Genomic DNA, 72,089 nt, shown 5'->3' with positions numbered 1-72,089 from the left:
AATTAGTTCATATGGACTTTGTGGGACCCATAAATCTAAAAGTCTCGGAGGTAAATGATATATATTTTTAATGGTTGATGATTACTCCAGATATACCTAGGTTGTCTTTTTACGCGAAAAATCTGAAATTTTTGAAGTTTTTAAATCTCTATACTTGAAACTAAATAATAAAAAATCTACTACCTTAGTTAGGATTCGTTCTAACTATAGTAGAGAATTTGAAAATGAGAGTTATCCTATGTTTTGTGATTCTATAATATTAAGCATGAATTTTCAGCACCCATAACTCCACAATAGAACAGGATTGTGGAGAGAAAAACCATGTTGTGTAGGAAATGACGAGGGTTATATTGCATGCTAAAAAAGTTCTTTAAAGATTTTGAACCGATGTAGTAAATACAGCGATGCATGTGATCAATCGTGTCTATCTAAGATCAAGTACGAAAATGACAACATATGAATTGTGGAAAGGTAAGAAACCCAATGTTAAATATTTTCGAGTGTTTGGTAGCAAATATTATATCTTGCATGATAGAGAATATTTGACTAAATTTGATACTAGGAGTAGCAATTGATATTTTCTTAGGGTATTCTAATAATAATAGGGTTTATAGAGTATTAAATCTTGACACTTCTACTATAATAGAATCTGGTAATGTCATTGTAGATGATACCGTTGATGAAAAATCTGAAGTTACTCACATTATTATTTCTACAAGTACACTTGATGAAGATAAAGAAAAAGAGTTAACTCAAACAATCTAAAAAAAGAACGTGGACATGGTTGAAGAGAAGAAAGATGATGGCAGCATATTGGAACCATCAGCTAGAGTAAAATTAAATCGTCCACTGTCACAAGTGATCGGAGATGTGAATGGGCTAATAAAGACAAGAAAACAAATTCAAAGTGAGGTATCATTTACTAGAAATGACATGGTATTTAGTTCCTAGACCTAAGAATGTGAACATAATTGAAGCATAATGAATATACAAGAATAAAAGTGATGAACACGACAATATAGTTAGAAATAAAGCTAGACTAGTAGCAAAGAGATACACTTAGGTTGATAGTATAGATTTTGACGAGACATTTGTACTTGTTGCTCGACTAGAGTCGATTCGTATACTTCTTGTCATTGCTTGTCATTTAAAATTTAAATTATTTCAGATAGATGTTAAAAGTGTTTTCTTGAAAGGTATTTTAAATGAAGACGTATATCTTAAACAACTTAAGGGTTTTAAAGATCATAAATTTCATTCTCATGTGTATAAATTGAAAACGCTCTCTACGGGGTAAAATAAGCTCCAAGAGCTTGGTATGAAAAGTGACCACTTTTTTAGTGGATGCGGGGTTCACTCGAGGAGTGGACAATACTTTATTCATTAGACGTGAGAACAAGAGTTTAGTTGTGGCATAAATTTATATGAATAATATTGCCTTCAGGGCAACAAGTCAAAATTTGACTAAAGAGTTAGCAAATCTTATGCATAGTCATTTTGAGATGAGCATGATGGGTGAGTTGAAGTTCTTTTTGAGACTTCAAATTACTCAATTGGTAAAAAGAATTTTTATTGCTCAAACCAAGTATGCTAGGAATCTAGTGACAAAATTCAGATTGAAAATTGTAAAACATGCTAGAACTCCTATGAGTACAACTACCAAACTAGAAAATAATATTTTAGAAAAAAAGTGTTGACCAAACATTATATAAGAGCATGATTGGTGATCTTTCGTACTTAACTACGAGTAGACCAGACATTGCATTCAGTGTTGGTGTGTGTGCTTGGCTTCAGTTTAAATCTAAGGATACACATTTATTTGCCGTGAAACGTACAATAAAATATGTCAATGACATAGTTAATTTGGGTATCTGATATATGTATGATCCGAGTGCTATCATATCGGAATACACATATTCTAATTGGGTAGGTTCATGTGATGACAAAAAAAGTACCTCTTGTAGTTATTTTATGTTTAAAATAATCTTGTTGCTTGGCACAGTAAGAAGCATAATTCTATATCTTTATCTACTGTAGATGTAGATTATATTACAACGGGCAGTTGTTATTCACAATTATTGTGGATGAAACAGATGATTAGGGACTATGATATTGAATAGGACATAATTATTGTTTATTGTGACAGTATGAGTGTTATTAATATATCGAAAAATTCTATTCAATACTCACGTATGAAATATATTGACATCCGACATCATTTTATACGTGAGTTGGTTGAAAATAAAGTAATAGCACTAGAACATGTTGAGACGGAAAAATAGTTGGGCGATTTGTTTACATATCTTCTTTAGGGATTTGTACTTTGGATTGAGTATTTTTTTTTATTTTAAGGTTTTCAGGTTGAGTCATTTGTCTTTTGGTTGATTTGCAAATCTTTCAATTTATTTTTTAGTTTCCATATGAGTTTTTCCTTTGATGTTAAGAGTTTCTATAAAAAAAAAATTTGGTGTACTTCTAGATTCAAAATATTTTCTTGATATGTATAGGACCTTTATTTGATTTTGAGTGATTATAGTCAATTTTGACATCTTGAAGTATGTTGTGTTATTTTTATTTAATGCCTTAATGACATGTGTATATTCTTGAGTGAGCATGATTTCATGAAATATTCTCTTGGGTAGTTCACTATTAATTGTGATTTGCACAGTTTGACCACATATTTAGTCAAAAATATTATATTAGAAAAAAATCAATTAAAATGGCTACAATGATTTAAAGTGACAGCCGTCTTGTTTAGAGTCCAGTTTGACTCAGTACTTTGCTTGTAAATTTAAAATACTATATTTTTATATTGTTCATGATGTACTATAAAAAAAGCTACCTATTCATATGTGAAAGCCGTCATTGCATCTATATAGTATAAGTGATTAAAATAATACAGAAAAAGTTCTTGTTAAGTTTGGTGAATAAGTCGAAAAGTGTATCAATTGATACTAAGTTGGTTTGACTACTATGTTGCATTATTTTTTTTAATAGGAAATCTTATTTAAGAAGATTATTTCATGTTGTCTATGCTCAACTTACATATGCATTTTGTTATGATCAACCAAGATTAATCTTTAATTTATGTGTGATGCATTAGAGTTAAACATAATATACTCTTGATGGCTTGATTGATCTGTGTATGACTTATTTCATTTGATTGACATACTTATGTCGTAAATTTATCTCTGAAGTTTTAGAAGTGCATTTCCAAAAATATTTAGGATTTTCTGGAATTAAAAAAAGGGTCACGCTCAAACATGGGAACTAGTTCGTTCAAACACAAGCGGGTTTCTCTTTTATATTACATCTGGACCCTAACTTTTTCATCTTCTCCATCTTCAAACCCTCAACCCCACTTCTTCCACCCTCTCAAACCACCCAAAAACCCATGCTTTCCACTAAATTTCCACTCTACTACCTTTAAAAGGAGTTTTCTTCTTCGGATCTAGTATTTTTGGGTGTTGAACTTCAAAATTTCAAGGTATGATTCGAAAATAATTTTTCTTGTTTTTCCTTCAAATTAGCACCTTGATCTTAGTTCAATTTTGTGCGTTTTCAAGTTTTAATCATGATAGAGTTTCTACTTTGATGTTCTTTGAGTGATTGAAGATGACAAATTTGTTGATTTAGAGGCTAGTGGTATTAGCTAACTTTGCATCGTTGGGGATTGAGAGCTTGTTCACTGCGTGTGGTCAGTTACAAATTTGCAAGATGATAAGGACTGCATATGTGGAAGTAGTCAGAGAATTTTTATGTAATGCAAGTGTTCTTAATAAATGCATGAGGTCAACTATCCAAGGAGTTTATGTGTATTTGGATGCCGATATTCGACGAAAGCTTCACTTACTAGAGGATCTTCTATTCAATCCATTTTCTTGTGACATTTTAGTGCAGAGAGAAGAGTGGCAAGAGAATATGATGCCACATGCAAAGTTGACATCTATAGCATGGATATTGCATTCGAACGCCTTTGCGAACGCCTGCATCAGGTTCGCAAATACAGAGAACGCATATTGTGCATTCGAATGTGGTCGGGTGAGTTCGAACGCCCACATTCAAACGCCTACATCGCATTCACACAAACAGAGATGGAGCTTTTTGGGTGCGTTCGAACACAATTGGGCGCGTTCGAACGTGATCGACGGGAATCCTCTAGAATTAGGGTTTCATATTATTTTAAGACTTATTGGCTAGCCTCTATAAATATGTGGATGGCAGCTAACTTCATTATGCAATTAGATTATTAATTTCTTGCCTCTTATCTTCTCTCTATGACTTCTCCCTCCTCCATCTTCACCATCCTTCTACCTATACAATTAGCAATGTTTTTCCTAACTTCTAATCTCCCTTGACTGTCGAGCCACCCTTTTTCTTTGGGTTCTCAACCACTTCGTTCCCTTCGTCTACTTCCCTTAATCACATCCACCATCCACCTTCACCTCTATATTCATCCATAACCCTAACATCCACTCCACCCGTCACCACCACCATCACCCACGTTATTTCGTATTTTCTTTCCTTCTACAGTTCGAATCTGCAAAGGGCGTAAATACAAATGTTGGAGATTAGGAAGTTGTTAGGTTTTTATTTGTTGGCAATTGTGTACAAAATATTCTAAGTATATTTTTTCATGTATATGAGCTTTACACAAGTCTAGAATATCTCTGGTTTGAAGAATTGCAAGATTATTGGAGAAAAGCCGTCGAGTTCACATCGCGTTCACAAACGCGTTCGAACGCGGGTACTGCGTTCACACAGACAGAGAGTCGCGTTCACAAACGCGTTCGAACGCGAGTACTGTGTTCACATAGATCGAGAGCTGCGTTCATAAACGCGTTCGAACGCAACCTGAAGAATTCAAGCTGTCGCGTTCGAACGCACTCGAGCTCGTTCGAACGCACCAACAAAGTTTAAGAATATTGTACTTTTGTGAGTACGGATAAGATTAGGATTTGGCTCTATCTTGTACTTTCATGAGTGCGGATAAGATTTGGATTTGGCTCTATCTTGTACTTTCGTGAGTACGGATAAGATTAGGATTTGGCTCTATCTTATGTTTTCGTGAGTACGGATAAGATTTGGATTTGGCTCTATCTTGGAGATCATATATAAGGATTGTGAAACCCTATCTCTATGGTGGTTGAAGAAGCATTATTGAAGGAGACTTCTTGAGGCTACATCGGTTCTTCAATTAACAAGTTTCCACTCATCTACAAAAGTTAATCTTTCGTCTTAAGGGCTATCTAGATGAAAGATCAATCTCGAGGGTTACTGAGATTGTACTTCAATCACGAGAAGCGGTGAATCGTGGGTTCTAGCGAGCAAGACTGAGAGGAACAAAGTCGTTTGGATCGACGGGTTGTTTTAAGAGTCAGTCTTATAATTGCTACTATTCTAGTGATTGGTTTTGATCCGAGTTTGGATCCGTGGTTTTTTCCCGTTTGGGTTTTTCCACGTTAAAATCTTGGCGTTCATCTCTACTTTCGTTCTTAATATTTCTACAGACTTTTACTTAAGCGAACGAGTGATATCATTGCCTAGTATTTAGATACATACGTGTGTCTAGGGGTTTTTTCAATTGGTATCAGAGAAAGTTCTCTCACCCTTTGAGAGAGATCAAATAGGCATGGATTTTCATAGAGATGGACTATCATCTATTAGACCTCCTATTCTAGATGGATCAAATTATGGATATTGGAAAGCTAGGATGAGAGCTTATTTGAAGTCTATAGATGAGCGAGTATGGATGGCCATTGTGAACGGTTGGAGTCCACCAATGTACATGGTGGATGATAAACTTGCTGATAAACCGATAGAGTCATGGGATAGGTCAGACTATGAAAAAGTTGGATGGAATAGCAAGGCAATAAATGCAATTTTTAGTTATGTTTCCTCGGAAGAATTTAGAAGAATTTCTACTTGTGAGATAGCAAAAGAAGCTTGGACAATCTTAGAAACAACTCATGAAGGAACTATGGCTGTAAAACTTTCAAAACTTCAGAGGTTGACTACTAGTTTTGAAACCCTGCGTATGGAGGAGAATGAGACATTTGATGAGTTTTATGCAAAGCTGAGTGATATAGTCAACTCCAGTTTCAACCTAGGAGAGAAAATTCCTGAAAACTGAATTGTCCGTAAGATCCTTAGGTCTCTTCCAGAAAGGTTTCAGGCAAAAGTTACAGCTATTGAGGAAAGTAAGGATATCGATTCTATGAAAGTTGAACAATTGGTAGGAAATCTACAAACATTTGAGTCCAGTCTTTCAAAACCAAGGAAGTCCAAAAGGATGGCCTTATCCACAGTTGAACAAAATTTAGAGGAGTCTGATGATGAAGGTGATTTAGATGTTGAGATGTTGACCAAGTTTGTCAAAAAGTTCAATAAATTCTTTCGAAAGCTAAACAAGTTGAATGCTGAAAAACTTGATAAAAGCAAAGCCTTTGTGAAAAAGAAGAATACTGTGAGTTCAAATACAAGTGGTACCAACAACAATGTCAAACAGAAAAATAAGAATTCTGAGAATAAAGTTCAATGTTTTGAATGTTCTGGTTTTGGACACATCGCACAAGAATGCCCTAATCGCCTTAAAAAGAAAGGGTAAAACTATGAAAGTTACTTGGGATGACTCAAATGAATCTGATGATGATTCTGGAAAAGACGAAGAAAATTTTGTAGCTTTTGCCTCTTCTCTACTTAATAATGATTCCGTTATTGATACTGATAGTAGAGATGATCAGGATATGTTACCAGCTGAAGAAGATGAATCTGAAATTCAAAAGACATATAATGACCTGTACCTGGAGTCGTTTAAACTCAAGAAAAGCAATCTTAGACTACATCAACGACTCAAGGTAATTGAACCAGAAAGAATTAAATTTGAGGAGAAGTACAAATTGGAGCTTAAACGTGTCAAAGACCTTTCTGAACAACTTGACAATGCGAAAAATAAAATGAAGGCTGATGAAATTGAACTAGAGCGATTGAATAAGGAAGTGACATTTCTAAAAGGGAAGAACAAACTTGATGAGATTCTAAAAGCTCGGATCTCTCGGAAAAGACAGGTATGGTGTTGGATACTTTGGTAATTCAAATAATAACAAAACCGTATTTGTTTCGCAGGTATACAAAAGGAGGAATACCTGAAGCCAACAACCGCATTTACAAAGCAATCTTGGATGAACCCTTCTAAACAGAACTTGAATATACAAACTGGTGAATCTTCGATGGTACCAAAGGCAAACTCTAGTCACACTCCTCGACAAAAGGTGAGTAGAAAAAGGTTTGTTCTGACATGCTATCATTGCGGCATTCTAGGGCATATTCGACCTCATTGCAAACTTTTGCAAAAACCTAGAAGTGCTTTTATTTATGGGATGAAAACAAAGGCCATATGGGTCAAGAAAGGTGATTTGTTTACAAAACCTTTGGATTTACAGATATTTGGGTATCTTCGTACTTCTTTAGGAATTTGTATTTTGGATTGATTTTCTTTTTGTTTTGGTTTGCATGTTTCGTTTTTATGAGTTTTTTTCGTTTTTTTTAGGTTTTATTTTATTCTGAAATTTTCTTTGCTTTTAGTTTCAGATTTGTCGAGAGTTTTTGCTAAAAAAAATAAAAAAAAAGAAAAAAAATTGATGCACTCATAGATTCAATAATATACTCTTGACATAAAAATATGATTTTTCTCTTGATTATGAGTTATTATAGTCAATTTTGTCATCTTGTAGTATATTGTTTCAATTTTGATTTTGTCACTCCCTCGACTTCTATAATAATAAAAAGTTTAATGCACTCATAACGTATGTGTTTTATTGTGTGAGCATGATATCATGAATATTTTTTTAAATAGCTCACTATTAACTTTGATTTGCACAGTTTGACCTCATGCTTAGTCATAAAAAATATGTTCATAAAAGATCAATGAAAAGGGCTACAATGAGTTAGTGTGAAAGCCGTCTTTTTTCGAGTCCAGTTTGACTCAGTACATTATATGCAAATTAAAAAAAATATATATGTGAATTTCTTCTTGCACTTTGTTTGATTTGTATTATAAGAAAAGGGCTACCTACTCATGTGTGAAAGTCATCATTGCACCTATATTGGTTTATGTATAAAAAATAATACAGGAAAATTCCTGTTATGTTATGGAGAATAAGTCGAAAAGTGAACATTTTTAATACTAAGTCGGTTTGACTACTGTGTTGCATCATTGTTTATATATAAAAGTTTGTTTAAAAAGATTGGTTCATGTTATCTATGCTCATCTTGCATATGCATATCGTTATGATCAATCAAGATTAATTTAATTTTGAGTGATGCATTAGAATTGATTATAATATGCTCTTGATGATTTGATTGATCTGTGTATGACTTATTTCATTTGATTGTCATATTCTATGTCTTGAATCTATTTTGAATTTTCTAGAAGTGCATCTCCAAAAAGAATTTTGATTTGTTTTAGTTTAAATTTAAAAAAAAAATCCAAATCCTCAAGATCTTCATCTTTTTCATCAAAATTTTCACTTCAAACCCTTTTAAAGTCTTTTGGCCGAAACTTCAAGATTTTCTTCACTTTTTGCGAAGTATGATCATTCATCAATTTTCTTATTTTTTATTCAATTAAGTCTCTTGATCTTGATTGATTTCATGCGGTTTTCAAGTGATATCTTAGCGTTTTCAAGTGAAAGATGGGTTTCAATTAGGGCCTTCATGGTTTCTTCATTCGTCAGTTCCCTCCGAGTTCCTAGTCTTTGGCATTTGTGTCAAAAAGGGGGAGAGTGTCTAGTGTGTCGTGTTTGGTGCTCATTTAAAGTTTTAGAGTTTACGTGTGTAGGGGGGGAGCATGGCAATATGGGGAGTTTATTAGAGTCTTTCTGTCTTTCTAATCTTGCTTATAACTTTGCTTGGAGAAATTGTGAACTTTGTCTGTTTAAGTACTTTTGAACTTATGCTCCATTGATAACTTGTGGTTGGATTGTTTATTCATTTCAAGTTATTTTCACTTGATCTTGGATTGATATATGTTTATTTGCAGGGATTGATGCGCAAAATATTCTAGTCTTGTTGATTGCTCATTTGAAGTCTGTGTAATATCTTGTAACCTAGGTGTTTTGTCACAAATTGCCAAAGGGGGAGATTGTTAGGTTTTTATTTGTTGGCAATTGTGTACAAAATATTCTAAGTATATTTTTTCATGTATATGAGCTTTACACAAGTCTAGAATATCTCTGGTTTGAAGAATTGCAAGATTATTGGAGAAAAGCCGTCGAGTTCACATCGCGTTCACAAACGCATTCGAACGCGGGTACTGCGTTCACACTGACAGAGAGCCGCGTTCACAAACGCGTTCGAACGCGGGTACTGTGTTCAAACAGACCGAGAGCTGCGTTCATAAACGTGTTCGAACGCAACCTGAAGAATTCAAGCTGTCGCGTTCGAACGCACTCGAGCCCGTTCGAACGCACCAACAAAGTTTAAGAATATTGTACTTTCGTGAGTACAGATAAGATTAGGATTTGACTCTATCTTGTACTTTCATGAGTGCGGATAAGATTTGGATTTGGCTCTATCTTGAAGATCGTGAGTACGGATAAGATTAGAATTTGGCTCTATCTTGTACTTTCGTGAGTACGGATAAGATTTGGATTTGGCTCTATCTTGGAGATCATATATAAGGATTGTGAAACCCTATCTCTATGGTGGTTGAAGAAGCATTATTGAAGGAGACTTCTTGAGGCTACATCGGTTCTTCAACTAACAAGGTTCCACTCATCTACAAAAGTTAATCTTTCGTCTTAAGGGCTATCTAGATGAAAGATCAATCTCGAGGGTTACTGAGATTGTACTTCAATCACGAGAAGCGGTGAATCGTGGGTTCTAGCGAGCAAGACTGAGAGGAACAAAGTCGTTTGGATCGACGGGTTGTTTTGAGAGTGTGTCTTAAAACTGCTACTATTCTAGTGATTGGTTTTGATCCGAGTTTGGATCCGTGGTTTTTTCCCGTTTGGGTTTTTCCACGTTAAAATCTTGGCGTTCATCTCTACTTTCGTTCTTAATATTTCTACGGACTTTTACTTAAGCGAACGAGTGATACCATTACCTAGTATTTACATACATACATGTGTCTAGGGGTTTTTTCAGAAGTTACGGATCTAACTCATTTGGTTTCGTAATTTTATGAGTACTGAAGAATATCTAACAAATAGTTTCCTACGGTTGCGCGGACTGATTCATATAATACATTCAAATCTTGAAAGAATCGTAGCGTAGCCTTTCATTGGTTGCAGAACCTATCAATTTGGTATCAGAGCTTAATAGAATCGTCGATGATGCTCTTTTGGCCTTCTACTGCAGTTGCTGCTAGCCTTGCTCGAGATTGGAGGTCTTGTGGAAGGGACCGGACATAGTGGCGGGGGTCGGGAGTGGCTAGAAAGCTACTAGTGGAAAGCTAAGTTTTCTGGCCCTAGCTTCCACTATGGCTGAGGAAGACAACTCGAGTGCCATCTCAGATGTCTGCTCCGATGTCACTGCGACGGATGGCTAGGCCTATAGGGATGGAATGCGCCCTTCTTGACCAGAGGGGTGTTTTTACCGCCAGTTGGGTCTCCTCTCCACCTCCCTCACAGTTTGAAGTTGATGGCCGTGGTTAGGCTATTTTGCCGTAGATGGCGGTGCTAGCAGTATGGGGTGGCCATAACAAGCCAGGATAGCTATTGTCAAGGCTTGGAGAGCTTTTTAGATTCTTTCAGAGCTCTCATTCGATTCAACCAAAAATTCATCAAAAAATGCCTTTGCCTATGCCGACGGCTCATCGTCAACAGTAACCCAACCCAACTAAACCCAACCAACCCAACCAAACTTAACTAACTAAACTCAACCCAGACCAACTAACACCCAACCAAATCCATTAACCAACTAAACCCAACCCAAACCAACTAACCAACTAACACCCAACTCAACCGACTAACCAACCCAACCCAACCCAACCCAACCCTCCTCCCTCATCATCCCCACCTAACACTCCTCCCTCCTCCCGCCTCATTCTCTCCTTCCTCCTCCCTCCTCATCATCCCAAGGAGGAGATTCATGAGATAGGGTTCTAATGGCTCTAGTTTCACCTAAATCGGAGGTCGGGATGAAAAGATAAAAATAAAATAGTGGCGATAGGTCAGGGAGGGCAGAACAGTAATTTCTAACGTTGTGGCAGTCGTCGGAGGTTGGTGGACGGCCAAGGGTGGTGGTGGACGACCGTGTAGTAGGGTGGCTGCTGGAGATAGGAGGTGGCTAGGGTTTGGATGCTTGAAAGGGATCTACGATTAAGATCTACTCCTATAAAGATAAAGACAATCCAACGACAAATGTAAAAAAGATAAGAATGAAAATAATAACTCATTAAATTCCTATTTATAGGAGTAAAAATCCATAGCGGATCAAATCCACATGCAGATTATCTGATTTATTTGAAATTCAAACAACAAGATAAAGCTAGCTAACTAACTAAATCATCCATTTTTATCTTTCTCGGATTAATCCTTCATTTCGCCATAGATAGATTCTGAATCTTGAGAAGTCGTCAATACCAAATTGTAGATCTAGAGGTTGGCGATCTTATCTAGCTAGTTTGATATTATTCGGACGTTTGTAGAACATTCTGCGAATATTTTTCCAAAATTGCGTAGAGTTGGATTTAGCTAATTAAATAAAATTCTAACCTTCTAACTAAACCAAATAAGTAAATAAGATAACTAGACTCAATCCATTGAGTCTAATCTCCCTTTGATGTGATCTGATCTGACCCGGTTTGCATCAATCCACCACGCTTTCGATCACCTTATCCTTAAGGTGTCCATGGTGGTTTCCAAACTTTCGTTTGCTCTCAAACTTTATGTCCTCCATCTTCATGTGGGTCTTGTCTACCACAAGGAAGAGGGACCTATGGTGGGTGCTACTCTAGGGCCCATCGTTTTGAGCCATAGTCCGTCCTAGCCATGAATGGCTTGGACTGAAAGTGTTTGGATCACCATCAGTGGAAAACTAGGGTTTCGACCTTTATTTTCCACCTCGACTGGGGAAGATGACAATGGGGCTAGCACTAGGGGCTGCTCCGGTGTTCCTACAATGGAGGGCTCAATCTGCAAGGATGAAGGGTGCTCCACTACAACCGGAGAAGGGATGGTGGTCTCCACAATTTCACCATTATTAGTGCTTGGCGGTGGAGGTGGTGCATGTTCCATAGTAGCCGGCAGCGCAGGTGGTGCGAGGTGGCCGTGCTGAGTCAGGAGGGCTGTCGCCAAGGCTTCAATATCTTTGTCCATCCTCTCCATAGATCTAGTGATCTCGTTAGAAAATTCTTTAAAAATTTCCTTCACCCACGTCGGCGGCTCATCGTCAACTATTATTGGTGGTGGCGGGGCCACTAGATCAACTCCCACAGGAACGGAGATTAGATCCTGGTCCTCCATGGTCAATCCCTCCTCGTGGGTCTTGGATCGCATGTTTACCATCTTCCGAGGAACGTCGGCTCTAATACCATTGTTATGGACCAGATATGAAACCATCCGTCCATAGAATGATTATAAAAATTTAGGTGGAGGTAGCCTAGTGAGATAGGGTTCTAATGGCTCTAGTTTTACCTAAATCAGAGGTCAGAATGAAAAGATAAAAATAAAATAGTGGAGATAGGTTAGAGAGGGTAGAACGGTAATTTCTAATATTGTGGCGGTCGTCGGAGGGTGGTGGATGGCCAAGGGTGGTGGTGGACGTTCATGTAATAGGGTGGCTGCTGGAGGTAGGAGGTGGCTAGGGTTTGGATGCTTGAAAGAGATCTATGGTTAAAATCTACTCTTATGAAGATAAAGACAATCCAACGGCAAATGTAAAAAAGATAAGAACGAAAATAATAACTCACTAAACTCATATTTCTCTCAATGATTCAATTCCATTCCTATTTATCAATACATGTCCACTCCAATTTATAGGAGTAAAAATCCATAGCGGATCGGATCCACATGCGGATTATCTGATTTATTTGAAATTCAAACAATAAGATAAAGCTAGCTAACTAACTAACTAAATTAGCCTTTTTTATCTTTCTCAGATTAATCCTTCGTTTCATCATAGATAGATTCCAAATCTAGAGAAGTCATACCAAAGTTGTAGATCTGGAGGTTGGTGATCTTATTCAGCTGGTTTGATATTATTCGAACGTCTGTAGAATATTTTGCGAATATTTTTCCAAAACTGCACAGAGTTAGATTTAGCTAGTTAAATAAAATCCTAACCTTATAACTAAATCAAATAAGCAAATAAGATAACTAGACTCAATCCATTGAGTCTAATCTCCCCTTGATGTGATCCAATTTGACCCGGTTCTCATCAACCTCTCTTTCCAGGATCCCGCGTCTACGACGTGATGGTCAGGAGCAATCCTCCACCGGTATCGGGGGTCAACCTCAAGGACTCAGGCGAGGCTCAAGGACACCGGCGAGGCTCGAGGACAACGATGAGAGGCGAGGGTCGAGGATGCCGGATGCCATACCCATGCTAATCTATTAGATGCATACTCATGCTAGAGATCATCTCGGTATAAAATCATAACAGTATAATCATCTCTCATCATCTCTATTTATCATCATCATACTCATATCCAAAATCAACCTAATTATATGAATGATAAAAATATGCTCGACTGTAATCATCTCTAGATAAAGTCATATAATTATGCTGGAGGCCAAAACATGCATGTACATAATATATAATATAACCTAATTTAATAAAGACGTCTAGGAGATAAGACTACTCACTCCTGATTAGAAGATACAAACCACATATCCCTCACATTCGCCAATCAACCGAGTGACAACTCATCACTAGCAAGGTCCACAGGGTCTCAAATAAGATGTTCGGGATCTGAAAATATTTAAATAGTATGATGTTAGCCATTTATCCAATTAAAATTAATTTATATAAAGGGAAATTTGTATATAACACCTTGCTTTTTAGCTAAATTTATATTTACACCCTACATTTTCACTATTTGCAAATCGAGCCATATGATTTAGGGAATATGTGTAGAAAATACCCTGAGTTGGATTTAAATGAACACCATGAGAATATTCCGTTAATTAAAGATATTTTATTTCTAAAATACCTAAAATACCTAAAATGCCCCTAGGTTGACCGTTGACCCCGAGGTTGACCCGTGGGAGGAGAACGCAACCACAACCCTCACCCCTCGTTGGTGTCCTCGAGCCTCGCCATCCCCAAAGTTGACCCCGATCTCGACGGAGCTGCCGCCAAGGGAGAGTAGTCGGCGGATCCCTCAATCCCGACGATGTAACCGAGGAGACCTTGCGCTCGATAAGACATCCGGCGTCCTCAGCCCTCACCTCTCACCTCTCTTGATTTCTATTCCACCTAAATTTCTGTTATGCACTGACTTGTTATCGTACTGGATATATGCATATGATCTATCATTTAGAAGGAAGCATAAAATGTGATTGATAGGATAGTTGATAGAAAGCGTGAGGATATTCGAGTGAGCATACGGGTTAGGGCATGCTTGGAGATGATTGATCGCTCGACATAGTCGCGATCCTGTTGGCTTTACGTCCGAGGTCGTTAGTCTGTGTGCACAGCAGAATTCATACATATGCTGTTTGCTAGGGTATATGTGGTGAGTTATCCTCACGAGGTTTCTATCAGCTAGAAGGGTGCCCGATCTGGATGATGTTAATACCGTAGCGGGTAGCAAGGTATGGTAATATTTGAAATACTCCTTGTGGGTGGCAGAGTATGCTTTGAGCTTTCGGGCATTGTTACGTTTCGACCACATGGGTTAAGTCGAGTCAAATCCAGTCGAGTCAAATTAGTTACTTAGCTTTATCTTTCTGTTTTGAATTTCAAATAAATTGGATAATCCGCATATCCGATCCATTAGGGATTTTACTCTTATAAATAGGGGTGGTCATGAGTTGATAATGATCATTGAGAGAAATCTGAGTTTAGCCAGTTATTATTTTCGTCCTTATCTTTTCTATATTAGCTGTTGGATTGACTTTATCTTCATAGGAATATATCTTAACCGTAGATCCCTTTTAAGCATCCAAATCCTAGCCACCTCCAACCTCCTGCAGCCACCCTACTACATGACGATCCATCACCACCCTTGGCCATCCACCACCCTTCGACGACCGCCACAATGTCAGAAATTACCGTTCTGCCCTCGCTGACCTATCTTCACTATTTTACTTTTATATTTTCATCCCGACCTCTGATTTAGGTGAAATTGTAGCCATTAGAACCCTATCTCACGAGGCTACCTCTATCTAAATTTTCATAATCATTATATGGATGAATCGTTCTAGATCTGATCCATAACAGTGGTATCAAAGCCGACATTCCTCAGAAGATGGTAAACACACGATCCAAGACCCACGAGGAGGGATCGACCATGGAGGACAAGGATCTCATCTCCGTTCCTGTGGAAGTTGATCTAGTGGCCCCGCCACCACCACCAATAGTTGACGATGAGCCGCCGACGTGGGCGAAGGCGATTTTTAAAGATTTTTCTAACAAGATCACTAGATCCATTATGGAGAGGATGGACAAAGCTATTTAAGACTTGGCAACAGCCCTCCTGACTTAGCACGGTAACCTTGCGTTGCCAGCACCGCCGGCCACGACGGGACAAAGACAAATGCAGCCACCATTACAAACCCATGAGGGAGGGATGAGCCTAACCGATAGCTGTGGGGACCCCTTCTGCCCTGCAGACCTTCCCAGATGCTGCTGCCACGCCGAAACCACCCGCAATAGTGTTCGCGACGTCATCTTCCCCACTCGCGGTGGGAGCTAGGGCCTAAAACCCTAGCTTCCCACCGACGACTGTCCAGACACTCACGGGCCCTACCACCATGACCGGTCTCTTCCACAAGGCCCCCGCACTTGAGCCCAGGCTACCTTTCATGTCGGCATCGGCTGGAAGATCGCCAACCTCGGCGGTTCGTGCTGTAGCAAATCCGCAGCTGGTGGCCACAAGTCCAACGCTCCCATGCCCACCGGCGGCCACGGCTGGCTTCCTAGGGCCGACTGCTGGCCAGTGGTGGCTGCCGTAGCTACCAGCGACCATCGAGTGGCCAAACTTGACAGCCACAGCCGTGGGAAGTTACTCCTACGTCGGGGTGGCTCCGCCGAAGTTTTTCGCCGCCACTACTCCATTGCAGTGGGGCCACTGGTCCCTTCTGCAATCGCCGGGGGTCAGTGGACTAGCCGGTGACACACTAGGACCGCCGCTGCAAGCTCGAGCTCGAGTTAGGCCCTCCACCGTCGCTCACCGCCGTTCCACCATCGCGGGGACCAGCCAAGGGTCGACTGTCGGTGATCCCCGATCGAACCCAGCTGCCGCCGCCCCCTATGCATCTTGTGGCAGCACCCCTACGCCGAATTCCAAATTCAGCCATAGGGTTAGGTTATTGGAATAAAGGAGATGAAGCACATGATTTTTGAGGCAGGCCAAATTTTTGTGAACCAATTCGACCACCTTGTGCGAACCAGTTTGGAACCCATAAACAAGACCCCAAGCATGAGTATGCACTCGAGGATGACTAGTGGAATGAACCGGTGGGCCCGTGTTGTTAGACTGAGCCAAACCCACGTGCAGCCTAGGGGCGACATGAGCCAAACCCGTGGGCCTATGACCCACGAGACCAGCCTCGACCCCGAGGTCACTTTGCCCATGATGACAGACCACATTTTGGGATCCAAGCTCGGACCATCAAGCTTGATTTTCCAAAATTTTCGAAAGGAGACCCACTAGATTGGACATTTCTAGCGGAGTAGTTTTTCACGTACCATGACACGCCCGACCACCAGAAGGTCCAGCTAGCCTCATTTCACTTGGAGGGCATGGCGATTAGGTGATACTAGTCGGCTGAGCGGACTCGACCATTTGAGTCTTGGCAGGACTTTGTGGATGTGATTTGTGCTCGATTCAGTCCAACCTAGTATGAGGACTTTCAGGCCATGTTGATTTATCTAACTCAGTCAACAACAATTCGAGCTTACCGGAAGGAGTTCGAGCTTACCGGAAGGAGTTCGAGCAGATACGCAACCGAGTCACTAACTAGTCTGACTCGGCCCTGAAGAGTACTTCATTAGTGGGCTTAGGCCTGACATTCAGGCTGATGTCAAGTCTTTGAGGCCCACTACTTCTGAAGAGGCCTTCTCCTTAGCTGTTCTGATGGAGGCCAAGTTGGATCAACTAAACCAGATCCGCAAGGAGGAGAGAAGAAAGGTGGCCCAAGCCCACGGCCCACTAGAGACAGCATCTGCCTCGACTCAGCCTGCACCAACAGCTCAGCCTAACCGATAGATGATCATGCGCCGCTTTGTACCCAACGACTTGGAAGAGAGTCAAAGAAAAGTCTTGTATTTTTACTGTGATGATCGATTTACCCCCGATCATAAATGCAAATGCCAACCTTGCCACGTCATGTTCCTAGGCGGACTCGAAGAAGACGAACCCGAATCCACTAATTGGCACGACAAGTTATATAAGTACAAGGGCATGAGAGACTAGTCACCTAGAGGACAAGGTGTCAGAAGCGTGGTGAATTGTTACGATCTGATCACATGGGTTAAGTCGAGTCAAGTCGAGTCAAGTCGAGTCGAGTCAAATTAGTTACTTAACTTTATCTTTCTATTTTAAATTTCAAATAAATCGGATAATCCACATGTGGATCCGATCCGCTAGGGATTTTACTCCTATAAATAGGGGTGGACATGAGTTGATAATGATCATTGAGAGAAATATGAGTTTAGCCAGTTATTATTTTTGTCCTTATCTTTTTTACATTAGCCATTAGATTGTCTTTATCTTCATATGAGTAGATCTTAACCGTAGATCCCTTTTAAGCATCCAAACCCTAGCCACCTCCTACCTCCAGCAGCCACCCTACTACACAGCCATCCACCACCACCCTTGGCGGTCCACCACCCTTCGACGACCGCCACAATGTCAAAAATTATCGTTCTGCCCTCCCTAACCTTTCTTCACTATTTTATTTTTATCTTTTCATCCTGACCTCCAATTTAGGTGAAACTAGAGCCATTAGAACTCTATCTCATGAAGCTACCTCCACCTAAATTTTCATAATCATCCTACGGATGGATCATTCTAGATCTGGTCCATAATAGACATGATGTTGAGACCAAGTACCGAGTATTGACTATGCATAGTGGTCTAGTATGATGATGACATATAGAGCTGACATTGATGACTGAGATGTTCAGAAATGCTTATGATTTCATTATCATCTTATTAACTAATTATCGAGTGGTCAATATATATTATATATGGTTGCATTTTGGTACAATAGCATGGTCATGGTCGGCATGCATCATGTGTTATATTTGAGAGAGAGTTATGATGATAGTATGACATGGTGATCGGTTTATTCATTGTCGAGAATTATATATTTTTATCAGTTATGATATGCTATCTACTTTTAATTTATATATTATTGAGGAAACATTCATATACTCATTTATGACATGATGCTATTTCTGATTTATATTATCTAGTACATGATTTACTCTCTATTTGGCATCACTGATTCAGGGTAAGGTCCATTCACTGTGCCTTTTACTCATGACTCTCTTTATTTCTTTTCTAATCCCCTCAGATATGTGGTATGTGATAGCGACTTAAGATATCTTAATGAGATATTTTAGAGCGATGACGAGGTGACCTATAGATGCGAGACGGTATAGATGATAATTTATATAGAAATTGAGTTGTACCAGTATTTAATATTTGTACTCTTTTGTATTAGACAATGATTGTATAATACAAGTTGAATCATAGTGTTCTCTTATATTAGTTATTTTAGTTGTATCTTGATGGTTTGTCGTGGCCTATGTGGGTCTTGCTAGATTATGTAACTGTCTAGTTTGGTTATTGTAGACTTAGGTATTCATATATTAACATATTTATTTGGTTGATAGTATGATTGACCTCTGAGATGGATTATATTGAGTATGGATTTATTTGGTGATAGATTATGTGAGCATGGGTATGTTAACATATTTTATTTGATGATGTCATAATTATATGTGCATACGAGTGTATCTATGCGTGATGGGTCCCGCCCGTCCTATCGCATGAGCCGCGCGTGTCGTGTGGGCACGTGGGCGTGCACGTGCCCGTGCTGGGCGAGGGCATTACACTAACCTTGACTCCTTGAGAGATGGAGGATGAGATCCATCTGACGATTAAGATAAAAAGTGACTCCCATCGATGGTGAGAAGGAGATGGTTGCTGACTCGCTATCGGTGTCCTTAGTGGTGAAGATGAGTTTTAGTAGTTCGATGGAGAATACTTATCGTTTGGCCGTCAATGCCTCCGCGGTGATGATCGTCGTCGGTGCCTCGATGGTGAAAAGGCGATCGTCGCCTTTGGTGACTGGAGAAGATGATGGAGAAGAGGGTTTGGGTGGTGCGGTCGTGCCGATCTGGGAATAGAATCATAAATTTGGGGAGAAAGCTAGGGCTTTCTCCCTATTCATACATATCCTATCAACCGTTGGATCTAAGATCCAATTGTTATAAATCATATATATATATATATATATATATATATATATATATATATATAATCGAGCCTAATTGAGTCGAGCCTGAGCGAGCCAATGCTGGCTCAGCTCGGCTCGATTATTCTTTCGAGCCGGGCTCTTATGAAGCCGAGATCGCGAGCCTCACGAGCCCACGGGCATCTTTGACAGGCCTAATTTTAAGTAATTCTAATAATTTATATATCATTATTATTTTGTAATAAATAAAATACTAAGCTTATTTATTTATTTATTCATTAGTCCCTAATTAATCAAAGACAGAATGAGAACCACAACTTAATTATAATTAGTTTTTTATCTATATTTTTATTTTTATTTATAATTATAAATCTAACTAGTTATAGAGATAAGTATAAATTCGAAAACCTAATAAATCATTATATTTTACATGAACAAATTTTAATTAGATAAACGACTAATTTCATGTTACCTAAATATTTTCATATCCCGAACCTCTTATTTGAGACCCCGTGAACCTTGCTAGCGATGAGTTGACTTTTAGTTGATGGATGTAAGGGATACATGGTTCATGTCTTCGATTCAGACTATGATTAGTTTTATCCTTTAGATGTTTTTCTCAAATTAGGATATATTATATACTTATGTATATGCATATTTTGGCCTTCAGCATGATTATATGATCTTATCTAGAGATAATTTTAGTCGAGCATATTTTATCATGCATTTGGTTAGGTTGATCTGGGATATGAGTACATTGAACACATGTCGTTCACTAGGGCATATGTGGCGAGTTATCCTCACATATTTCTATCAACTAGAAGGGTGCCCGATCTAGATGGATGTTGATATCCTTAGCGAATGGCAGGGTATGATTATGATTGAGATACCCTTTGCGGATAGTAGGGTATACTCTGAGCCTTCGGGCATGTTAATGAGACGGGGTACCAGGTGTTGACTATGCATAGTGGTATAGTATAATTATGTTATTCATAGTCAATATTGATGACTGAGATATTGAGAAATGCATATGATTTCATTATCATCTAATACATCTGATTATCGAGTGATCATTATACATTATATGTGATTGTATTTGATATCATAGCATGGCATGGTATACATGTATCATTTATGTCATATTGAGAGAGTTATGATGATGGTATGACATGGAGGTTTGTTTATTTATTATTGAGAATTATATAATTTTATTTGTTATGATATGATATCTATCTTTCATTTATATAAAATTGAGGACACATTCATATACTTATTTATGACATGGTGCTCTTTTTGATTCATATTATCCAGTACTTGATTTACTCTCTGTTTGACAGCACTAATTCAAGATAAGGTCTTTTTACTAAGCCTTTTAGTCATGACTCTTATTTCTTATCTAACTCCCTAGATATATAATATGTGATAGCGACTTGAGATACTCTAAGAAGATATTTAGAGAGATGATGAGATAAGCTATAGATGCGAGACGGCATAGATGATAGTTGATATAGAAATTGAGTTGTACCATTATTTAATATTTGTGCTCCATTGTATTAGACGATGATTTGTATAATACAGGTTGGATTATAGTGTACTCATGTATTAGTAATTTTAGTTGTATCTTGATGGTTTGTCATGGCCTGTGTGGGCCTTGCCAGATTATGTAATTGTCTAGTATGATTGTTGTGGACTCAGATATTCATATGTTAACAGGTTTATTTGGTTAATAGTATGATTTATTTGGTGATGGATTATGTGAGCATGAATATGCTAGCAAGTTTTATTTAATGATTTCATGATTATACGAGTACAAGAGTGTATTTGTGCGTGATGAGCCCCACCCGACCTATCGCATACGCAGCACGTGCTGTGTGGGTGCATGGGCGTGCACGTGCCCGTGTCTGGTGGGGACATTATAGTTCTTATTTGATCTAGCAAACGGAGGTGCCAGTGCTGGTCCAAGGTCGAATCACGATAGGTAGCTACTTTAAAGAGGTTGGGAGACAAATTGGTGAACAATCTTCTTTTGCTTTCTCTGACTGTCAACACTCTCTTTTCAATTATACAAAGAAACTCCATAAAAAGTCCAACTATCACTCTCATGGGAGGGCTAAGCCCTAACTCACGATACATTTTTTAGAGTGACCAAAGGACTCGTTGGTTTTGACATAATTTCTTCGTTCTCGTGTCTCTATTTTGCTCTCCCCTTTATTCAATGAGTTTAGTTGGAGTGGAAATAGAACTTTCTTTAGCTTTTATGTTGTCTGGTTTGATCTCTCTGTGGAAGAAGTGGGTCCTTTTTTTTCCTTACTAATGAAGGTCGACAATGAAGACTGAATCAAACTTCATCTCTCTGACTATATTCGTACCAATGATCATGATTGATGAATTGGACCTTGAGTGAGTATGCTCACTTTGCTACTAAGCAAGGGTGAAAGAATGAGAAAGAGACTGAGATCACAAAGGATGGGAATGACTCAATCGTTTGCCTATTTCTTAGTCCATCCCCTAGTCGATGGGTATTTGATAGCTTACAAGACAAGATAGGTATATAGATGACATAATCTTATTGCTTTCATTGACAACAGGACTCTTTTCTTGATTAGAATTGGTTTGTGTAGAATCTTCTTCCCTACGAGGCTATGACTAATCTTCGAAAGAGGTAGACCTCTACTTTAATTGTCATCTAATGACTCTTCCCTAGTTATAGATTCAAACCTCTCACAACTAATTAAAAAAGGAAAAAGAAAAAAAACGGCAAACAAATATGAAAGCGAACAAATCTATTGCCCTTGACAACTCGTTGACAACCTCCTCCAATTCGTAGCCAAACTCACCTTCATCCATCTTTCATGAACTGGAGCAGGCAAGCCCGGATGTCTGGAGTAGGAGATCAGATGTTAATCCTCTAGAGTTACTCGCACTCTCTCTTCACCACCGACGTCTTTTCCATCAAAATTATTCACACTCTATCCTCATTGGATCTTCCAATGACTGCACTCTTTTCTTGCCTTTGGCTTATCATCTGAGTGTCTAAAAACTTATAAAGAGGTAAATATTAATGATTGATTCATCTATCTCTATTAGAAGCTTCGACATGTTGATTCTTAAAGTTTTAGGGGTTTTTATGAATGAGTGAGTTTATTGTCTTCCCTTTTCTTTCTTTTGTAATGAGATAGCGTAAATGAGAGATATCTCATTTAGAAAAATATAATTTTATGAGGTCAATTTGATGAGCCTTATGTTGCTCGATCTTATTGTCTTGTTCACACAAAAAAGAATGATTCAGTTCAAAAGAAAGAAAAAACTTGGAGCTTTTTCTATCATTGTATACCGTGAAGCAAATTTTAAGGGCAAATATATCTTTTTATGTTAATTGTGTTTCTTATTTTGTTCCCTTTTTTTTCTTAATTGTATTTCCTATACATAATGGAATGACTTTTTCTACATGAACCCTGCACAAAATTGCCCTTATATGATTTGGAACGACTAAACCATTAATATAACAAGCATATGTACTCTTTTCATATATAACCCCTGCATACTAATGTATTTTGTCTATTATGTATTTTTGATTATTGCTCAAGATATGGGTCCTACATAATTTTCAAAATTAATATTTTTATACATGAATTTCATTTGAGGTGGCAAATGAAATGGCAACAATACAACTGCACTATGCCACTATGGTGGAATATAGAAGATGAATCAAAGTATATGTTTCTAGTTTATAATTTGTTAGCATAACTCGTCAACATAATATAAGTAACTTGATAATTTTATCCTTTTATGAAAAAAAAAAACTCCTTGCTCCACCACTACCGGTGAATGTAGAGCTAAGAAATTTTTTCGTTTTTATGGGTTCACATATGTGAGATAAACCACACGCAGGTTTAGGTGCAAAAAGACGGCGTCACATGAAATCATTGCATTATGTCAATGTACAAAACATTAGTGCACCGTATTTACATCTTGGAAGATAATCTTATTGTTGTTATGAGTTAAATTTTTTTTCTTACTAGATGGACATGAATTTAGTGTAAGATTTAGAAATAAATCACCACAAACTATATTATTCATAAATTTACTCTTTAAAGTAAACTATGACAAGCTATAGTATTCATAAGTTTACTCTTTAAAATAAACTATCACAAACTATAATATCCATAAATTTATTATTTATAATAAATAAAATTAATATAAACAAATTATAATATCCAACAAAAATTATATCTAATATTTAATCATTATCTTTTAAATTTCTTCGTAGAATTCCAACTGATGCCTCGTTTGATTTGTGCATAAAATAATTTAAGGATAACTTTATGCACTCTTAAATATAAATTATTTAAATTTATAACTTTACTCACATTTTGTTATTTGATTGTAAAACATTATAATTACATTGAATAATTTATTCAACAAGTGTTTGGTTACTAAAATAAAATTTAATTGTACCAAAAATTTGCTTAGAAAACGTGCATAACTTTATTATACATTCTATTTGTTATAAGTTTTTATGTATAACTTGTTATGTGACTTATCTTATATAATATTTGATTAAAATATACATAAGTGAGTGTTTGGTAACAAAATGTACTTAAGAGAGTCATAATTCATAAATAAGTATCACATTTTACAAACAAAGCACCGTTCACTTTAGGAATAACTTCTTATTTTAAAATTTTTTGAAATACAACTCGTTGTTCCAAAATAACAGTTAACCATCATAATAAATTCATTCTAGAATACAAACATTACTCATTAAAATTATATTTTGTACTACATACTAACTAAATTACTAATTTATCCTTAATATCTATCCCATCAATCTATTTTATATCAATCAAAGATTATTCATGGTAATTTCATAAAAAAAACATTTTTTTCTATCTTTCTTTTCAACTTTATATCACATCAAAAATAATTATTACACCTTTATTTCAGAATATAAATGAACATAAAAATAGTTAATTCTGGTAACACAGAAAGGATATCTATTCTAGAATTGACCTTATTCCTGAAGTTAACAAAGCTTTAAAATAGTCTCATAAGGTTATAATATCCAACAAAAATTATATCTAATATTTAATCATTCTCTTTTAAATGTGTTCATAGAATTCCAACATATTGAGGCCTCATTTCATTCGTGCATAAAATATTTTAAGGATAACTTTATGCACACTCTTAAATGTAAATTATGTACATTTATAAATTTACTCATATTTTATTATTTGGTTGTAAAACATCATGATTACATTGAACAAATTTATGCAATAATTTATGTTTGGTTATAAAATATGAATAAGATTTAATTATACTAAAAATTTTGTTTAAAAAACGTGTATAACTTTATCACACATTTTACATGTTATAAGTTTTTTCGTATTACTTGCTTTGTGGCTTACCTTATATAAAGTTTAACTAAAATATACATAAGTGAGTGTTTAGTTGCAGAATGTATTTAAGAGTCAAATAAGTATCTATTATGCACGAACCACACGCCATTTAAATCCTTGTTCACTTTAGGAATAATTTTAAAAAAAAATATTGAAATACAACTTATTCAGGTTATAAAATATGAATAAGATTTAATTATACTAAAAAATTTGTTTAAAAAACGTGTATAACTTTATCACACATTTTACATGTTATAAGTTTTTTCGTATTACTTGCTTCGTGGCTTACCTTATATAAAGTTTAACCAAAATATACATAAGTGAGTATTAGTTGCAGAATGTATTTAAAAGTCCAATAAGTATCTATTATGCACGAACCACACGCCACCTAAGTCCTTGTTCAATTTAGGAATAACTTTTTTTAAAAAAATTTGAAATACAACTTATCCAGTTTATAAAATATGAATAAGATTTAATTATACTAAAAATTTTGTTTAAAAAACGTGTATAACTTTATCACACATTTTACATGTTATAAGTTTTTTCGTATTATTTGCTATGTGGCTTACCTTATATAAAATTTAACCAAAATATACATAAGTGAGTGTTTAGTTGCAGAATGTATTTAAGAGAGTCAAATAAATATCCATCCACACCCCACCTAAGTCCTTATTCACTTTAGGAATAACTTTTTAAAAAAAAAATTTGAAATACAACTTCTTATTCTAAAATAACAGCTAAATATCATAATAACTCTATTTCAGAATATAAATATTATTCATTAAAATTCCATTCTATACGTCACACTAACTAGATAATTAATTTACTCTTGATATCTATCTCATCAACCTATTTTATATCAATCAAAGGGTATTCATGGTAATTTCATAAAAAAAATTCTATCTTTTTTTCAGTTTATATCACATCAAAATAATTGTTACTCATTTATTTCAAAAAAGAAATGAATATAAGAATAATTAATTCTAAGAATAACAAAAGGAATACCTTAATCTTAAAGTAAACAAAGCCTTAAGTAATTGAATATAAGAATAATTAATTCTAAGAATAACAAAAGGAATACCTTATTCTTAAAGTAAACAAAGCCTTAAGTAAATAGAATATGAGTATATTTGAAATATTAAAATATAAAAATAATCAATGTTTTGATTAGAGACACATTTTTCTCACCTAAAATTTCAATCCAACTTATTATTTTCTCTCCAAACTTTCTCTTCTTTCCTATTCTCTCCATCCAAATGAAATGTTAGAGACTATTTTATCTCTCACTTTTTCTTTCTTTCTCTTCTAATACTCAGAGAATTATATTCTCTTCTGACTTCTCCCTCCAAACACAGGGAAAAAGAAAGGAATCATTTGAATCTTCTTTACAGGAAAGATAGTTTGAATCTTCTCGACAAGAAAAACGACCTTTCCTAATGCCTTCATTTGACTTACTTATCTCATCGTCTTAAGTAATGAATACAAGTGCAAGACGCAATTAGGGATGGGGACTTTGCTACTTTGCAGATGGGCTGATTCTGATTCCTATGGTTAGAATAGGTACCAACTCTTTCATCAAAGATTTTGACCAAAAACAAAAAAAAAAATTCTATTGCCATTAAATACATCTCGAGTTTTGAGAAAAAAGAAGAAGAAATCCGTTCTTTTACCTTGAGATCAATTCTTTACAATCCCAATTGAATCTTAATTTCTCTCCAGAATATACATCCAACTATCTGGTGAATAGTTTTTTTTTTTTTTTTTCAAATAATTCGATGTGGATGCGTTGCTCCACATGTCAGCTATTTTCTACTCATGGATCCCCCACTAGTGCTGTTTCTTTTATATACATGTTTAAATATATACCAATATTATGACTGAAGATTCTTGTCAAATATTATATATAGATATATATAGACAAGAATCTTACTCTAATATAAAATACTGAACATAGTGCTTAAACAACATTTATAAATAATACAATAGTTGATTTATGATATGACAGTTGAGTTGGACTCTCTTTAGTAATAAATTTTTTTAGTGAATTATTTTTTACGGATACTATTTTAGGAGGCTTTTATAATTTAATTTAATTTATAATATATATATATATATATATATATATATATATATTATAGCCGATACATATTTTATTATATTAGAATACACACAATTTATATTTGTAATCGGTATTAGAGTCTATTATTATAAATTAAAAAATTAAATATAATTAAATTGCAAATGCCCCCACCATTTTAGTAAAACGAAAAAAATTGAAAATATATTCGTTGATTATTTCTCGTCAAAGTAGGAGCACGAGATTCAAAACAGCAAAGATTCTCCACGCGTTCGGAATCCGATTGATTCTGCCAGCTGTACGAAATCACGGGATTCTCTGAACCCTCGTCCAATCCGCTCGTGATGGCTGGGCGAAGCCCTAAACGGGCATTAAATATTCTAACCAAGTTTATTCTTAAGATCTGACGGCCCAGATTACATCTTGTGTATAGCCCATCCTCCTTCCTCTCTTCCTCTCGCTCCCACTTCGTCATCTTATATTGTTTCGTTTGCGGGCTTCGCTTCTCACTTTCCCCCGGAGGAGGCAGCGCAAAGGCAACCTTCTTCCTTTCGCGACACACGTGCCACACAGCGACACGCGGGTGCGAGTACGAAAGTCGGCGCCGCCATGTGTGGAATCCTCGCGGTGCTCGGGTGCTCCGACCCCTCCCTCGCTAGGCGTTCCAGAATCATCGAACTCTCCCGAAGGTATCTTTTCTCCCTTTCTGGATCGATAGATTAGAGCCGCTTTAATGATGCTTAATTAGTGGGTTGATCGGATTGGTAGGATAAATTTCACACCTTTTTGTTCTTCGAAGGTTGATTACAGGAAATCGATGGGGAAAGCTTTTTCTGTTTATGAAGTGGGCTTAAAGAAGTCTGTCACTGGGATTTAAATTGGATGTGTCGTGCTCACGGTGTGAGATTTATTAAATTTTTTAATGGATAGGCCCTTTTTTTTGTGGTATATCTGAGGTGACCGTGATGTATACGAGAATGCTGTTATTTTAACCTGTTTTGCCGTCTTTGATTGACACAGATATAGTTCAGAGCACACCTGAACTTGTAGCGAGTTTGGTATGTATGATATGTGCTCATATTATGACATGACAGGAAAGTGATCAATCCTCTATAGTTTGTTTATGTGATACGAGTATCCTTGGTTCATATCTCAAGATTAAAATGCAAAGCTAAAATATAATGCATCTTATAGTTGAGCTAAAAGCATTGCAGACTCGAATGAACTTGAAGGAATTAAAACCTGTGAACTTAGCCAATTTGGTATTGAGATAATGTTGGAGTATATGTGCTTATTCTTGGGTCCTTTCCTTTTCATTCTCTAAAATTCAGCTATGATCAGAAGGACACATCTGGAAATTTCTGAAATGTTGGGGATAAGGTTCCTAAAATTCCCAAGTTTCAATCTTCATTGGGGTGTCTGGAATTACATATCCTCATTATTACCCTTATATCTACATTCAGCCATAGAGTATTGCAATTGCAGAAGAAGTCTATTTTGAGCAAGAATTATATTAGCTATATGAAATCAGTCATCAAGTACATTGTTGGGCATAAACTTGATATTTTGCACTGTAGTCCTAGTATTCTCACGGACTGGACAGACATGTTTTCCACCCTTGATCATCCTTTTGTTGGCAAAGTTTTCGCCGTATAACACATTGCATACAATGTGTGCTGATACCTAAGCCATTGTTTCATAAAATATAGTAAATGAAACCATTAGCTTTCTTTTCCCAATCTCTGTCTTATGTATGCCCATGAAGGCAGTATGTTTGGCCATGGTGTCTCCAAGTGTTAGATACCTAGCATTGCTTCTGCATAGAGGCAAAAAAGTCTGTAGCACCATTTTTGTCTAGTTTCTTATCTTTTGTCCTTCATGTGGGTACAGATTGCGGCACAGAGGCCCCGATTGGAGTGGGATACATACTTACCAGGATTGTTATCTTGCTCATCAACGATTGGCTATCATAGATCCCACCTCTGGAGACCAACCACTTTATAATGAAGACAAATCAATTATTGTGACGGTAAATCTTATTTTGGTCAAGAATACTAGAATTTTCATTCTAATCACCTAATTATCTATCATTAGATGTTTGTAGAATCTCATGTGGCCTCTCTTCTTTGTACTTTATTTTAGCCTACATGTATTATATCCTACATTTCCTAGAGTGGTTTCAGAATTCAGTTAGTAGTAAACTCATTGGTTGTTCCAGTATCCTTTTTTTACATTTTTTTAGTTCACCGAAGACCTGCATGATGTCTTAGTGGCGTCTATATCATGAAGTCAAAACCTAACTTTTATCTGCTTTGATTTTTGTACCAGCCAATGTAGTAGACTTGCTATTGGAGTCTTCTGTATCAGTATTTTTTTTCCTTATATATTGTCGATGCATGTCCAGATCTATTTTTTGCTTCTTGCAGACCTAGAATGAATTAGTCCTTTGATATACATTTATAATTGAGAAATAATAACTGGTGAAACTGAAAGGATAATATAGTATCCTATGATCTTTTGTGCATGTAGGAAAGATCATACAGTCCACTGTTTGTAAAAGGTTTGATCTTGTAAATTGTACTGTTGTATTTCATGTAATGGTCCCTTTTGATGTTTATCTCTTGCAATTCTACATATATGAGACACATTATCAGTGTTATCTATAGTAGACCTTGTACGGCTGTAGTATACTGTAAATTTATTCTGGTTACCATTTTCAGGTTAATGGGGAGATCTATAATCATGAGGAGCTGAGGGCAAAACTCAAGTCTCATAACTTCCGGACTGGCAGTGATTGTGAAGTGATTGCACATCTTGTGAGTAATTGAAAACCTTACTAATAGTTCTTATATGCTGCAGTTTGATGCCACAGTACACTCAGTGCTCCAACACTGTCAGTGATCTAATTAGCAGGAAGGACCTTTTTTTTCAGCAGACTTACAGTTTGCTGACATATCACTTTTATCTTTACCTTGTCCTCTTTCACAGTATGAAGAGTATGGAGAAGATTTTGTCAATATGTTAGATGGCATGTTCTCATTTGTTCTTCTTGACACCCGTGACAAAAGCTTTATTGCTGCTCGTGATGCAATTGGCATTACTCCTCTGTACATGGGCTGGGGCCTCGATGGTATGTCATAATCAATTGCCTGATCTAATATATGTGTGATACTGTTGGGAACTTTCCCAGTTGTTATTCATGTTTGTAGATTTTCTATTTTAGATGCCAATATGTTCCTTTAATATACTTCTAATTGGTTTGTAATTTATTTTGCCAGGATCAATTTGGTTTGCTTCAGAAATGAAAGCATTGAGTGATGATTGTGAAAGATTTGTGTCCTTTCTTCCTGGGCATTTATATTCTAGCAAAAGAGGTCTGATTTCGGATTGTACAGACTATACACAAAAAGTGCTTTCAGTAAACTAATTTGCATTATGCAGTTCTATAGCATCCTAGGAATGTAAAAATTTGTGTACTAGTTTTAGCTTCAGTAGTAATTCATGCTTGTTTATGCATTTGCTTTATGTGATCTCCTCCATAGGATATGTGCTAATATAAAATTTTCCCAGGTGGACTGCAAAGGTGGTACAACCCGCAATGGTATTCGGAAGGCATACCATCAACTCCTTATGATTCTCTAGCTTTGCGTGAGGCTTTTGAAAAGGTATGTTTCAGATATTATCTTTTTATGTTCTCTTATTTAAATCCATCAATCTTACCATGTGAGTGTCTATTTGCTGAAGTTACTGGCCAGTGATAGGCTAATAGCAATAGGAAGAGGTTTGCGGCACTTAAGACTTTTAAATTTGTTAAATTGCCTTTCAAATGCCATAGTGCTCTGTTGCTTATAAAGGATCAGCTTTAGTTTGCCTGGATTTGTAGCATACAATTGATAAACTTTGCGTAAATTTGCTTTGTGGATTTGTTTGTTGTGGTTGAAGCATGACTTGTCGACTAGTGGCAGTCAACTAATGATACAGCTATAGAAGTCATTTTAGCACTTTTGCCTACTCGTGTTACTTCATCTCTTGTCCTTGTTGTCATTCACACAGGCTGTTACCAAGAGGTTAATGACGGATGTGCCATTTGGTGTGCTCTTGTCCGGTGGACTTGACTCGTCGCTTGTTGCTGCTGTTGCTTCAAGACACTTGGCAGAAGCTAAAGTTTCCAGACAATGGGGATCTCAGTTGCATACATTCTGTATTGGCTTGAAGGTTATCTTTCTTCATTATTGCTAGCTATCCTTGTTGGTGTTTGGACAGTGGTTATATGTTGATGAGCTTCTGAACAAAAAATATATCTTAGCTATATTTGTAGGTTTATGAGAAAAATTTATTCCACAATTCCTTCAAAATACTTCAATTGGTACCTGATAGCTCCCATGTAAATTCCCAAATTGGTTACTGTTAGAATGTAGTCTGCCTTTCTTTGATAGATGCAAGATATGCTTGTTGAACTTGCTTATTGATTTGATATTCGTAACTGCCTGATGTATTTGCCCTACTTGGTTGATATGTTTTGTATGATGTGGCCTCATTCAGGGTTCTCCTGATCTCAAAGCTGCTAAAGAAGTTGCGGATTACCTTGGAACTCTCCATCATGAGTTGCACTTCACAGTGCAGGTACATACTAATAGTTCTTTACATAGGAGAAAGAAAGTCAATGATCTTGGACAGCTGTGATCTTGTTGATTTTCCTGCAATATCAGGAGGGTATTGATGCACTTGAAGAAGTCATTTACCATGTTGAGACATATGATGTGACCACAATTAGGGCAAGTACTCCAATGTTTCTGATGTCGCGTAAAATTAAATCCTTGGGTGTGAAGATGGTTCTTTCAGGGGAAGGTTCTGATGAAATATTCGGTGGTTACCTATATTTCCACAAAGCACCTAACAAGGAGGAGTTTCATATGGAAACTTGTAGAAAGGTATCTGCAGAATGCTTCTGGTCCTTTTTTAAAATGTCCTTTTTCTCCCTAATCTGCAACTTAGAAACAGAGTAGTTCAATACTTCAATACAAATATTCAAGTGACTTTTCTTCCCATAAGCAGCATGACTTCTGAGAACATGTTTATAGTTTATTTATTAAGATAGTTGTGGTCCCTTATGGCTAAATAATTTTGACAAAACAAATATTTCTCATAGCTAATAGATCTTATGAATCTGTTAGATGAATTTGCATATTAATTGCCCAGAGAAATTTATGTCAGTAGCAGAGATGTTTTTACCTCTGCTTATGATATCATTAAAAGATTGCATGTAAAGTTACTGCTAGATATGATGTGCTTAAGAAGTGATATAAGTGGTTATTTATAATTTTAGTTGTGGAATGCATTTTGACCGGCCACCAGGGCTGGTAACTCTTTTCTGGATTTTTGTGATATCACTTGTTACTTTGTTTGTTGGGTGCTCATGTTCTGCATCATATGGTTGCCTTCTTAGTTGAGATGTGCATTTCTTTTCTCTATTTGTATGAGCTTCATGAATCATTTCTTTTAGAAAAGAAAGAACTTTCTGCTTGGAATATTCCTGTGACAGCAATGGTAATGATGCTCTTTGACATTTCCTTTCCTCTTGCAAAAGTGTATACTAACTAAATTAATCAATTTGATGTTAGATAAAAGCTCTTCATCTATATGATTGCTTGAGGGCCAACAAATCAACTTCAGCATGGGGTGTGGAGGCTCGTGTTCCCTTTCTGGACAAGAACTTCATCGACATAGCAATGGATATTGATCCTGAATGGAAGATGGTAGGTGCAAAATATTTTAGTCAGTGCCTCGTAAGTCATATAATTAATTAGCCAAGTTTAATTATTTCTACAAGTTAAATGAATTAGCCTCATAAGTCATATAAATTAATTAATTTAGTCAGTGCCTCATAACTTCTACTAAAAAGAAGTTGCATATAAATTAATTAATGTTTTGTATTCCAATTTCTTCTAGATAATAAAGCATCATAGTTTAGATTCTTTGCACTTTTGTTATTGGGTTATCTTCTCTAACAATACACGGTATTTTTCCCAAAAGCAGTAAATTTAAGAGTTCTGCCATGTTTCCTATTGTGGTCTGCTTGGACCTTGGTATGGTAAATTATCTTGGTTTGGCAGTTCACAATATGCAGCATTGGTGGTTTGTACTGTGCAACATTGCAGCTTAATTATTTCTTGTTCATAAATCAGCCAAGTTTTATCAGTTTATGCTGTACCTTTTATAGTCAGCAATTGTAACATCAGATCTGACCAATTCAGATAAGACCTGATCTCGGTCGGATTGAGAAATGGATCCTGCGGAATGCATTTGATGATGATGAGAACCCCTATCTGCCAAAGGTCGGGATGCCTGTTATGTTTGTCTCATATTTTTTGCTCAACTCTTTGCAAAATACTTCTGACAAGTGTGTGTTCCATCTGTAGCACATCTTGTACAGGCAGAAGGAACAATTTAGTGATGGTGTTGGTTACAGCTGGATTGATGGCTTGAAGGACCATGCAAATCTACATGTATGTCATCTTTTTCAAATTACAAGTAATATCTGTCCTTGCGAATTGTCTAAGTTTTAGTTAATATGGGAATTCAAACCATATTAATATTTTTTATTCTATGACTTAGATTACTGGGAAACTGAGCCTGCATTACAAAGATATACTTTTTGATGATCTCTTTTTGTTAAGCTTGCATTTTTCACTTTTGAATGCCAGGTTACAGATGCCATGTTGATGAATGCAAGCTTTGTTTATCCTGAGAATACTCCTACAACGAAGGAGGGATACTACTACAGAACAATATTTGAGAGATTCTTCCCTAAGGTATGGATCTTTTAATGTTATAACATTTTTGGAAAGTTGAAGAACATACAAGTAAATGTTCATATTTCCTTTGCTTTACCTCTGATATTTCTTATCAGTATACATTGACTTAGTTTTGACATATTCATAAATTCAGTAATTCTCAGGACATAAACTGTTGATAGATATTACAGCATGAGTTAATACTACCCCTAGTTCCTACTCAATTTGTCTAACTATTGTTTTAGCATGCTTGTTCAACTTTGATCAGTGAAATTAGTTGGCATATAATAATTGTTCCACAATGCAAATTTTGTTTTGTTAACTCACATTCTGTTGAACAGAATGCTGCAAGATCAACAGTACCAGGAGGCCCAAGCGTGGCATGCAGTACTGCCAAAGCAGTCGAATGGGATGCAGCCTGGTCTAAAAACCCAGATCCATCGGGTCGTGCTGCACTTGGTGTTCATGCTGCTGCCTACGAGGATGCACCGGAAAAAGGTCCAGCTTCCGGGAGCCCTGCCTCGGTGAACGGTTTTCCTCTAACACGACAGGATGGTATAGTCGAAGCTACTGCTGCTGTTGTATGACGATTCATTTCTTGCCGGATTTCTTCTCCTGGTTGGGAGCATGGTGATGGAATTTAAATCTTCTGGAAACGCTAAGATTTGAGCTTCTTGTAGACTGACAACTTGCACGGTTTTCTCCTTTCGTTTTCTTGTGCTTTTCTCCTCCATCTAAGAATGGTTAAGACGAACTTGTTTTAATCTCTCACGTTGTAAATATCTGATCACTCTTGTTGTCCTGTCCTAGACTTAGAAACTTAATGCACACTAGTGCATTCTCGTGACTCATCAAACAGGCTTCTGCAATAAAAGGCGTTCTGTTTCCATTATATATATGAATTATGATCATCCTCCCTATATAAATTGATCTTAACATGCATCTGATAATTGAATCCTCCTATCTCAAATTAAGTTCGAAACATTTTCTTTTATACAAAATAAAATGACAAAATACATTTTCCATGCTATTATTGTTTCGAATTTTGTATCAAAATAAAATAAAAAGTTGGTCTTATTCTTTTGCATTTTGTTTCCATTTTGGAGCTTTTGACTATTTGAAGTCTGCCAAAATTTTATTACATGTCTAATTCGCCTCGAAACTTAAATATGAAACTAGATGAGTTACAAAACTACTAACTACGGCAACAACTTCCAAATATAAGTCGGTTGATCGGTGACTATATATATATATATATATATATATATATATATATATATATATATATATATGACTCAAGATTTATATATGAAAGTCATTGTCCCAGTCAACCATTTTGATGATATGGCAAACCACTTTTTTTCTTAATTTAAAAGAGGAATTCATTAGTCAATCCCCAGTGGTACAAAAAAACGCCATTAGCATCAACAACCCAAATTTGTATAAGAGCATATGAGAAAACCCTTTCCCATTTACTCCCAAAACCTAAAGAATGTATTGTGTTAGCAAGCCAGTTAGTAGATTTGTTGGATTTACGAAAAATATAATAAATTGTATAATTTGGTAGAGAAGAGAGCAACAATAAATAGTCCTATATGAGGAGCTCAATAAACCATGCCGGTTTGTGGACTTAGTTAAGCGCATTAATGAGAAGTATAGAATCATATTAGATTAGCAGATTTTTTAACTGTCTTGTAGACTGTGGAGAACCTTACACAAGGTCATCGCTTCAACAACTAAGATAGATTGGAAACAACTAAAGCGATTACTAACAAAAAGAGGGGCACCCATAGGAGAACGTAAAATGAACACTGCCCTCAATAGGTTCGAATGGACTAGTAAATAACTATTATGTATTTTATTTATTGAGCTTTAACGGCATGAGTTTCCACTTAATAAGGAGAGGAGGGGTCAGAAGTCTTGTGAAAGTAGTGAAGGATGTCAAAATACTTGGAGCAAAGAGTGACACAATAATCCCAGACCCCTGCTAGGAGGTTTACAAGTTTGAGAAAAAAAGTGTTATTTCTGTTCTTTCAAATGAGCCAATAGACGATAGCCATAAATACTACTTATAATTTGCATGATATATCTTATATATCTATCTATGATATATATGTAAACCTTGATGATAACTATGAAATAAATTGTATGATAAAATATATTGCACCACTTGTACGTATCATTATTAGTCAAGTCACAACTAGACAGTGTTCTTCACTCACTCAGCTCGAGGTTAAAGATGAAACATATTGTATAATATTATTATACAGCTATTTATATTTGAGGTGGTTAGCATGTGTAGCATTCAAGTGATTGCGCTGTCTTATTTGGAGACTAGACTATGATAATAGTAGAAAGATGTTTGTAAGGTAAGGTTATACTCGATGACACAAGATTAGGGCATCTATTGAGCTATGCACTCTTTTCCGTTGTATATGCATTTTATTATGTGCGATGATTTGACTATAAGTAATAATTCTGTTGTGTGCAATGATTTACTAGAGCTGTTGTGATGATGGAGTTAGGATATGGGTTTACGACTGTGGTCTTTAGTCTGATGTTCGCAAAGAATCGATCATATGTAACATTACTAGACATGTACGTGTAATATTACCGCTAGATGACTATTCCTCCTCATTATTATGCTTGCATGTGGATTGTATGACTATGTTGAGATATAACTACTTTTGACTCTATGTGAGTTTATTTTGATTAAATGAGAAATGACTTGTTTATCTTGATAAAAATAAGAAGTTGCTTAAGTTACAATGTTATTATGCATTTTGTACTTTATGATTATATAAAAGTTCATTGCAAATTATATTGTACATGTTTACCTTGATATATTGATAATTATGAGTATGTATTAGTATATTTATCATGCATTATATTATTCATAAATTATTATTGGACTATATTTGTTGGGCTATGTGCTCACCATCTTTTAGTGGAAACATTCCAAGGTTAGATGAGGATCCAAATATTGAGGAGTCACTGATCTAATTTTCTATTTGTGTTACTTATTCTATTTCTTTCTAGTTGAACTTAGCCCTACGAGAAATTTTATGTTTTGAGCTTGTATATGGACATATATTTCTAGAGTTTGTTGCGACCTATGATGCTTTGTATTTAAATCTTTTTTGGATACTCTGTGAGAACATTATACTAATAGATCACGTGAGAGTCACCTATATTATTCTGCATGAAATATGGAGGTGGGTGTTTCACTTAAAATATATTTAAAAGGGAGAAGAATGCTTTTGAGGTTGGTGACTGAAGCCTTATTTGCTTGACATAAGAGAATTATATCATCAGTAAATTATAGAATATTAATTCTCCGGTTGGAACCCGATCCTTCCAAGATAGAGAGATTTGATGCAATTTTAAACATTTTGAAAGTAGATTTGCAACAAGTATAAATAACATGGGTGATAAATAATCACCCAGTCTAAGTCCTTTATTTATTGTGAAAGAGGATGAAGGATACTCATTGATATGCATGGCATTTGAGGTACATCAAAGACTCATCCAGATCCATTTGATCCAACATGGTGGGAAACCTCTTGTTGCAAAAAGGTTTATGAGTAGCTTTTGATTCACCGAATCAAAAGTTTTGTTGAAATCAAGCTTAATTATCAAATTATTTAATTTAGTTATGTCGTCCAAATTATTTTAAACTTGAAGATTTTCGACGGTGCTGTAATTATCTTAGTATCTAATTTGATTAGAGAATGATCTAAAACATTCAAGGTGAGAATCTATTGCCGTATTGGGGAATTATGAGCCCCATTTAGTTGAAACCACAAAACGATCAAGTTTTGATAGAGTAAGAGTTTGTTGATTGTGTTGGTACATGTGTAATATTTTCCTTTGAGAGATAAAACTATTAGTCTCTTAGATCTTAAAAAGGAATTTAATAGATTGTGCTCTCTCAAGGAAGCATTGAATGTATTTCGATTGCTTGGTGATCTAGTTGAGTTGTAGTAAGCGCAAATGCACCAAGGTAAGTCATCTTTAAGTGTAGAAAAAAGGTCATTCCAGAATTTCTTAAGCGAGTTATTAGTTGGACCATAAATATTAGCAACATGTTATTAGAGTTGCGGACCTACATCTTAGAGAAGGATGGTGAGGGAGCTGCTTGCCTACTTTCTGGATGTATTTCGAGAAAAAGATATGAATTCCATTTAAGGATGAGGCCATCTTTGAATCCATCTATATCAAGGCAGGCCTATCTATCAATCATAATATTTCCAACATAAGGGAAGAAAATGAACTAATTTTTGCTCATCCACTTGCAAGCATAAAACACCCGAGTTAGTTATCAGGTCATTAAGATGTTTTTTTTTAAAGGAACAAAATCCCCTAGTATTCTAAGATATAATTATCATAAGTCAAAATATTATGCATTACAACAAAATAAAAAGCAAGTTAATATTGCTTCATTGATTGCTCGACTTTGAGTTGTTGATTCCTAGATCTTCTTCCACCTTGTGCAGTTTCTCCGTTGAGAAAAGAACTCCAATCTATTTTGCTAGCCGAGGGAAGGGTGTGGCTTCGTCTATGGGGTTGTGAGTGCTAGGATTGGAGAAAAGTGAGAATGACTATTCTGATTGAGTCAATGTTGGCCCAAATGCCCTCATCTATAGACTTTTGCATGGGTTTGTGATATGAGGAGGAAGAGAAAGTGACACAGTAGAAGGATATAAAGTGAGAGGATTGTTAAGCATACCTTGATGTGGTCACGAAATCAAGGTCTGAGATCTTGCACCATTAAGTATGAGACCCAATTGTCTACTAGGCCTCGGTTCACTTGGTCATCATGAAGTGGTGGAGAAAGTGGCATAATCATCTATTCAACTAATATTGAAAAAGAGGAGGATATTTGGCAAATCATTTGCCTTTTTCTAGGAAGGGTGCTTTAGCTCTTCAAGTATGGTTTCAATTTGCCTCAAGACCGGTACAACTTTCCAGCTAGGATCAGACCCTAACCGATAGGTGAGTGGATCATTTGTTTGCTTATTTTAACATCCATCATGCATGGAACTATGTGAGGAGGAGGATTCTCCTTATATTGGCTGCCTCAGCTTGTACTCTAGCATCTTTCTTCTCAGAATACTCTCCAAGGACTTCATAGTCCATACCAAACATTCCAGTTGGTACCAGAGCCTTTTGTGTTGTTAAAGGGTTTGCAGTGATCCTCTCACCCACAAGATGATTTGAATGTTAACTGGACACTAATAAACCCCAACGACCACTCACATTATTTTGGGATGAGATTGAGGTCATCGCAAGAGATGATGGCTCAATATTCTATTATCTCTTTTAGCTAGCAATAGTCTAAGTCGAGCATCTCCGGGACTCCAAAGTTAGAAATTATCTCCCTAACTGATTTAGCTACCCAACAATCCAAAAGAAAGTTAAAAATAACAATCTACGAGAAGAGATTTTGTAGTCCCTATCTCCATAATATGTTATGGAAGAGTTTGGATAAGAGGAGGAATGAGAGGAGAGGGAGTTAATGCGTTCCTTATTTTGCCATTTGTAAGACAAGAAGGTAGACTAGATCGAAGGGATGTGAGGAAAAGAGATGATGAGAGGGTGTGACAGTTTATTTATAAAATAATCTTTAACAAAGCTTTTTTATCATACTTGAAATTGGGTCTCAAAAAGGTAATCAATCTTAGACATAACTTACATACTTGGATTTTGTTTAGTTTAAATCTAAATTTTTTGAAATTCTTAGAGTTTCCTAATTTCGAGAATTGGTGCAGCATATTTAGACCAGCTTAAGGGTACTAATTTAATTTGCTCTGCATGGTTAAAATAATATGAGACTAACTAATTGTGGGAGAGTGTTTTCAAATAAGTAAAGAGAGAATATAGGATTTTAAGAAAAAAAATATCATAGAATTCACATAGGAAAGAGATCACAGAGGGCTCCTCAAACAAAAAAAATAAGAGGAACAATTAATAAAAATTATCAATTATAAGGTTTTATTTAAAATATTAATATAAAAATTATTGTTCTTCAATAGTTTAAATTTTTAAATTAGATAGTGAGTTAACATAGTGCTAAATTAGAGGTCTTCAACTTGAATCTTATTAGGCTCGTATGTTATTTCAAATATAAAACATTCAATAATTTAAGTCAAATTCATTCTTTGGATCTCTCGAAATATCTTCAAAAAAAAAAAAAAGAAGTACTAGAATATAAAATATAAAAAACTTTATTCTCTAACAACTTAAATTTTTAGAGTAGTTTGTGAGTCAATATGTTTAATCCTTAATTCGTTTCAAAATTAAAAAAAAATTCTCGTAATTAAATATACATTTCTTTATAAGAAGATAGAGTTTCTCGGATACATTCTCAATCTAATGCAATATTTAATATTGCAAGTGCCTCAATGAACTCTCTAAACAGGATCACAATAACCAGCAATAACCACCCAACAAACTTATTCTGTGTTCACTGTTCTAATCCAATAAATATCCTAAAGACTTTCTCAATTTATTCATATGAATATGGGGACAGCTTAACTGCAGCTTATTTAGATATTTAGAAGAGAAATATATATATATATCACTGATATTGTTCCATAAAGTTAAGTCAAAACAAAGTGAACAAGAAAGAGAAAATTCTAATATAGCATAGTTGTTGATTAATGCATGAATTGTAGTTGACTTTGTTGATGATTTGTGGAGTCAATTTAGAATTCCTGACTCCCTTGTCATGAAGGAATTGAAGAGGTCAAAGAGTTATTGTAAAGTTATATATATATACAATGTGTAACTCTCTTTGTTATTAGTATGTGTTACTGAGATTTGAGAACAGAGGATGTATAATATAAAAGAGGCTCAAAATTATTTCTCCTCCAAATAAGAAGCTCTTACTTGTTTTATACTTATGCTTGCATTTTAATGACTGCTCTATTCTAGAGACAATAAAATTAAGGGTTAATTATATCTAAATTATGTAAACTACTGCTCATTTTCATGTAGACCATTTATTTATTTTTTATCTTCAACTTTTTTACTCTAAAATAAAAATAAATGTCCTAAAATTAATCACATGATGATTTAAATGAAAAAAAAAATCAAATTGACAGCAAACAAAAAAATTTAAACTTTTTTTTAAAATTTTGTATAGATGTCTCCAAAGATTTTAGCATAAATTCATATTCACTCTTTATTCTTGTAAAAAAAAAATTCTCTATCAACTTAAACTTTGAGATGACTCTACTGCACATAAGATGCAATTAGAATACGCCCAAATTTTAGTTTACAAAAAATTATATTCTACACCATCCCTTTTACTTGTATTATCATTACACGTTGGTTGTAAACCTGTTTTATTCCACCTCTCTATTTTCACTTTATTGCTTCAAAAATATCACTCATAACAAAATAGCATAAAAATAAAAGTATTCTATTTTTTTTTAAATTAAATACTAAGTATTACTCTTCCATGACCCTCGTTTGTTTTGAATTTAGAGGGGTTCCTAAACTAGTTCAGAGACTTTTAATCTGGTTTAGTAACTAAATATATTTTAATCTTTTCATATCTAACTAAGATTACTAAAAAAAATTAAGACTAAAAAATAAAACTAACTAAACGAGTTTGAAACTTAATTTCAAACCAAACCGACGACCTTCACAGGTACTAAAGTTAGTCCCAACTAACGCGAGCATATTTTAGGGTCAAATGAAGCATATTTAAAATACACCTAAGGTGTAACCGGTGATAGCACACAAGAGAAAGGTGTAAAATATTATATCCCTATAGTTTAGTTCCAGGTTTAAGCTTAATTACCTTATATTGGTTAAGTTTATGATTAAAAAAGAAAAGAAAAACCTTTGCAAGGTCTCCAAGGAATTCCTTCCAATGGAATGCAAAGTACATGTATTCCATGTTACTCTATCTTCCTGCAATTTTTTAAGTTCACCCAATTGAAAGTTTTTTTTATTTCTTTAAGTGGTGGCTTCCTTTATATTCTATTCTTCACATTAGTACTCTTTATATATATATATATATATATATATATTGCCATATTGGCTTGTCTAACACCCTCTCTATTGTTTGGTGTTGTTTCCTTTGGTAGTACTCACCCAATTGGAGCATTGTGTTTAATTAGGTACAAACACTGACATAGTGTTATTTCTTTATGGGTTCCTAGAACCAGTAGAAAGCCTATGTCTTTGGCTCATGTGAATGATCATATTTGTGTAAAGGTCACAGTGCCCTAGGCACACAAAATGCCAGGCACTAGATTTTCTTTACTTTCACTTGCCCAAGAAAATTCTGTCCTTTCCTTCACTTGGATTAGCTAGTTTGAAATCAAATCTCTCTCTGATGTTTACAAAAATAAAAATGCCCCTAAATGATAACATGTTAGTTAGTCCAATTACAAAAGTGGTGTCCTAGAAACACAAACAAACTCAATGTTATGTATTTTTGCACTAGATTCAATTTTTTTTCATAACAAGTGTGTCACAGAGTTTATATAATGCTGATAATAAAGTTGAAGAATATCATACATAATTTATTATTATAAGCACTTTATTACATGATTATGTATCGTTTGATGTATGTGTTTTGTATTTAATACTCAGAGTTAGAAAGAATATTATGTTAATTTTAAAGTTAAAAATTAAAAAAACTAAATTCGATAAAGTTGTCTATACATAGCATGCTAAATTTTGAGTATCTATCACAACTACGGATTATATGTACTAATTGTAGAGTGTTTTCAAGATAATAAATACGAAAGGCAAGGCTAAAATGATAAAATAAAAATAAAAGATAGAGTTTTTTTTATATAATTTCTCTTAAAAAAGAGAAAAAAAAATTGTTAATCCACTTTGAAATCCCTCCATACACAGTGGATAGTGGAAATTATTTGTTTTGTTTTATGTGTTTCTTTCTTTTTGTTTGTAGCTGAATCATCCCAGGAGATGGAACTGCTTGCTTACTTGGTTGGATCTAATGGAGAATTTGGCAGTCAATATTTTCATTTGAGGTTATTAGTACATATACACATGTTTCACAAGAAACTGCACACAAAGTTCCCAACTGTATCTCTACTTCACTGCCACGTCGGCAATAATTATTAATTACTGGATATTTCAATCAAAAGTGAACCTAACCATAAATTCGCATCAGGGTAATAACTATTAATTTGCTTGTTAAAAACATTAAAAAAAATTAGGTAGTATCTCTAATAATGTTAATGGAAAATATTAAATGATTCTTAAAGGGCATAATTTTGATTAATTGATGCTTATATATTATTTTTTAATAAAAAAAATAACATATAACTAATAGAAATTTAAAGGCTTTCCGTGCCACGAAAATAGAAAGAAGAATGTGTTTGGAAAAATGGACAAGAGTCTAGACGTAATTTTGTTTTTCATATTGTGTAATATTATGTCTCAACATCATATTATACTAGTGAAAAATAAACGTCTGTAATTTGCCCTTGGAACTAAACGACCAACAGGACCGCGTCACACCGTCGTTGCATGTTGTTTAATTTTTCGATACTTCACGAGATAAATAGTAAATGTTTATTTTTCAAGGTGTAAACTGTAAAGTGATGATAACTCCATCAAGAGGAGAAAAATATAAATAGTACATTATATATTTTTTAAGTTTTTTTTTCGGTGACGAGTCTATTCTACACTCTTTGATCAGTAGAGATACCCCTAGTATTTTCCTATAAAATACGTGAGACTTTTTATGTGATAATTATCTTTCTGATAAGAAAAATAAGAAAAGAAAAGGAAAAGAGGTGGTATTCTACTTATATATACTGGAGAAGAGAAGTTTGCAAATTAGGTAGATGATGTTGGGGTGATATGCAAGAAAAGACTTAAAATGAAACTAAACAAGGGGTTGCTGTGTCCCTGTCAGTTTTGCGATGCTGATAAAAAATAAGGAAGAAAAGTATCCAAGTCTCATCTATCAAGAAATTTGATAGACAACTTGGTTAAATAAAAATTCTCAATTAAAAAGTTTGACTGTGTACAACTTGGGCCCCACCCACCCCCAACTACTTGTATCAAGAAAGGAAAATAGTAGGCATATTTTGAATAACATGATGAGGACTGCACTGCACCCCATTGAATAATGGCTATTAAGGCCAACCACAGTGCACTGCAATATTTTGCTTTGCTTTGCTTTGCTTTGCAATGGTATATTTATTTATTTGTTATTATTTATATGAGTAGTACTCCTTGCTTTCATATGGACATTTGGTGTAGAGAAAAGAAAGCCACACCACCTTTGGGTGTATAAGAGCATTTCCCACATTGATTAGGAGAGTGGATTCTTTGCAGGTGGAACATGCAGGAATCTAGTAGGTAGAGCTATAATGATCGGTGAGAGTTATCACAGCAGAAGAGGATGCTGTTTTTAATAGATAGACTGAAACTGCAGGGCCCAAAGTAGAAATGTTTTCACAGCTCTGAAAGAAGAACTAAAGAACAAATTCCTGCAGTCAAGGGGTGCAGAGGATCTACTCCTCTGAGGTGGGTGAGGGGTTAATTGTCTTCCTAAATCCATCTTCTCTATCCTGGCCAATGTGTAGGACAACTTTGGATATATGCTCAAACACAGTGCAACAACTTTTTTATTTTTATTTTTGGGGAGCTAAAAGGACAGGCTGAGAGAGAGAGAGAGAGAGAGAGAGAGAGAGAGAGAGAGAGAGAGCCTTTTGATATGGTTTTTGTTCTCTAATGACAGAAAGCAAAAGAAAGGGGGCTTCTTTTTCCTACTTTCTTCCTCCTTCCGAGTTCCACCCTCAGATCAGAACTCTCCCCCACCTCTGAAGAGTGAAGCCCCGACCCTTTCCCCTTTGGTGATTCCCAGGCTATTCCCATTTGGGTCTCACCCATTTCTGTAGATTCATCCCTTTTCTTCTTCTTCTTCTTCTCCAATTTGCTCCCGGTATCATATGCCCACTGGGAAAAAAGTTTCCTCCTTTCTTCTCCCTGGTCTTGCAAAGGGAAAGGAGAATCCTGAAAAATTTGAACTTGGTTTGTCTTTCTTTGGCTCTGATTATTTCTGTGAGGATGCATCTCATCTGTCCCTTTGATGGGTAGTGCCCAATTAGTAGCATTGTGGAAGGATTTGCAAGAGGTTTGTTTCTCGAACTGTTTCCCAGTTTCTTTTGCAGTGGGTTTTCTGAGGCTTTCAGTTTGTCAATCCTGTTTTCTTGTTGCAGAAATTGTGGTTGCAGGCTCCTAAAATTCTGAAGCTTCCTGCTTAGTTTCCCGGTTTTGATTTCTGGGTCGTTGTTCGGTTGTTGGCTATTTTAGTTTCCATGGGTCTCTGCCATGGGAAACAAATCCAAAGCCTTGAAATTGGAGAAGAAAACGGTAAAGAAAACCATATAGTACCTGACATTGAGGAACCTCCACCGAGATCAGGGACCCCCAAACTGCCAAAGTTCCCATTTTATAGCCCAAGCCCCCTTCCAGGCTCTTACAAGAGCTCGCCGGCCAATTCGAGCTTAAACTCGTCGCCTTTACGGTTCTTCAAGCGGCCATTCCCTCCACCTTCACCGGCGAAGCACATTAAGGCTTTACTTGCCCGGCGGCATGGCTCCGTTAAGCCCAACGAGGTCTCAATCCCCGAGGGCTGTGAGGTGGAATTGGGGTTGGACAAGAGCTTCGGGTTCTCAAAGCAGTTCTTTTCAAAGTATGAGCTTGGAGAGGAGGTCGGGCGAGGGCATTTCGGCTACACTTGCTCTGCAAAGGCGAAAAAGGGGGAATTGAAGGGTGAGAACGTAGCCATTAAGGTCATTCCAAAAGCAAAGGTTGGTGAATTTGTCTTGTTAATCTTTAATCACATTGCTCCAACACTAGAATTAGCTGAGGCATTTTATGCCAACCCATATAATTGCTGCTCTTGCTGTACTTCCATTTCCGTTATCTTAATGTATATTTACCCTGTAACAAGTACTGGTAGTTCGTAACCTATGCAGTGATTCCTTTTTCCCCCTTATTTTTGTATAAAAGTATTCTAGCTATTTTTTTTTACATACGAAATCTTGATCTTCCTCTGATGATTCATTTAATGAAGTTACTGTAGAGGTGTAGCAACTTGAATCCAGCATTAACTAAAAAGGCTGGCATGTATAATTCCAGCTGGTTCTTCATTACTTATTGGGAGTTGGCAATCCTAATTTGCTTCATCAGCATATAGGGAATACGCAGCAAATACTGCTTTTACGGATTAAACTTAACTAGAGCATTACAGTTAAAAGATTTAATTTGAAATTAAATGCAAAAATATAATTGCATATTTTAGTTATTTTCTTTCTTTTCTTTTCTACTGAATTACACTTGTGGACATTATGGCTTTCTTGCTCACTTTGACTTTGATGGATAACGAATTACATCATTATGTATCTCATTTATGTAACTATTGTTGCCATCTCTCTTGCATTCTTTGCATTCTTTGGCTTAATTTTATTCATCCAAGACTGCAGTTAATGCATGGTAGCATATGTTGACTTTGAAAATTCGAGATATTACTTACCACACTTAAGTGAACCCAACAACATTATGGTGCACCAGCATCTATATTACGTGGACTAACTTTCTGAAACTATCTAGTTTCATGCTTATTTAGGAGTTAGAGGAAGGAGCCGATCGAGTAAGTTTTGTTCTCATGTACAATTATTTTTACATTCAACTGCTACAGACTTTGCATGGCTGTATGGAACACCAAAGACATCTAGTCCTGAATTCTTATTAGGATGAATATTTGGTATTTTTCTTCTGTCATGATCATAGCATGTCTTTCCTTTCTGCTACATGAACCAACACAAATACTACTATGTAATCTATATAGAATGACCTAATTTCAATTGTTTCTTCCTAAAGAAAGGAATTTACAAAAAGCTATTGAAGATTGTTATAGATCTGGAGCAAGACAGACAAAATAGTGTAGGGAGTTTTACTGAAACCATTGAATACTGTCAACTACCATAGCCTTGTTGAGTAATTTGGTTTTCTTTTTCTGGTGTTGGTGACTTGGTTCTATATATTTTTGTCAGTTTGCTTATATCTTGAACTCAGCATGAGAGCAAGTAATGGTGGTTCAAAAATATCAAAAGTGTACTCAATATAGTCTTACTGAAGAATTTCTTTGGCAGATGACTACAGCTATCGCCATTGAAGATGTTAGAAGAGAAGTGAGAATATTGAGTTCTTTGGCTGGGCACAAAAATCTAGTGCAATTTTATGACGCTTATGAGGATGAAGACAATGTGTATATAGTCATGGAGTAAGTTGAATTTTTTAATCATTTTACTATTTTATCAGAATGCTGCTTCATCTGGTTTTTGGAATATTACAATAATCTATGACAAGAAATATAGTTATATACACTATACAAGCTTTTTGATTGTTCTGTCATAGGCGTCAATATAGTGCGCCATTCTCTGCAATATTTGGTTCTAAATTTTGAGGTGGCAAACAGTTTTTTTAATGTTTAAATAGTCTGACTTTGTTCCTTTAAATTTCCTTTTTCCATTTTAAGATATCATTTGTCTTATTGGGAAAATTGTGGGCAACACTAGAGATCTACTTCTTATTTTTCTGTAAAGAGTTCATCTTGGTTAATAGAAGGGTAATTTTCTCACTTTGTTTCAGTGTAAACACATTTGCTGCTAGTACCCAGGTTTTTTAAAGGTGGTCATGGGGGCTGGGCTGTCTTGGTGGTGCAGCAAGCCAGCCACCCACAATGCACCTAGTTAGCTTGCAAATGACAGGCAAGTCACCATTTGTCTTTTGGCAGGCCCCTGTGTCCTTTTTGTGGCTCACTTAGTTATTATGGCAAGTCGAATAATGTGGGTCAGACTGTCAAATGGATATTGAGTTAATGACTAACTTAAAAAAAAAAGAATCCCTAATCAACTCTAACTCAATCGAGCTCTCTTCCTTCTCTCCTCCTCTCTTGAGCAACGACGGCAAGTGGGATTGGTAGTGGCAGTGGCAGTGGAGAGGCAACAGTAGTGGCAGCGAACACGTCACCATCTTCAATAGCTTTATTGCCTTCCCTCTCCTCTTCCCCATTCAAAGTTTAAACAAAAAAAAGGAAGGGTTAATATCAAGGTTCCCAGTATTGTGATCGGGATCGGTATCGGCCGTCCAGAAAAACGATACGTTTCAGCCGTATCGGCCGTTCGTATCGGATCAGACTATTTTTTAATTATATAAAATTCTAAATATTATTTAAAAATGCAGAAAAATTTAAAAAAATGACAAAAAATAAGAAAACAAAAATTACTCACATATGAAGTCTAAAAACTTAAAAAAATGTATTAACTTACTCAAAATTTAAAACTTTGTTGAATATCGAGCTGGTTCTCGTAAATTTCTATAGTCTTCATCATCATAATCACCATAAGTTTGTAAATATTGATGTTTGGGACCTGATACTCCAAAAAGTGATTCCATCATACTAGTCATATTGTATGGATCTTGTTGTGTGACTTGCGTTTGAGGAGGATAATAATCAGCATTTGGATCTTGTGTCTGAGAATACTGAGGATATTGAGGATAATAACTAGCATATGGATCTTGTGATGGCTCCAAACAATAAATACTTGATGTACCATAATCATAGGAACCAAAATGCATCTTATGACGACGTCGCTGATATGTATATATATCCTCAATTTCTTTGTCTTCACTCCTTATGCCTCTTTGATTTTCTTCAACAAATGTAGATGGAATGATCTCACCACCATATGTATCATCAGGACTATGACTAATACTAGTAGATATACTATCTCTCGTTGCTGAATGACTTGTACCAGTCTCTGCCCTCGTCGTAGTCTCTCCTAATATTTTATCTAACTATGGGTTATCTCTGTCATCTAATACCCTATCCTCTATCTCTCTGATCCATAGAGTCAAGGGGTCTTTTTCATCAAAAACATGATTTAAATCAATCAGTTGTTCATTTTCTGCTATGATTTAAATCAAATCAGATAACCCATGATTTAAACAAATGTAGATGGAATGATTTCACTACCATATGTATCATCAGGACTATGACTAGTACTAGTAGGTATACTATCTCTCGCTGCTAAATGACTCGTACCAGCCTCTGCCCTCGTCATGGTCTCTCCCAATATTTTATCTAACCATGGGTTATCTCTGTCATCTAATACCCTGTCCTCTATCTCTCTGATCCATGGAGTCAAGTGGTCTTCTTCATCAAAAACATGATTTAAATCAATCAGTTGTTCATTTTCTACCTTCTTAAATTTCTCTCCCTCAATCTCATATTATAATGACAAAAAACTAACTTCTCCAATCTTTTCATTGTCAATCGGTTGCGTATTTTTGTGTGGATTAAGGAGAAAGTAGTCCAATTTCTTTCACACTGTGATGAAGACACAGTTTGACTTAAAATCTTCCTTGCTATTAGCGTCAAATTTGATGCCTCCTCCCATCCATAAATAGACCACCATTCAACTGGGGTGTTATGAGATATAGCTGCAGCAACTTTAGCAGTACTGAATTGCCCAGTCTTAATCTATATCTCTCCATCTGAAATCAGAAATATATTATTAGCTTATTGATTATATTGATTATTGAAAGTTAAAACTTAAAACAAATAATAATAAAATTATTTAATTGAATCATAACTTCTTTATCGCACATGATTTGTTTATGAATATCGGGCTCAAGCTTACTGATTACCTTTCTAACCCCCAACAAGATTTCACTATCATTATTGACATTTTTAGAGAATTGAAATCTTGGATTAAGAAAATACCCTGTAGAAATTTAAAAATTATAAGCATTCCAAATTTTAAATATTCATAAATAAAAGTAAATTAAAACTTAAAACTTAAAAGCATGCTCACCAGCAATGTGTATATCTTTATGTTGTTGTTTGTTCCATCTAGAATCAATCATCTTCCACCACTTCCTATAACTTTGGCTCACATTTTTTTTATTGATTCTTTAGCTATGTCTATTGCCTCATATAGGAAACCCATCTCAGACTTATCATCACTGTCTACAAGTCTTAATACTTTGACAAGAGGCTCAAATACTGCGGTGGCAATTGTAATATTATCCCAAAATGTATTTCCAAGAGCTATACTTTTTAAAGTTTCACCTAAAGATTTATATTTAGGTTTCATATTCTTAATTTTCATAGACCACTCCTGTGATGTAAACATCCGCATAATATCATTCTTGTAGCGTATGATGCTCTCCAAGGCTAAAAAGTGAGTGGCAAATCTAGTGATGCCGGGTTTGATGATCTCCTTACCACCAGTCATCTGTCTGAGTAAATTAAGAACCTAACTATGGTTATATATAAAATTTGTTAATCTTTAACCTTCACATATGACCATGTCAATTTCAGGCTCTTTTGCAATATCCTCTAACATCAGATCAATACAATGTGCAGCACATGGTGTCCAATATAAATGAGGTCTTTTAATCATCAGTAAATTTCTAGCAGCTTTATAATTTGCCCCATTATCAATAATCACTTGGACTATTTTTTCACCAATTTCTTGTACTACCTCATCCATCAACTGACAAATATAATCTGCATTTTTAAAATGAGCAGTAACATCCACAGACTTCAAAAATATTGTCCCCATGCCAGAGTACACTAAGAAATTAATTATATTTCTTTTGTTTTGTGTACTCCACCCATCACACATCAGTGTACAACCAAATTCATCCCAATACCGTTTAAATGTCTCAATATAAGTATGAAGTTCATCTACCTCTGAGTCAAGATATTTAGTAGCAATATCATTTGAACTAGGAGGGGGGAACACCAGGCCCTGCTAATTGTATAGCATCCACCATAGTGTGATAGTAAGGACTATCAGCTATATTGAAAGGAATATGGTTGTTAAAGAAAAAATTTAGAGATAGTTCTACCAATGTGTTTCTTTGCATTGTTAATTCTTTTGAGAGCTGTCTTGATTGAAGTCTGTGTACGACTCCTTTTTTTTCTGAAGATATGTATCCATTGGTCTAATATTTTCAGACTCTGCTGTAACACCAGGAGTCATATGGGTAGAATTGCTGCCCCCATATTCTCTCTCTCATCGTATATTAACTGATCTAGATCTCTGAAAGTTACCACTAGTGCTTCTTCTCATATCTTCCTCTTCTCTATGCATATTTCTGCTCTCTTTTATTGCCCTCCTCATCTGTCTCTTCTCCTCATCCTCTTCACTTTGCTCACTGCTATCATCATCAATCTGTACAGGATTATGCATCAATTCTTCACGAATCATTAACTCTTTTTGTTGTGCAGATTGTTTATCCTTCTTTTTGCCAATTAAATGAGCCAACATCTGCTTTCTAACTTCCAAAGACACTTGAGTGCAAGCTGCTACATTTTCTTGTCTTCCAGCTAAATGTTCTTTCAAACGGCTGACACCACCACTCATTTTCTTTCCACACCAGTTGCATTTAACGCGCCTTTTATCTTGCCCAATAGTGCTACAATATTGCCACCCAATGTCGGTATCATATGACTTCTCTTTTGGTGTCATTGATATTTTAGCTCTGCAAGACTACAGCTAAAAAACATAAACAAAAATCAAAATAAAATATAAAATAATTTAAAATTTATGAGACATAATTGCATAAGCAGCACCAGTCTTTTTGTTGCGCAGAGAGGCTTCTTTGTCTTTGAAAAAGCCTTCGCCGCTTCGCCGCTGCTTCTTTGAAGCCGCCGCCGCTTCGCCGCTTCTGGCCGGAAGCCTTCGCCGCTTCTTTGTCCAGCCGAGAAGCCGCCGCCGCTTCGCTTTGTCAGAGCTGAGAAGAAAGAAGATGTCCGCTGCAGCTGCTATATAATGGAAAAAAAAACTTACCGAAGGTCGCCGGAGATCGAGGTCGTCGGAGAACGTCGCCGGAGGTCGAGGTCATTGGAGAGACGGAGATCTACTCACTACTCAGTCGCCGGGTAAAAAGAGAGTAAGAGATCCGTGAGAAAGAGAGAAAGAAAGAAAAGAGAGAAAGAGAGGAAAAGAGAGAAAGAGAGAGAGAGAAAAGGGAGAGAGGCAAGTGGGGGATGGGGACATCAATTATTGATGTCCCCCGGGTCGGATCCGACCCGTTCCCACCCATTTCGGTCGGGATCGGCCGTTTCGGTCGAAACGGCTAAAACCCCAGCGGAAACCAATGGGATCGGCTAGGGCCGATCCCGATCCGTTTCGACCGATCCCACTCGAGATCGGCCGAAACTGGGAACCCTGGTTAATATTGGTCTGTACTATGCTGCTTAAGTTGATTGAAAGTCATTAAACATAACCTTGCAATGCTGACCACTCTCTTGAGGTGGAACCTTTCATAGCAATGTAAACTTTTTCCATGCTATTGTCCATGACTTTGTATTCTATACTTTCTCATCTCCAATCTTCACGTGTTTACTATTATATTATTGATTGCTATTATAATTCATAGAAACCTAGATCCTCATTTATTACCTTTTCCTAGTTTTGAAACACGAACTATCTTTGACTTTTTAGATTCTTTCTATAATTAATATCCATAACCAATTTATGGAAGATATTATTCTTACGTAAGACCATGTTTTTGCTACTGTAAAGAATGTTACCATGGGTATCCAAAATAAATTGCATGATCCAGTTGGTTTATATAAGACAAAGGTTTCTACTATTTTCAATTTCATAATTATACTGTATAGGATCTTCATTGACTGGAAAACTTAATATTGTTTTTGAAGCATAATATGACATTTTTTATTTCCTATGATATTTCACAATCTTCCATTTAAATAGTTTGTATTCTCTTATGGAAGAATTATCATGTCATGTGTTACCATGAAGTGGTATTACATAATATCTCATGTCAAACAGGACCTGCTATTAGTTTGGAAAAATAATAGCTCAGCTATAACTGTTTGTTGCACAACAGGTCTATGAATTCTGCCTAATGACTGAATCTGTAGAAGCTACATAATAATATTCACATTATGCATCTGAAAATTTGTTAAAAATGTATGATTATTTTTTCTAAAAAATAATGCATTATCATAATATACCATTGGGGCTGCCATTTAAAATCACATTGGTAGCATAATGTAGCATTTTTATTTCCTGGCACCGAATCCAAATCATACTTACTACTTTCCACGTTCTAGTGTTTGCCATTCGAAAACAAATGCGTTGACATTACGAAATGTGATGTAATCAATCTTATGCGTGAAGTTCACTTGTTTAAGGTTGTAAGTTGTAGCTATAAAGAGCTCGAGGATTTTGTCATCGGTAGTAATTATTAATTTATTATGATGATTTGAGATTATAATTTTAAATGCAGATCAATCGTTACCCCAGTTTCTGTAAAAGTAACTTATTTGAATTATAAAAAAGGGGACGGGGGAATGAGAAAGGACAAAGGTTATTTGTGATGTTGAAACTGCAATTTGCTCATGAGAACAAAAATCCAAGCATCAATTTTAATCATTATAAGCTATAGTTCATTATTCAACAAGAATACTACATGCTTGGTACTGATCAGTAGTTCAATCAGCAAATAGGGCTTTGTTTATCAGAAAATCAACTTCTCTAGTTTTGATTTTAATCTTTAAAGCACTAATAATATATGGTGCATTGTGTGTTTAAATTCAAAAATATTATCCATGGGCTAATCCTTATCCCTGGGCCAGTGAATTTGTGCCATTCTCTGATAATTAGCATTGCGGTGCCAACTCAGATTGCATGGATATATATCTGTTTAGAGATTTTAGGGTTGCGTTAATGAAAGCTTGGTCTAGTAGGCTATGTAACATGCTATTATCCAAATATCAATTGTTCATGAAAACATAATGGAGCTTACTGTGATGATTTTTCTCTCAACAGATTATGCAAAGGCGGTGAACTACTGGACAGAATTTTGGCAAGGTACCTATACATTCATTGTTAAATGTTTTTGTTAGTTTTCCCAGTAATACTTGAGAACAATGCCTGTTAGTTAATCTCTCAACTATGGCATTGATGAGAAATAACTTTTATGCTGAATAGGGGTGGGAAATATTCTGAAGAAGATGCAAAGGCTGTGATGGTTCAAATTTTGAATGTTGTTTCTTTCTGTCATCTTCAAGGTGTTGTCCACCGAGATCTTAAGCCAGAGGTAGTGCCATGATGAAATATAAGATTTGTTAAAATGTTTTTGATTTGAGAATTTCTTTTTGTTTTATTAAATTGTCTTTGAAACTTCAGTGTGGATATTTATGAATTAGAAGACACAGTGACTATCTCATACAAACACTTACTAATTTTGTCACTAAAATTTTACTTGAATTATATAATGCGTGTTCTTTGTTTTGTGGTCAGAATTTTCTTTTTACTTCAAAGGATGATAAATCTACCTTGAAGGCTATAGATTTTGGCTTGTCCGATTTTGTAAAGCCAGGTTAGTCTTCTAAAGGTCGCAAGGGAAGCTCATTAATTGTTCCTCTTTTACGTTACTCATTCCTACTCTAACTTTATATATCATGCGCTACCATCATTCTGAATACACAGATGAAAGGCTTAATGACATCGTAGGAAGTGCTTACTATGTTGCTCCTGAAGTTCTTCATAGATGTTATGGTACTGAGGCAGATATGTGGAGCATTGGTGTGATTGCTTACATTTTGCTCTGTGGAAGCCGCCCTTTCTGGGCTCGCACAGAGTCAGGTATATTTCGAGCTGTCCTGAAGGTGGAACCAAGTTTTGATGAAGCTCCATGGCCTTCTCTGTCTGCTGAGGCTAAAGACTTTGTCAAGAGGTTGCTTAATAAGGATTACCGGAAGAGAATGACTGCTCCGCAGGCTCTCAGTAAGTTTCATGTTGCCTTACTACAGTTTAATGTAGTGCTAGAATTTCTGACTAACAGAAAACTTCAAAACCTTATACAGGCCATCCTTGGATTTGTGGTACTCAAGAAGTGAAGATTCCTTTGGACATCATAGTATTTAAGCTCATAAGAGCATATATAAGTTCATCTTCCCTAAGGAAATCAGCTTTGAGGGTACGTTGACGCTTTACAGTTACTACTTTATCTCTTTATATTTTGCCTTAGTAACAATTTAGTCCTCTTACATGGTCATAGTGACTCTTAAGTAAATTAGGCACTTCATGCAACTATTCTCCACAATAAATTCTAGCATTTAGTAAACTAGTTGATTATTAATTTGTGACTGCATTTTCTTATTAAAATAGTTGATTATTCAGTAGATCAATATTGATATGAACTTGTATGTTTAATCGGTTACATAACTTCTATGCAAAGGTTCATGAGGTAATCGGCCAAATTTAAATCTGTCCATATAGGCACTTCTAATTGTTGAGCTCGCATGTAGTCTAAGCAGTACCTTCTTTAGGGCTTCAAAACATACTATGATTTTCTCAGGGAAGAAATATATGATACTTCTCATGAGAGGAAGTCAGATTTCTTTCTTTGTTATTGAATCCTAAGGAATTGCTGATACCCAATGTGCATTACTATATGAAGTATAACCAGTTCAACTCCTGGTTTAGTTTTTATCCATCAAGATGCTAAAATTCTTGCACTGTTTTGGCAATATGACAAATATTTCAAGTAAGATGACATCATTCTCATGATTGAAGAGAAATATGTTTGTCCTTGTGTAAGCTTGCGTGGAGACTCTTGATCAGAACTATGGAATTTATATCATTTTCTCTTATGTGTGTCCCTCAGATGGAGGTATTACATCACATAACGTTGTCAGTCTTGTTTGGACTTTCTATATGACCCGTTTTGTTCCTCAGCTGCATGAGCCAAGATTCTTCTACTTGAGTTAGTTAGATTACTTGTCAGCCATGGGAAGCCTTTCTATTGTCTATTTTTCTTTGCTAATGAATTTGGCACCCATTAAAAATGGTTTACAATACATCAAGTTGCAGTCCTGATAGTTTCTCAATCTTTTAGATCAGGTTCTCAAATCTGAGTAAGTGCTCTAGCAGAGTTTGTTTCACTGGAAAAAGAAATCTTTGATTCTTAATACTTCTATTTTTATATTAAGATCTTCAAGTCTTCAATTATGTAGTCCAGCTAAAACAAGGACACTATCATATGATAGACAACAAACTGAAAAGTTCCTTTTTTAGGTTAATAATTAGGTATAATGATGGTCAACGATGCATGTGTTATCTATCTTTTTCATTGAAATTGGTCTTGTTCATATTTAAATTTTTTCTCGCGTCTTTGTCTGTAAATGTGATTCTATTTACTAAATTCCTTCTGTCAATTCAGCCCTTTCTTTACCAGTTCACCATAGTTTCCATGGTTATTGCTGTTTAACAAGTCAAATAACCATCAAGAGGTAGGCATCTTACAATGTCAGACAGGAAACGTATCAGAGATTCAAAATGCTCTTATTTCATTCAAATATCTTGAAGAGAGAACTTGATAAATGATGTCTGAGTTTGAATAGCTGAGACTGCAGAGACCCACAGACAAATGTAGTATTCAATATAAGATAACCTGAAGCAGAGTGATTGTATTGTATTTCAGATACATGTCGATCAATATCCTCCACATATATATTTTCATATCCATATGTTGCGAAACCCTTTAGTTTCAGTGTAGAATTGTTCTTTTTTGACAGTAAGTTGTCTACTCCAGTGGGACATAGCATAGGAACTTTGCTTAATATATCTTGTGTCTGCAGGCTCTTGCCAAGACATTGACGGTGATTCAACTCTCCTACCTCCGTGAACAATTTGAATTGTTGGGACCAAATAAGAGTGGCTATATTTCCTTACAGAACTTGAAGACAGTCAGTAACTACTCTAGCCATCCATATTCCTTTTCATTAATGGGCTGCTAAAGGCTTTGGCATTGACAGGCTTTGTTGAAAAACTCAACTGAGGCAATGAAGGATTCAAGGGTTCTTGATTTTGTTAGCCTGGTTGGTATATCTTAATCACATATTTTGATCTGATCCCTCTAAAACAAAACAAAAGGAACTTATTCATGTTCATCACAACCCTAGGTGAGCTCTCTTCAGTACAGAAAGTTGGACTTTGAAGAGTTTGCTGCTGCTGCAATAAGTGTTTATCAGATGGAAGCACTAGATTCTTGGGATCAGCATGCTCACTGTGCATATGAATTCTTTGACAAGGATGGCAACCGGCCAATCATGATTGAGGAACTTGCATCGGTAATGGCAATTACGATATTAGCCATTTAACTATCAAATTGCACAACTAACAGCTTTTATTTGCCCCTTGTACTTTTGTGATGCACCTAACATTCTAATGGTTGCTTCTACCAGGAACTTGGACTTAGCCCGTCCGTCCCTGTTCATGTCGTTCTCAAAGACTGGATCAGACATTCAGATGGAAAACTCAGTTTCCTGGGATTTGTTAAACTTTTACATGGGATTTCCACGCGTGCCATACCAAAAGCTTAATGGAATCCATTCTTTCATTAATCAAAGAGATATTGGGAGCCACATAGGAGTTGAATAATTGCGTGTGGATAGCAATACTTGATGAGAAAGTGGCAAGAATTAAAATCACCAACTCAGTCTAGTGTATTCAGTAAAAAGTTTCTTCTTGTGTCTAGGTTTTCTTTGAATCCCTTTCGCCGTGTTGATGGTTGCTCTTTAGATGAATGTACAGATGAGGATAAGGACCGAAGTTTCTATTCTTGATCAAACTGATCTCTAGCCAGTTTATGACAATTTGATGTTGGAAACAAGGTAAAGATATAAATGTTTTCTACAAACAGAAGGTAAAGCTACTAAGTGTTTGTCTGAATCTAAGGTATGTACTCATATGGTGGTGCATATTGACTGGTTCTCCATTGTGCAGTTGCATTTTTATGCATTAGACTAGAAATGGACTACAACGTTCCAGATCAAGTCATAAACTAGAAAATCTGGTACTAACTGGATTTTCTTTTTTATAAATTCCCTCAGAAAATATGTTTATGTTGTGGATATCCCCTGCATTATGCTTATGTATGCTAGTTATGCTTATTTATATGCAAAATCTCACATATTGCTCCATTATTGTTCACTTTAGGTGCAAGTTCTCATTTGTTATTTTTAAATTAAGACTTCTACTCTAATAATGACTATCTCTTTGTTTACTTATATTTTAAAATAAGAATAGTATAATTATTTTTGATGTGATATAAAGTGAAAAAGAATATGAGAAAAATGTCTTACCTTTTATAAAATTATGATAAATATGAGAAAAATGTTTTTTTTTTGACTTTTATAGAATTATGATAAATACTTTTTGACGTGATAAAAATAAAAAATAAAATGAGAAAAATATCTTGCCTTTTAAAAAATTATGATGATAAATGTTTTCTGATTTAATATAAAGTAGATTGATGGGATAGATATCGATGATAAATTATTAATTATGTTAGTGTGGTATAAAATATAATTTTGATGAACAATATTTGTTATATGATGCTTTAAGATAAGAAATTATATTTCAGAATAAAAAAAATTATTCTTTGAAGTAAACAGGAGCTAACTAGAATAAAATTGAGATGGGAGTGTGTTATCTGTTGATTTTTATTATCACGTGATTATGGCTACAATAACTTCTTCTATCATCTGAATAGTTTATTTAAAACTGGAATAATTTATACAAATCTTTATAAACTTGGAATAATTAAAAAATACTTTATAAGAAGATATGGAGATGCGGGGTATCGATCCCCGTACTTCTCGCATGCTAAGCGAGCGCTCTACCATCTGAGCTACATCCCCAGCATAATACCATCAAAATATATATAATTCTAGATAATTCTAAATTTAAGTCTAGTCCTAATTGGATTTGAAATTTGATTAGATTCTTTGTTAATTTTTAATAAATATTTAATTAGTCAATAGAACCCAATTAAAACTTGGAAATTGGTATTAGAGCTCAGATTCTCAGAGGGATTAGAGATTATAAATATTTCGTTATCAAAGAGACATCAGTGAAAAATTGGTGGAAAAGGTTAGAAAAATAATATATGACTATAAAGCATAAAACATCAACTTTATTTGAAGAAGGCAGTTCTCTGAGTATATGAACGACTATGATTGAAATACTTGGTCATTTATAAATTTTGGATGTGGAAAATTTAGACGGGATAGAGCACTGCTTATTGAATTTATTGCCTTGTATTTATGATCATATTACAAATGCGTAGATAAATTGTGAATATTGCAAGATAAGTAACTAGGCTCATAGTGACTATATCTGAAGTTCTGACAGTGAATAGTGCATCAAAATTTAAAAAAATTAAAAAAATATCAGCAAGTGAGATGCTTCGTTCCATTATCATTTTTTCGTGAAAGATGAATATTCTTATATCGCAATAAAAGATATTATGAAATTCTTTTTTGCTACATTGAATAGCCAGAATCGGAAGAAACTGAGAAAAAATCTAAAATTTTGAAGATGAGGATTTGAGTATTAAATTTCTAGGTTCACATATTTGGGTGAATGTTGGATTCGAGTTGCACCCTTTACATGCATCTTCATTGTGAATTATTTTGCACCTTTGAAAACTAGAATGATGTTGTGGATTTTATGAGTAATGAAAATGCTCATACAATTGAAAATCAGTGAGAAAGGTAATAGATGTTTGGTATGCCCCTAATTTGAGTGTATTGGAATTTAAATGCTTCACAATCAGAATTAAAACATGAGACTTAACAATTAGGATTGGCTAGTTTTGTTATGAGAAAAGATTAAAAAAAGGAATTTTTTTTATAGGGAAGTACTGCTATTGGTAAAGCCATTAAATTGGTAAAGTGTCAGGGGCAAATTTGATATTTTATAAATTATGTTTTGAAAACAAACAACATTCATTAAAATTTCATTCCACCTATTTCATTGGGCTTCTGATAAGATGACGGTTCTTTTAAAGTAATTATAAAAAATGGAGGGGTCAAAACAACAAGACTAGTGAAAATAATGGAGGGGTCGAAATAAAAATTAAACAAAATAGAGGGCAAGATGAGGTATTTTGGTTTAATTGAGCACTATGGTTATGAGTCCACAAATTCCTTCAACATCTTCTCATGGCCTTGAACCCATGTTCCTTCCTAGCTCAGTATGTCCAAGATATGGTTTCTCTTTTAGTGCGGGAAGGCAGTGGGAACCCATCTTCTCATAGGCCGCCTCCATGGGGTACGAGATTAGGTCTGGTTGAGGCCTCCCCACATAGATCAAAGCCAAACGGTATGACTAAGTTTTATCGAGCTCCATTGAGGTGCGTTCTTCTTTCGTAAAAGGTGTGGTTAGATTCTATTTTAGTCTCCGGATTACTTTACCATGGGCTATTGGCATGTTATCTTCTACAACTGGCATACATGATTCGTAAGTGGCAAAACCATCCATGCAGATACCATTGGGATATTGAGGAACCTTAGGGTTTCTTAAGTCTATTCTCGTAGAGACAAAGGTAGTTTTGGTATTCTCGTAGAGACAAGATGAGGTATTTTGGTTTGATTGAGCACTATGGTTATTTCGGTAATTAGTGGTAATTTTAAAACCTATATATTTTGTCTAACAAACAAGATGAGATATTTTAATTATTTTGGCGTCATTCAATTAAGTTTAATAAAATAACTAACGATTCATTTTAATCATAAGTAAGAGACTAGTTTGAGACTTTTTGAAGTACATGGGGGAGTAAACGTAAAGTGATTTTGTACATAAGTACATGATGGTAAAATATATTTAACGCTAAATTTAATTTACTTTTGTGTATGAGACTTAATATTTTGCAATATAGTATCTTTTTAATCAAAGAGAACATTTTCAGGTTGATATTAGGACCTCTTCGAAAACCGAAAGATGGCAAGTCGAATAAGATGTTCTAGATTTGGTGGAATAGGCTCCCTAGCTATCCAAATAGATAAGTGGGAGAAAACCAATCCTTGGTGAGTCGCTTAGTCGGCCATCACATTACCTTTTTTGAAAATATGGGTGATGTTAACCTCAACGAATCTAAGGAGAATACAAAAGACTTCATGAATAAGATTCCTAATGATCTAAGGACTAGGGGTGCTTTTCTTTAGGATTTTGATCAACTTGAGAGAATCCAACTCCATTTCCACCTTTGCATGGCCTGGCAACTAGCGCAAGCCTAACCGTAGCGCACATGCTTCAACTTGAAGCAGGGAGATAGTAGGGGTTGGCCCCCAAGCCACTTTAAGCATTGCACCATTGTCACGTAACACAGGCATTTGCACTACCTTGACATACGCCCAATTTGTAGGCGCAGTCCGAGTTTAGCTTAATCTATCTGAGGTTGGCCGAATCCATCATGTAGCTTGGCACAAAATTGCTAGAGTAAGACGCGAGATGGTCGAAGCTTTCTGAATGCTTGTTTCTCATTACTATTGGCCATGTGGATCGCCCTCCTTGCCATTGATTTGCAGCTGTCTGCAGCAATATTCTTTTACTTCCAGATGGCCCCATAGAGTAGAAGCTACAATAGCCTTCATCCATTGGTTCTTCTAGTAGTCCTCGTCCCATTTTCTTGTGAGACAATTCAAATCAAGCTCGCCATAGTGTTGGCAAAGCCTTCAATGAGCGTCCACACTTCCTGATCGAAATGGTAAGCAAATAACATCTGGTTAAGGGTTTCATGATGAATCTAGCAAAGATAGCAAGCGTCCTCCGAGCCTATTCCTCGTTCATGTAAGGAGGTTTTTGTAGGGATCCTATTCCAAATGAGTTTTCAAATGAAAGTTATAATCTGAGGCGCCACAGGGAGGCTTCATATTTTCTTTCAACCACTGCACTCTTTCGATGGTTGAGGACTGAGGTAGTATTGATTGAGCTAGTCTTGGGTTCTCCCTTTGAGTGAGGCCACCAAACCTAGCAGTACGATAAAGTGGCATCTCCTACCAAGAGAACCTAGATATATGTTGCATGCTAGATCCACGCCTCCCAAATCAATGAATCTCTGATCATTCCATTGTTGAGAGTCAAAATGATCCACCACCATAATGCTTCATCCATGAGCAGCTAGAGTATGGTGCTGGCAACAAGGGATAGGTGACGATCCATAGCTGCTAGCGTGGATCGTCCATCGCCGACCAACTTCCAGTAGCCCATGCATAAGTACACTTTTATACGATAAAGTGCATGCTAGATCCATGAAGCTTCTTACTATCACCCTAAAGCCTATGGGAGGTTACCATATTTGGCTTTTATGATCTACACCCACACCACACTCCCATCATTTAGGAGCTGAAGAACATACTTATGCCCAAGCCTCCTTCCTTTTGTGGCGAGATAACCACCTCCCAATTAAGGAGATGAAGCCCTTTCCCATTCTCATTCTCCCATAGGAAGCTCCTAGCTACCTTGTTGATATCATCAAAGATCAACTCTAACAACGAGTTAGGGATGGCTAGAAGATTGGACCTGATCGAAGTGATGCAACTAGATATTGAGAGGGTCCAATGCTTCTAGTTGGAGAGTTTTTTGTGCACTCGTTCAACCTGCGTCTTATGCTCCTTATAGCTTACCCTTCGTCCAGCAATGAGGACTCTAAGATAAACAGAAGGGAAGTTAGCCATCAGTAGGCCCAGCGATCTCGGAGCTAAGCGATCAGGCTGGGGTCACACCACTTCAGAAGGAAGGCTCAGATTTTGCTTTGTTCACCCTCTGATTTGTGATTTGATTATAGATCTAGAGGCGATTTAGATGCAGTCCACATTTGTTAACGAGACATGTGCCATCATCAACAAATCATCTACATAAAAGAAGTGGGATACATGAATATAGACAGCCAGCAGTCCACTCTCAATCCTATCGTTCAACAAGCTAGAGAGAATCTGAGAGACTAGGATAAACAAATAGGGTGAGAGAGAATCACCCTATCAGAGCCCACTATTTGGTTTAATCTTGCATGACAGTGATCAAGATGGCGAGTCATGGAGAGTTGATGGAAGCTTTAGGTCCAACTGCACCATTTCCTAGGAAATCTGCTTCATGACGCTAATAAACGTCGCCTAGTTAAATCTATTAAAGGCCTTCTCCATGCCTAGTTTAAGCATCATCAAAGGTGGGTGATGTTTGTTATTGACTAGGGAATGCATGGTTTCTTGGGCAGCTATTGCATTGTCGCTAATATTTTGCCCTTCTACGAAAGCTGCCTGCTCTTTTCCAATTAGATGAGGTAGTAAAGGCTTAAGTTTTCCTACAAGAATTTTTGAGACGATTTTGTAGGAGACACTACACAACAATATGGGGAGGTAATCTTTAACATGAACAGAATGATCCTTCTTCAAGAGCAAAACCAGGAAAGTATTGCTCTAATGCCTCGAAAGGGAGGCTTGGGCAAAGAAATGCTTGACAGCATTGTAGAGTTGCCCTCCCATCTCCTTCCAATACTTGATGTAGACTTCAGCTTGAATGCCATCTAGCCCCAACGATTCACCTCTTGGCATGCTCTAAGGCCCAACTTGATCTCCTCATCCAGGACTAGCTTCACGAGCTCTCTAGATTAGTGATGAGTGAAAGGTCGATGCCAGCCAAAGCCACACACACACTACTGGGCAGGGATTCCCATAGTGCTTGATACGAGTCCACAAATTCCTTCAACATCTTCTCATGGCCTTGAACCCATGTTCCTTCCTGGCTCAGTATGCCCAAGATATGGTTTCTCTTTTAGTGCGGGAAGGTAGTGGGATAAAGAAAACATGTGTTCTGATCGCCATCTTGCACCCAGTTAAGGCAAGAGCACTGCAACCATTTGACAATAGTCTGTCTATTTAAAGGTAGTCCTTTTATTGTAGCTGCTCCTTAGTTGAGTTAGGCCCACCTCGTCTAGCCTTCCCAAAGCATCCAGCTCCTCTAGGTTTGCAATCTCTTATTTTACTGAGTAGTCCAAACTCTCAATTGCCTATGGCGAGTTACTCTAGTTTTTTAGGCTTCTATGCATGTAGGCTACTCTATGTGAGAAGGCATATATTGTGTTTCCTCTTGCCTCTTCTAGCCAAATTCCTTCAATAATGTGATTAAAGTCCACATAATCAAACTCCTTCGAACTTGAAAAGTTTAGCCTGGTCAGTCGATGGCGTGGAGATGATAAAGAGAAACGGCACATGGTCCAAGGCAAATTAATCATGATACGACAACATGAGTGAAGCGCCAGCTAGCTTGGGTTAGCCAAAGTGCAGTCCAGCTTGCACCAAGTGAATAGGAGGCATTTGTATACCATGTGGCAAAGGCCAACCTGTTCCACAAATGCCGCAAAGGCCTTGGATTTTGAACCTAAGGTGACTAGGGCATGTTTTCTCTTCTTATTCATCGAAAGGAAGGAGTTAAAGTCTCCAGTGACCACCTATGGGATACCCAGACCAATTAGTTCTTTTAGTTCCTTCTAAGAAAAAAATTGTTCGTCCAAAACATTATTGATGCATAATACAGACATGAGCTAGGCTTTGCCCATCTTTGGCGACATCACCACATGAGCAGCAAACCTAGAGGTAGAGACTACATCTACCCAGCCATAAGCAGCCTTCCAAAGCACAATAATCCCACCAGACACACTGACAGCAAGCATCGCAAAGAAAAACTAGTTCCTCCTCATGGCTCTTCCCATAAGCTTAGCCTTCTCCCAAGCCACATCGAACTCGTGCAGCATAAGGAAGTCTAGTTTGTGTTCCTTATTGAGGTCCCAGCATCTGTCAAGGACCTCTTTTTTCATGGTACTCCTACAATTCTATATAATGTCTTTAAATATTAAAAACAGTATAAAGGGAAGGAAACTAGGGAAGCCATTCCTTCAACCCTCATTTAGGGGCAGTCCAGAGTAGAATAGTCCGCCTCCATGGGGTACGAGATTAGGTCTGGTTGAGGCCTCCCCACATAGATCAAAGCCAAATGGTATGACTAAGTTTTATCGAGCTCCATTGAGGTGTGTTCTTCTTTCGTAAAAGGTGTGGTTAGATTCTACTTTAGTCTCCAGATTACTTTACCATGGGCTATTGGCATGTTATCTTCTACAACTGGCATATATGATTCGTAAGTGGCAAAATCATCCATGTAGATACCATTGGGATATTGAGGAACCTTAGGATTTCTTAAGTCTATTCTCGTAGAGACAAAGGTAGTTTTGGTAATACATGATGCCAATCCCTAATCTAATAGAGACTCCATTGGTGGTGACAGCTCCATACTTGTGCTCAAAGGGCTAAAAAGAGTCTGAGATCTTGTTATTTTGTGAGCTCGCCTATTCTAGATTCAATTGTCTGTGGTTTTAGATATCAACATTTTGTAGTCGCTCGTTGGTGGTCTTTTCATTGGATTCGAGTATGCCTCGATATTTGCACATCTAGCATTTTAGTAGGCTTTAAGCCGGCTAGGATGTGCAGCCTCAACTCCCACCTTACCTTTCCCTTTGTCAATTATAGCAGTTTTGGGTCTTCGAGCTTCTCTCTAATTGGTGATTACTTGCTCTAGGCTGGTTGGACTGACCATCTTTTGCCTAGTACACAGTCCTTTAGGAAGGCGATGTTGGGCTCACTCACTGAATGATTGGGTCTCACTAATTGCTTTGGTCTAGATCCCGACATGGTCGACTTGGTCATTCCTTTCCCTCTGTTGGTAGCAGGCACCGACATAGCTTGGTTAGTCACGGCTTCTCCTTTTCTAAGAATAGTCTCCTTTGTACTTCCTTTCTTCTTTTAGTGTCCTAGAGGAATTCTCGCCATTTTTTGCACTCCTTTCCTCAGCCTCCAACTTATCAAGCACCATGGCCCGTATGTAGAATGGCTCTCCTCCAGCGAGGTCGTCGGAGATTGCATTTTATTTTCTGTAGTACCAACATTGTCCGCAATCTCATTTTTCTCTTTCCTTTTCATGCCTTTGTGAACACCCCTCTACTCTATGCCCTATCAACCCATATTAGTAATAGAACATTGGAATGTTCTCATACACCACCCCCTCAGGTCTACCCTAATTTCCTTAGGACCAACCTATACAACCTTCTTCAAAGGTTTCTTTAAATCTATCTCTATGCAAATTCTTGCGAATCGGCTTTGATTATGATTAGCATGGTCTCGTCCACTCTCAAGGGCTTCCTAAAGTAAGCTGATATAGGAATTAAAAACCTCCAACTCCTAGTAGTCCTTTAGGAGGTTGTGGAGTTGAATCTAGACAAGGGCCGAGGCGAATGCCTACATCGTAGACCTAAAGTTATTTCTCTAAAAGATCAAATTTAGGACTCTACCTTGGATAGTCAAGGCCTCTTGGTGAGCATGTAGTATATATCTATCTCCTTTTCAAATCTGAAGGCATAGAAACCTTCCATCATATCCAAGGCTACGAAGTGATCGATGCTGTTCCATAGCTTGGTTAGAGCTCTTTTCAGCATTTCAAGAGGTAAGCTCCTTCCTAGAAACCTACCAAACAAGGTTAACCTCAATCTTTAATCAATCACCCCTTAGTCCAACCTGATGTAGTCCTCCGTTCGCTCCTTGAGTTTGGCTAGTATCTCCTCTAGAATGCGACCACTACTTAGCTTCGAAGGGGAGCCCTCCGCTGCCATCGAAGCCCAAGAGCATTGGGGGCCCTCCTCTTCTGCGTTTGTAAGGAAGCTCTTTTGAGATGAACATCTTTTCCACCCTCCAGAATGGGTGGGGCTTTCCCCATTTCCTCGCCATTTTTTTCACCTAGAGGTTTCTCTTATAGTAGTATCTCGTGGAGGCTGCAATATGGTATTGCAATAGTATTTGCTGGTGTGTAATATGATTCAAATTCAATTCTATTGTATTCGAATATATTTCTTTGCTACTTAATTTATCCTAACTGGATCACACGTCCTTTTCTCTCTCCTCTCTCTAATATGAACCTGTCCTTCGTAATTCTCTCCATAATTAATGTAGTTAATGATTTATTAGTCCTTTAAGCACTTAAGAGATTAAGTTGAAATTGGTACTAAGAAACTGACACAAATAAAAGAATACCAGCTAAAACGATAATTATAAGCACCGAATCAAGATAGCCAATTTAAAAGTGGTATGAAAATTGGGTTTTTGAGAATGACTTTGAGGGATCTCGGTACCGACTTTTTTGGTTCTTATTTTTAACTTTTTTTTTGTGCTTTATTCTGCTGTAAAGTTTAGTGTGTCGTAGGTTTTTATTTTATTATAGGTTAGTGCTTTTTAGGGGTTTTTTTTTTAAGAAAATGTTATCGACCTAGTTTTATTAGAAACGTAACAGCACTCCAATCCTATCTAGTAAGACTGTGTCTCAACACAGCAAACAGAAAACATAAACACCATGTATATCACATTATTCAGGCCACCAGACCACACAAAAAAAACCTATAAAAGTGATATTCACCAAACCTACATACCACAGCCCTAAAAATCTATATAGCAGCAGCAACATATCCAGTATCCACATCAACCACCATTAAAAAAAACACCACTTAAAGCACAACAAAATTTACATCCAAACAATTAGTTTTATCATAAGACCGTAACAAAACAATAAGAGGCAACCAAAAGACAACTTCTCCCAATTTACAAACTCGTTTTTCACAAACTCTTCTCCAACTAGTTAAGTAGTGTCATTTCTTATTTTTCTTCTCCTCCTAGCTAATGTGACACATATCATCCTTCACATAATTCCCCATAGGAAAAGTAAAGTTGGGCTCCCCATCTCTTCCTTTCTTTCTATTATCCTCCTTTTCGAGCCAATGTCCCCATTAGTTATTACTGTATTATTCAGACCTTAGATGAATCCCTTTCCTAACCTATTTTTGCATATCCCCTTCAATTTCACACTCTACCATGAAATTAAATCCATCAACAAGCAAAGCAATTCTAGCAGAAACATTGCTAGAATTTTTTTACCAACACTTTCAATCTAGCAAATGTCAGATTTGATCTCATATTTGTCCTCTCATCAACTATTATCAAAAGTCCAAAGTGATCAATCAATTTGGTAAAGTGAGTAATTCCAATACATTTAATCTAACTAGGATCTTGTCTACCCCGGGCTCCCCACTTCTTCTATGGCATGAATGAAAGAACAGCAACTCCCATATCTATCTCATTCATCCTTCTAACTTCCTCTATCCTCTGTAAATTTGGGATATCTACCAAGAATTCATTCCCAGGGAATCGTCTCACCCTCCAATCGTTATTCTATGGCCACATACTAGCCAAAGCCAATTTCAGATTGTGCTCCACAATCTTCCCCTTTTGAGTATTACAATCATACACACCTCTTCCAATGGTGACTCTGTTCTTCCTCCTCGGACATGATAATGCTTGGTATCCCACTTTCTTGTTTTGCCCAATGCCTTGTCTCCTCGCACCAAAAAACCTCCCTAGTGATGTCTTCCCCTCCGGGTTTTGCTTCAGGGTAACCCTAGATCGTCGCAGTGAATTTCACGATAAAACAAAAGTTAGAGTTTCTATCATCTTTGAAAAGGCATTTGATAAGATTCTCCCTACTTTTGACGATCCAATCCTTACGCCCTCTACTTTATGATAAAAAACAAAACTCACCTTGATCTCATCGCCCGACATGTGATTAGCTGATCCACTTCTCGAGCCCATTCATTCGATCTTCAAAGCGTATGGGCCGAGATCTATCTAGGGGGGATAGAAACCCTAGCTCCAGAGTCTATCATTTCCTTATATCTAATTTATTTGGATTCATGCAGATTGGATGCTGATTATGTACATTAGAATAGATAGGATGTTGATTATGTACATTAGAATACAGTAGCGACGATCTAATCTTTCGAGATTCGTAAGGATGTCTTGAACTGCCCAATGTTTCGGGATGAGTCTTGAACTGCCCAATGTTTCGAGGCTCTGCACCTGTGATCATGTAAAGTGCAGTGCTTAATTAATTTATGGACAAATTACAGTGTGTATCCACTATAAAAAATATATGCACTTATTATTTTTTTTAATTATCAATTAAAAAATAATCGCAATTAAATTGCAAAATCCTCCAATACCTAATGAAATTATGAGGGAGTGCCCTCGCATATTCTCAGGAAATAAGAATTATGTAAATTTATAACCTTTTTCCCTTTGTGGCATAATAGCACAAAGATAAATGGAAAGACAAATAAGAAGGGAGAATAAATAGGGGTGAAAATGGGTCACATTAACTCCAACCCGACCCACTATCCGACCCGATTCAGATCAGATTCGAATAAAAAATTTCTATCCGATTCAGATACGAATTCGAATACAGATAGAATTTTTGAAAAAAATTCGAATACGAATTCAAATACGGATTGAATATATTTTTCGGATTCAGATACGGATATTGGATATCCATTTTCCTGCATATTTTTTTAAATAATTTACAATTTTTAGTTTGCTTATTTAAATAGTAAATATTAATATTGTTACTAATAATACGTTATATATTATTTAAAGAGATTAATTTCTCTAATTTTATAAATTTGACATATAAAAAAATTATTTATCATAAAACTCTTAATAATTTTATGGTAATTATATCTAAATAAAATATTATAATTATTTTAAATTCAATTAATATCCGTTTAAGATTCGATCTTCTGTCCGAAAATTATCCATATCCGTTTAGTTAGGATATGATTTTAAATTTTGCTATCCGTCTAATATCCGTATCCGAATCCATATCCGGACTTAAAATATGGATCCGGATATAGGTTGAGCACTATCTGATTCGTATCCGATCCGATTTCACCCATAAAAATAAAGAACGACAAGAAAGAAATAAAGAAGAGTCTTCTATGCCTGACATGGCCTCTGGGTATAACACAATGCATTAGCCCGGGATGGCGGAGATTCTATGAATTAAGTGGGTAATGCAAGTGTTTCCATTTCAATACTACTGTTTCTTTCCTCCAAATTTGCTACCACAGTAAGCAAAGAAGCATATTTACTTACGAAATCTCCTCCATTCCTGCCAGCAAGAAGAGTGAAGCTCATCAAAGAGTAGGTGACTGAAGGAAAGGGAGAATTTGTTTAGAGAACTGGCATAGAAACAGTGATCAATAGTTGCAAAACTCACCAAAAACCCAAGTAGACAACATTATTGTAGCTTTTGTTCAGTTGCAGCCTCTCGGGACGTTAGGAAGTCCTGCATATAAATCATAATTCAGATATCACTGAATCAAACAAAGCTCATAATCTTGTGACATGTCGGTAACGAGCCAGTTATCATGTCATTTACTTCTGCTCATCTATAAACATTTAGAGTCAAAGTAAAAGATGAATTAGAGCAATAAACACTACAGGAAGGAAATCATCAATATATCTGCTGAATTTAAAGATACTTGTACTTTCTGCTTTCTGGAATATTGCAAGAAAGTTTGAGAAAACTAACAACAATCTTAAACAAGTGTCAGATCTAGAATCACAAGTTTAACACCTACATCTACCTAAATTACATCAGAAAGCTTAAGAAAGAAAGGCAAACACATCCAAGTCCTATCGCAAGAATGGAACATCTGGAAAATCATTTGTGTGCACAGAGCATGTCTATATACCATTAAAAGATTGAAATCAGTTCTCTACATGGCATAAACCTGAATGAAAAGAAGCACTAATCAAGCAATTCTGAAATCGGTGTCTTCCTAAATGCGTCAACAGATGCTAGTTGTGCTGCCACAGCTTTGTTTGGAAAAACATTATCAGCTTTCATCCTTTCCCTAAATCCATAGGCTGGACTGCGGGCATTTATGTACGCCTGAAGTAATAACTGATACTGCTTCATCCTCCCAAGATATCCAACCTGCCGTGTCCTGTAAAATATTTTCTCGGCACCATGGATGTCTCCCTTCTTTGCATAGTTGTCCAACAAAGTAAGGTATGTACTGTAAAGAGGCTTCATTTGATTTCGTTGGGATGCTTTCTTTAATATGGAATCAGCTTTCTCCACCTCTTGAGCCTCAACATAACACTTCACAAGTGCATCCAAAGTTAAAGGGCCGATCCTGCAACCATTGTCCGACATTCTCTTAACCAGTTCCTTCCCTTTATGGAGGAGCTTATGATTTGCATAAACCTTCATTAATGCATTGTAGTACTTGGCAGAAAGCTTATTGTACGTTTTAAACATGTTCTCAAACACTTTCTCCGCATTTTCTATCTTGTCAAGCTTGTCCCAAGCCTCAATAACAGCTAAACACTCATCTAGACGAGGTTTAGTCTCACACATTTTCCAAACCCTCTCCACTTCCTCAGCTTTGCCAAGAGCAGCATACAGAGGAAGAATAACCTTGCAAGCATCACGGTTTTCCTTGACGCCATCACCTTCTATCTTCTTCAAAATTGCATCTGCTTTATCCTTCAAGCCTGCATAGATGTAGTACTTTGCGACCATGGCTTGAATCAAAATGTCAGGCTCCATGCCTTCGACCCTCATTGTCTCCACAATCTGTTCCATCCCTGATATGTCTTTTGCAGTGCCTTTAACGTCTACCAAGAGTTTGTATGTAAAAAGAGATGGCTTGACATTTTCCTTTTCCATCATCAAGAGTACATCAGCTATCTTTTTCCTATCAACCCTTTTATAAAGTAGCAATAGCTGGTTGCAAGCAAAGGTTGTAAGTGAGAAACCAAGATCCCTTATTTTGTTGAAAATCTCCTCCGATTTCATAACATTGGATGTGGCAACACAGTTGGCCAGAAGAGTCCTGTAGATCATCTCACCCCTATAGACTGGTGGAATTTTCTCAATATACTTTTCTGCCCTATGAAGGCCATACACTTTTGCCACCAAATCCACACGAGAAGAATAATCACGCTCCACAAAATCAATATGCTTAGTTGCTTCCAGGTACTCCATGAACTACAATTTGTGAGATAAAATATGGTCAGACTTCAGAACATGAAGAAAGAAGAAATACTTTAATGAAAACATGAGAAATGAAGTTTTCCTAATATAATAGTGCATAAGAAGCTAAAAAGTTTGAGGGCTGATTTTACTACAAAAAGCTGTTCAAATTACATAAACATACCTGATAATATATGGAAAAAATTCGTCAAATTATATCTTAATTGAATATGAAGAGCATGCTTCCACAACCTAAAATGTTTATTCTATCGATCCTATAGTATAATTAATGCCAGCCATAGTTCAAACTTCAAAGTTGTAGACTAACCGGTGTTTTCCTTTATATTACTAAAGTTCTACATGGCAACGGTAGTATCCTGGTGCCAATATACCACATAGTGCTGATGTGGCAA

At 36.2% G+C, this 72,089-nt stretch overlaps 3 protein-coding genes and 1 non-coding gene across 6 annotated transcripts in view; 2 read left to right on the top strand and 2 right to left on the bottom strand.

The window, feature by feature from the left end:
* The first annotated feature begins 27,482 nt into the window (after positions 1-27,482).
* On the top strand, positions 27,483-34,757 carry LOC140790566 (asparagine synthetase [glutamine-hydrolyzing] 2). Its single transcript, XM_073140692.1, has 14 exons — positions 27,483-27,760; positions 28,962-29,100; positions 29,792-29,887; positions 30,060-30,201; positions 30,350-30,445; positions 30,642-30,736; positions 31,125-31,286; positions 31,614-31,694; positions 31,781-32,002; positions 32,693-32,827; positions 33,326-33,406; positions 33,491-33,577; positions 33,776-33,883; positions 34,207-34,757. Exons 1-14 carry the CDS (start codon positions 27,681-27,683, stop codon positions 34,450-34,452), a joined length of 1,770 nt encoding a protein of 589 aa, XP_072996793.1. The 5' UTR covers positions 27,483-27,680; the 3' UTR covers positions 34,453-34,757.
* A 9,793-nt stretch (positions 34,758-44,550) lies between these two features.
* On the top strand, positions 44,551-57,657 carry LOC140790770 (calcium/calmodulin-dependent serine/threonine-protein kinase 1-like). The gene is made up of 12 exons (XM_073141019.1): positions 44,551-45,002; positions 45,088-45,681; positions 47,026-47,156; positions 53,749-53,790; positions 53,911-54,019; positions 54,223-54,301; positions 54,412-54,708; positions 54,789-54,901; positions 56,565-56,672; positions 56,742-56,804; positions 56,889-57,056; positions 57,171-57,657. The coding sequence occupies exons 2-12, from the start codon at positions 45,187-45,189 to the stop codon at positions 57,306-57,308; spliced, it is 1,743 nt and encodes a 580-aa protein (XP_072997120.1). The 5' UTR covers positions 44,551-45,002; positions 45,088-45,186; the 3' UTR covers positions 57,309-57,657.
* An 898-nt stretch (positions 57,658-58,555) lies between these two features.
* Positions 58,556-58,628, bottom strand: TRNAA-AGC (transfer RNA alanine (anticodon AGC)). Its single transcript has one exon. It is a non-coding gene; the product is annotated as a tRNA-Ala (tRNA).
* Positions 58,629-69,591: 10,963 nt separating this feature from the next.
* Positions 69,592-72,089, bottom strand: part of LOC140791515 (pentatricopeptide repeat-containing protein At1g80270, mitochondrial-like) — a 5,361-nt gene continuing 2,863 nt past the window's right edge. Inside the window, exons 3-5 of one of the 3 annotated variants that reach the window (XR_012109581.1) lie at positions 70,427-71,691; positions 69,910-69,978; positions 69,592-69,841 (exon numbers count right to left, since the gene is read on the bottom strand). Coding sequence is in view for 1 of the 3 variants with exons in the window: in XM_073142128.1 (XP_072998229.1) it covers positions 70,444-71,691 (1,248 nt within the window). In the remaining 2 variants the exon portion in view is untranslated. Of the gene's footprint in view, positions 69,842-69,909; positions 69,979-70,130; positions 71,692-72,089 lie in introns of those variants that run through there. The other 2 variants (XR_012109580.1, XM_073142128.1) reach the window with 2 other exon arrangements.

The sequence above is a fragment of the Typha latifolia genome, chromosome 6 (assembly GCF_019914945.1).
Source record: "Typha latifolia isolate L0001 chromosome 6, TyphaL0001v2, whole genome shotgun sequence".
NCBI classification, from domain to species: domain Eukaryota; kingdom Viridiplantae; phylum Streptophyta; class Magnoliopsida; order Poales; family Typhaceae; genus Typha; species Typha latifolia.
The sequence above is the reverse complement of the archived record's forward strand: the minus strand, read 5'-3'. Positions and strand labels throughout refer to the sequence as shown.

Bases quoted from the DNA above. Each gene is read 5' to 3' on its own strand.
- LOC140790566 (XM_073140692.1), top strand. From the start codon at position 27,681: ATGTGTGGAATCCTCGCGGTGCTCGGGTGCTCCGACCCCTCCCTCGCT. The intron at 29,101-29,791 runs GTAAATCTTATT...TACCATTTTCAG, and splicing joins ACAAATCAATTATTGTGACG to GTTAATGGGGAGATCTATAA. The intron at 30,446-30,641 runs GTCTGATTTCGG...AAATTTTCCCAG, and splicing joins TTTATATTCTAGCAAAAGAG to GTGGACTGCAAAGGTGGTAC.
- LOC140790770 (XM_073141019.1), top strand. From the start codon at position 45,187: ATGGGTCTCTGCCATGGGAAACAAATCCAAAGCCTTGAAATTGGAGAA. The intron at 54,302-54,411 runs GTTAGTCTTCTA...CTGAATACACAG, and splicing joins GTCCGATTTTGTAAAGCCAG to ATGAAAGGCTTAATGACATC. The intron at 54,902-56,564 runs GTACGTTGACGC...TTGTGTCTGCAG, and splicing joins TAAGGAAATCAGCTTTGAGG to GCTCTTGCCAAGACATTGAC.